This window comes from Adelges cooleyi, unplaced genomic scaffold (assembly GCF_023614345.1).
Source record: "Adelges cooleyi isolate 19-005CV unplaced genomic scaffold, UGA_ACOO_1.1 ACOO_flye_CR_arks_rails_tigmint_CR_PRNA_651, whole genome shotgun sequence".
Taxonomy (NCBI): Eukaryota; Metazoa; Arthropoda; class Insecta; order Hemiptera; family Adelgidae; genus Adelges; species Adelges cooleyi.
The window spans coordinates 8,255,753-8,327,841 of record NW_026096352.1 but is presented as its reverse complement, the minus strand read 5'-3'; the positions used below and the strand labels follow the sequence as shown (position 1 = coordinate 8,327,841).

At 31.2% G+C, this 72,089-nt stretch overlaps 2 protein-coding genes across 4 annotated transcripts; one reads left to right on the top strand and one right to left on the bottom strand.

The window, feature by feature from the left end:
• Positions 1-3,195: 3,195 nt before the first annotated feature.
• LOC126844372 (tau-tubulin kinase homolog Asator) lies at positions 3,196-23,898 on the top strand. Of its 2 annotated transcripts, XM_050582518.1 has the most exons (20): positions 3,196-3,686; positions 7,153-7,283; positions 8,497-8,644; positions 12,717-12,931; positions 13,014-13,184; positions 13,259-13,444; positions 14,984-15,265; positions 15,453-15,606; positions 15,705-15,923; positions 17,139-17,360; positions 17,427-17,548; positions 17,618-17,790; positions 17,856-17,994; positions 18,073-18,244; positions 19,680-19,829; positions 20,922-21,063; positions 21,128-21,235; positions 21,316-21,576; positions 22,048-22,227; positions 22,301-23,898. In XM_050582518.1, the coding sequence occupies exons 2-20, from the start codon at positions 7,227-7,229 to the stop codon at positions 22,347-22,349; spliced, it is 3,150 nt and encodes a 1,049-aa protein (XP_050438475.1). In that variant the 5' UTR covers positions 3,196-3,686; positions 7,153-7,226; the 3' UTR covers positions 22,350-23,898. The 2 variants fall into 2 exon arrangements, with proteins under 2 accessions (XP_050438475.1, XP_050438476.1); XM_050582519.1 differs by lacking the exon at positions 19,680-19,829 and having other exon boundaries at positions 3,197-3,686.
• Positions 23,899-26,570: 2,672 nt separating this feature from the next.
• On the bottom strand, positions 26,571-71,720 carry LOC126844483 (cell growth regulator with RING finger domain protein 1-like). 2 transcript variants are annotated; one of them, XM_050582719.1, is made up of 7 exons: positions 71,005-71,720; positions 70,735-70,906; positions 61,254-61,408; positions 31,921-32,092; positions 31,257-31,404; positions 30,222-30,329; positions 26,571-28,931 (listed from the first exon to the last, which is right to left on the bottom strand). In XM_050582719.1, the coding sequence occupies exons 2-7, from the start codon at positions 70,842-70,844 to the stop codon at positions 28,551-28,553; spliced, it is 1,074 nt and encodes a 357-aa protein (XP_050438676.1). In that variant the 5' UTR covers positions 70,845-70,906; positions 71,005-71,720; the 3' UTR covers positions 26,571-28,550. The 2 variants fall into 2 exon arrangements, with proteins under 2 accessions (XP_050438676.1, XP_050438677.1); XM_050582720.1 differs by lacking the exons at positions 70,735-70,906; positions 71,005-71,720 and adding an exon at positions 61,474-61,606.
• Positions 71,721-72,089: the final 369 nt, after the last annotated feature.

Sequence of the window (72,089 nt, the reverse complement as noted above, 5' to 3'; positions counted from 1 at the left end):
TTATAGAAATTTACATTAAAACTTTCAAAAATAAATTTGTATAAATTATAATTGGCCTCGGAGGTCGGCACCAATGGTCATTAGCAAAAACCGTAATCGTAGAGACCAACAATGTACTGCAAGAACTAAATATAAAAAATTACATCTTGATTTTTTAATTTTAACTAAATTTAGTTTTGTTATAACAAAAAAAAAAAAAAATAGAATACAAAAAATATATTATAATCAAATATTGTGAGTAAAAATCTTTTTTTATAATTATATAAAAAAGTTATATTATAAATATTTTCTAACATAAGTAAGTTTTTAGTGGTCGGCATTGAAGGGGAGGGGGGTTGGTGGTGTCTTAGATTGAGAGTGAAAAAGAGTCTATACAAAAAATACGAATTTAGAAATTACGGACAACGGTAGTACAAAAAAAAATGGACACTCCCAAAATGTTGTTCCAAATATGTTACAGATTGCCATAGTTACCCATGTAACGTAATTAACATTATAATGAAAATATTTTCATTACCTGTTGACTGTTGATTCACTCGCACATAGCAACCTGGAAATTGATTACTGTCAAAGTGTAGTATTTTCCCCTTTTTTGGGAGATTTTCCTTAATAAAAAAAAAGTTTGACTACTAAATTTTGAGAACATTTTAAGTATTATAGTTTTATTCTAGATCTACATTAGGTCTAATTTTCAGATCTAAATCCCTAAAACTTTGTTTGAAAAAGTAAAATTAAAAATTCTACCCGTTTAGGGGAAAAGGTTATGATATTTTTTGGGTTTGTCAATGTTTATCGGTAGTACTATAATCAAAGAATATTTTATACAAATAATTGTAACTAATTAAAACTATTTTTAAAAAAAGTTGTAGAGGATCGTAATTTTAAGTTGGAAATTACAATTTTTGAATATTTTTCTAAGTATATTATAGAGGAACTATTATTGTACATTTGTACAACACAATACTTTTCAATTTCTTAATTCTGCACAGATTTTAAATAAGTTTTTTTTTACATTGGTAAACAAATCTTGTTGGTAAAGAACAGAGCTGTTGTAATGTATAGTTACCTATACTTGATACTTGCACAGAAACAAAAACTATTTTATGACATGGACTTTAGCTGGGTGTTTATTTGAAATTCGTAAATAATTTTTGTGCAACAGTTGATATTGTCATTCATACATATTTATTGGAATTGAATATGAATACCCAATATGTTCTCAACCCGTTTCTATAGCTCAAATGTAGCATGGTGCTATTGAGATAAGATCAGAAAATATAAGCGACGAGTAATACTAACTGCAGAGCCGAATAGAATGATAGGACATGTTTACAACATTTAACATTTAACATTTAAAATTAATGTACTGACTGGATTTTAATAGCCAGTAAAAAGAAAGCAATCTTTCTATTAGATAGAGTAACGGAATGGTTAGAAAAATCAAATGTAATTCATATAAATTGCAGCCAATATTTATAATGGGCTCTATAATCTTATTTAGGCTATAGTCAGTAAATTTAGAAGGTTAATTTAATTTAAACATCTTTTAAAAAAATCTGATCGCATTGAAACAGATCTAATATTATAATAATAAGCAAAATAGGGTACTTATTAAACTGCTAAAAACCTGCTTCCCAAATTGATATGTGTACTTATCACACAATTATAATTATCATGAAGACAACGACAAACTTTCCGTGTTGCAAAAAATATAGTCAGTAAATATTAAAGTAGTAAGAACTTTATGCAAGCCAGTGCATCTTACATAATAATATTAGCAATACATAAAAAAGAGAAATTATCCAACATATACTAGGTATGTAAAGTATAGTCTAATCATTAACAAATTATACAATATTAGTAATTCATGATTATAATATAAAAATGAGTATTAAAACATTTCACAAATGTTAACCGACCCCTCTTTTAAATCGATTGTTCTACTATGTATTTTAATTTGTTAACACAAAAAAGGTCTTTGAAACCCATAAACCCGTGTTGAACTCGTATATAAAGATGTTTTAGATAAATATTGTCAGACAACGTTTCACACTTTTAAATTGCTTAGCCATTGCTCATTATTTTATTTTAAATTATAATACTGTGTGAATACGCTAAACATTTTAATCCTTACTTGGGTTGTCATTATTACATCAGTATCCCTGACTGTTTGGACATGTAATTACACCTTTATGGCCCATTTCTAAAGTTGCAGTCACAACCCAGTACACACACTTTACTCCTAAGATGTAATTGTATAAAATATACTTGAAACGTGATTAAGTTTACAAATTGTTACATTATAGCTGTTATTATAGTTAAAAATAAAACATTAACGTTTTAGTTAAAATTTATAATTTTTATAAAACAATTATTAGAAGACATTTGATTACTTGAAATTAGGCCCCGATTTCATAATGGTAAATCACTTTTAAGAATTCATTTTTTTTTTCGGACATCGCACAGTTCGCCTGTAATTTCGTATTAATAATACAATTTACAAAATATTATCCAATATCTATGTATGCCCGTAGCTTAATAAATAGGACAAAAAACAAAACCTTTACCACAGAATAGATAAAAAAAGTTAGTTTTATCTAACCTGTGGTTTTAATATGATAAAAACGAATAATGGTGTACCATTATTTTAACTGGCGCAGTACATCTATGGCCTGTGCAGTGTGCAAACTCTTGACTGCATAGTGCAATCTCAGAATAGATTAAATATATCTATTCTGTGGTGCAGTCGAGACATAATGGCAAAAAAATAATAATGTCATTAGACATTAGTTATTACTTATTATCTATGTTAAAAAATAAAAATGTGTACGATTGACGTACACGGTTAACGGGGTCGGTGGCTGAAACGCGAATTGTCCATATAGCCGAAAACGTTAATCGCGCATAATGAACCTAACCTAAAAACGTTTTTCGGTGTCGAAGGGCGGGTCAGCAGGCAAACGTGTCACCGCCCCGTTCAGACCGCCGATCGTGCTATCGCCCTTTCTTTTTATGGCGGCCCACGCCCACAACAAAGTCCGTCGACCGACCCCATCAGTCTGTCTCGCTTGCTCCGCCGACCCTTTGCCGCGGCCATAAAATTGGGGCAACAGCTGATTAAGCACAAAACGTATATAATATCATAATGTTTTTGTTGTACGGTATAACTGATAACCCGCACTGGCACTGGCCGTGTTTAACCGAGGATATCCGACATAATCAATGACCGCGGCTGGCGGCACACTCTCCAGCGGCGACTCTCCACTCACCGACCGACGCAATTTTTATCTACCGCACACACACACACACAAGCTCCACTACCTGCAGCTGTCTAGTCAAAATACGGTTACGTGTTGACGGCGGTGACGATAGTGCAATCCGACACCGCGCGCCGATTTCCGTTGGACGTCCGACGAGCGATCAATAATAATAGTCGTTTCGCACGCATAATATTACTTGAAGTATAATATCACACTAATAATATCGAGTGCTAGATTTTTATTTGCCGTTGCCATACAACGCCAAAGTCATGTCGTACGAGCGTAACGGCAATCGCATATCGTTCACGGTTCTAAAGGCTGTCGCGGTGTCTGGTCCGTCAGCCGTCACGCCGTCTGCGCGGCCGTCTCTGTAAACTGTAAAATCAACGTCCGTCGCTGTGCACCCGTCCAGCCGTAACGTTCATCGTGAGTACTCGTACAATATTTTTAAATGTTGGTTCCTCTACGAGGATAGCAGTTTTTGCCCGAGTGTTGTAAAGAACACTGACCTATTGATTTCATGTACGACACCTCTGACCTCACTTAACTGCAGTAGACATCTGGGGGAATTAAAAAATGTACACTATTAAGCCAGGTCCACACTATTGTGCAAAATTTTTGCAAACATTTGTCGATTATATGCGTTTTTGTTTGCGCTAATGTGTACATTCGCACAAACGTTTTGTGTTATGGTGTACCCAAAGATACCCAACGGTTTGCATAACAGTTTGAACTAAGAGAATATTTTAACCAAATTACCTGTGGACTGTTTACTTAGTTATGTTAACCGTATTTAATATATCATAGTATGTTTAACATTTCACAAACTCTCGAACTAGAAAATCATTTTGAATAATATTTTCATTGTTTTACTATAGTAATATTTTACGTTAAAAATTATGATGCCTATTTACAGTAAAATAAATATTAATGTTGTCTATTGATAGACGAGACTTGTAGGTAAAACTTTGTTAAGTATATTGTTTGTGGAATATATTTCTTACTTAGGCGATTTTAAGAAGAAGATACACTAAAGAGATCATCAAATTAGATAATACTTTTTTAGGCAATGCTAGAAAGATCATAAGAAAACCATATATAGCTATTACCAGTATAAATTATATAATGGAAAATCAACTGAAATTATTAGCTACAAATTAAAACATTTTAGATAAATGAAACACTCATACTGACAACCTCATACGTTGCCTTATGGTTATTTCACTGTTTGTAATACCATTGCAATCCCTTTGGTTATTTACAGTTATGCCCTCACCTTTGAAAATAACAATATGTTTTCATAACTACAGTTGATTTATGTAGACTATAAAATAAGGGTCCTTTTATTTATATTCTACTGAGGGAAAAAACTAGCTCCACATAATACAGTTGACTTCTTAATATATAATAGAGTACTTATTGTAATAGTTCATGTAATTAATTTATTGAAACTTTAAACTTTTTTTTTATGATAAAAGTATAATATGTATTTTGTTAGAAATTTCTAGTTTGCTTTTAATAAAACATCAACTAAGCATTATGTTTTTATTAATCATTATTCTATGCGATTTGATATATATGATGGTCAAGACACTACTTATTTTTTGTACCAACCACCATGATGCTACTACATAAAAAATAGTTACTGTACTATTATTACCACTACTTAATTTAAAATACAAAGTTACTTCCTCTTTATATCCTTAATTTAGTGTACTACCTCTTTAATACCAGCTAAAAATTAGTGTTGGCCAACATTTTTTGTGTAATGTATCGGTGTTATTAAATTTACATATTATGAGAATATCACAATTATTACAAACTCTGGTGGGGGGGGGCATTAGAATTACAAATATTTAAAAAATGTCTTCATACCATAGACCTTATTCTAATAGATGAAGCACGCATAAGTTCCAGCAGAGAGATGTGAGAACACTGTTAGTCTTGACCAAGTCACTACTTAAGTGATCTTCGCACATGCGCATTCGAATCTCGATTGGTAATACATATGTATATAATTATGTATTTACAACAACAGACTACAGCACCTGCCCCCAACCCATCGGGCACCTGGGTGCTCTGTCTATTAGTATAAGATCTATGGTTCATACTATTGAATAATATTACCTGGTAAGAGCGGCTATGAAAATGTTTGGTAGCCACACTAGCCATTGGAATTAATGATAGAGAGGGTTTTAAACAGAAAACTCCATTAAAACTTTTTGACTGACTTATGTAGTATCAATTTCAGCAACACTTTCAATTTTTACTATTTAACTTTTAATTAATTTTTAGTAGAAATACTATTGTCAATTGCTGCTAGAAAAGTAGAGTACTAATGCAGCATAGTTATAACTTGTTTTATTTTTTTAACCTTAGATATTTATTATTTTTATTTATTAAATAAAAAGTTGGAGATCCATCTAGTTTGTAGGAAATATTCTACATAAAAAATAATTATTCTTAATCATTTTATATGATGTTAGCACTATTTTCGTAGTCATTTTTACTACCTTAATAGTATTCAATCAATAATTCATTTACATCCATTACCAACTATACGGTTCATATATAAGATGACAAAATTAAAAACAAACTGGTCAAGTGTTGACCAAAACAAAAAAATAGACCATTCTTACAACAATTAATATTGAAAACAGACTAATAAGTATAGTGACCCGTATTTTTATTTTTTTGTAGGTAACCTCAAAAGATTTAAATCATTATTTTTAAACTATGGTGAATAGGTATATATTGTGTATTTTTCTATGTCTTGCAATTGAATGGCATCCAATTATGTTTGTTTCTAAAGATAATACAAAAAACATGTATTTTATATTAGTCTATGAGTCAAAGTAAAGTAATACCAACATAACTTTTATATTGTATTTTTGTTGAAGAAACAAATTGAATAAAGAACATAAGATTCCATGTTCAACAACTACATTATAAATAAACATAGGTATTAAAAATATCTAAAAAAAATTCCTATTTATATACTTATATGTTCTTCCTATTTATTAAGTTTGTACACACAAAATAAAGTTATTCTTATATTGGAGTTTCTCATAAATAATATTTACAAAAAAAATGTACCATGATATGTCTAACAGCCTCAAACATATACCATAGGGTACATCATGTATATGTTTTTAATTATTATGTATGTATTTTTTTTAACTTAAATTAGTTTCCTGGAAAATTTCAGATTAGAGAAAACACATTTATTAAAAAAAACAAGTTATAACCAGCGCTTGTGGGCCAATATCCAAAAAAAAATGTCCATATTTCTTCACTGAATTTATTTATACACTAGCCAAGATTTAAAAAGGAGTTCTAGTTAATAATAATAATAATAATTAATAGTCTACTGTATAAAATGATTCTTAATCAAATTATAATTTTCATTATAAATTAGGCAATGGTAGTAAGGTTCTAATTAGTTCAACACAATGTTATAAAACATTTTACTCTAAGAAAAATATAACTCGAGTTGGAGAATTTGATTGCTCAACTTATGACACTACACTTGTGTTAAGTAAATTTAAATATGTGAGTGGATTACATTTTAAGTGTTAATTATGATTAAATATAAATTATAATTTTGTCATTGTTTTTTATAAATATTTCTGAAATAAAATTACTTCTATAATTGTACATTAAATTTCCCCAATATATATATGTATATATTATTTCTAAGTATGTAGGTAAAACAATTTCTTTTTAAACAATAGAATATATTAAAGTAGTTATCATTTAGGATAGAATATGATGCATTAATATTAATTAACATTAAATTAGTTATTACAATTCATTGAAAATAATGTAGTAATTTGATCCTTTTTTTAAAAAATAAATTTTTAAATATATGATTTTTTTTTTTTGCTTATAGTTGTGGTTCAATATTGCTGAAGAATAATTGTTGAAAGTGGAATAAATTGTAACCGCTATTTAAAAATATATACAATGTCTTCCGAAGATCTGTTGCAACCAGGGCACATAGTGAAGGAAAGGTGGAAGGTGGTAAGTAAACATTTTGTCTCCCACTCGTTTAACTGTCTATTAATAATCTCAATTGTACATCTTGTCAACACTATCCAAGTTTTTTATTTATATTTCTTTCAACAACACTAAAACAAAACATTTCTATTAAGTTATTTTTCTTACATTGTTAGCGAATGCGTTAATTGTAATGAGCAGTTTAATAAAATGCTCATAAGTACGAATTTACCAACTAATATTTCTAACTTTTAATAGTATCATAATTGGCAGCTATATACATTCAAAATCTTTAATGTTTCTAGTATGTGTAGAAAGCACGTCTGATAATATATTCTTGTAACTTCACGTGCATAACCTTAAAATGTATATTAATTTGTGTACAATATAAACGTTAAATATTGACTCTATATATTCCATTTTTTAATTATTATACTGTATTTTTTTTTTTATGTTTGCTTAAACATTTTATTGTTACAAACAGTGAATAAAGCTAATAATATTAATACAGAATAGTTGTTATTAACACACAAGCAGACTGCAGTTATTGGATATAAAATGAGTGATACACCCTTATCACTAGTTACATAATAACTCATTTTTGTTATTACTTTGGTACATAACTACACATATCCCTGAAATAGTTTTATATGAGCATATGACATTTAGGTAATAAAATAAACAATACTCACTTATTAAATTAATTTTTTTAGTGGGTGTAATGAACATAAATTTATTGTTTAGTATAAAATTCTCTTAATAGACCAAATAATAATATAGTGAAATATGAATGTTGGATGTTACCCAAAAGCAACAACAGCTTTATTGACCGAGTAATTAGAGTACTCATAATTTGGAATCAAATAATTAAAGAGAAAAATAAATGTAGTAATAATTTTTCCATGTAGTAACAAGTTTTAAAGTTATTCATTTTTTAGTACGAGTATACTATTTTTTAAATTATATTTAGACTGTAATTAAAATTAGTCCCACGATTACATAATCAAACACTAATTTAATAATTTTCAAAACCAGCCAGACAACAGAAAGATTTTAGATGTATACTTCTGAGATAAAAATTAATATGTAATAATTTTTTTTTAATGTAGTTTACAAATACTTATCAAGTATATTGATAACTTGTGGTTTTTAAATACATTAAAGCAATATTTGTTTTTTCATTTCTTTCATTGAAAGATATACTATATGTAAATTATGTTATTTATTTACTTTATAGGCTAGAAAAATCGGTGGTGGTGGATTTGGAGAAATCTATGAAGGACAAGATCTAGTTACTAAAGAACTTATAGCATTAAAAGTAGAATCAGCTCGTCAACCTAAGCAAGTTTTAAAAATGGAGGTAGCTGTCTTAAAAAAACTGCAAGGTAAATTAAAAGATGAATGTATTATTAATTAAAAGATTTACCACATCATAGGTGAATGGTTTTAGAGTTTTGGTATAGTGAGAAGAGAGTGCATAAAAAATATAAAGAACAAAAAAGAAAGGGGTTGAGGATTGATGATGGGAATTAATAGGAGACAAAGAAAAAGAGTTTATAAAGAAGATTAAAAAATAGCCATTTGGTAAATTTAGTGAGCGGAAGATGTGTGATTGGCTGTGAGATCCACGGAAAAGAAAAAAGCGAGAAGACCAGATAGAGTACCAGTGGAAATGTGGGAAATGTTAAGGGTGTAAGCATAGACTGGTTGGATGTTTTTTGTTAAAAGTGCTAGTAGAAGGGAAATGCCATACAAGTGAAAAAAGAGTTGTAGTCTCTATATTTATAGAAGAATAAAATTGATGAGTCATAGTGTTGTATACTTAATTGTTGAAGAATACAGCTCAACTTTAGGATTGATAAAAGACGTTTATTATGAAACGCTATAACAGCAATGACAAGTAATTATTTTCAATATTAGCGTACGCCGTGAACAGTCCCCACTGCGTACACATTAATTAGTGTTATCTGAATAACCATATTAAAAATATAACAATATAACAATATACAACACCTCTCCCCTTTGTCTATTTGCCGCGTAAACCGGTATACCTTTCTTTTCCCCAAAAATGTGGTAGAGCGGTTTGTGATCGGTAACTAGGGTAAATCTGCGTGCGTACAAGTAGTCGTAAAACTTTTGAACGCCGTATATAATCGCTAATCCCTCTTTTTCGATTTGCGGGTATTTACGTTCCCTTTCTGACAACACACGCGAAGCATAAGCTACTGGTTTTTCAGCGTTGCCGTATACCTGTGCGATTACCGCGCCGACCGCAATCGAACTTGCGTCCACCATTAATTTAATTGGTACCGACGGATCGTAGTGGTTAAGTACGGGCTTAGACGACAATATTGATTTGATATTATCAAACGCGTCGCCCGCTTCTTTGGACCAAGACCATTTTGCCCCCGCTTTTAAAAGGTCGTACAATGGTTTTAGAATCCGTGCCGCGTTTTTAACGAATTTAGTATAATATGTTACCAACCCGAGGAAGCTTTTTAAATCGGACCGGTTCTGAGGCGCCGCTGCCTCCTTAATCGCGGTTGTGTGTTTATCTAAGGTATGCAAACCTTGTCTGTCTATTTTATGACCTAGATATTCCACCGCTGTCTGCAAAAAACTACACTTACGCTCTCTTACTTTTAGCCCTGCTGAGCCGAGTGCTTTTAAAAGTTGGTCCAAACGTGCGTTGTGTTCAGGCACCGTTTTACCCGATACTATGATATCATCAATGAACACTTCCACTCCCTCTATTTTTTTTGTGATACTTTCAATTGCTTTCTGAAATTCACCCGCCGATGATTTTAAACCGAACGGAACGCGTGTGTACCTAAATAAACCTTTAATCGTATTTATGGTCGTTAACGCGCGTGAATTATCGTCGAGTACCAACTGCTGATAAGCGTCCTTCAAGTCTATTTTAGAAAAATATCTCGCGCCCGCTATTCTGGCGTAAAGGTGTTCTATCTTGGGCAGGGGATATTCCGTACTGATTAACACGGGATTTATGGTAATTTTAAAGTCTCCGCACAGCCTGACACTACCGTCCCCTTTCAATATTGGAACTACGGGAGTTGCCCATTCACTGTGGTCGACGGGTATCAAAGCGTTGATAGACAACAGTCGTTCTATCTCGGTTTCAACTTTTCCCCTTAATGCTAATGGAACTAGACGATGTTTAAAAAACTTTGGCGTGATCCCCGGTTTTACTTTTAGTGATATTTTGTATCCATTAAAAATCCCCAGCTTCTCACTGAACACGTTTGGATACTTTTTTAAAACCGTTTCAACGCTATCCTCTGCGCCGGTAAAATTACACTTTAAGTTTAACACGTTATTAATACCGAGCGTTGATAAATCATTTCTACCGAGTAACGGTGGTCCCCCGTTTTAAACAATATACACCCATATGTCGGCTTTTTTATTGTTATACGTGACGGTGAGCGCTACCTTACCTATCGGTGTGATTCTATTGCCGACGTAATCTGATAACTCGACGTCGTTAGTGACAATTACCTTTGGACCTATTAATGATTTAAACGTCGATTCGGAAATAATACTGTGCACAGAACCGGTATCAATTTCAAAGGTTATAGCCTATAGGTTTACCTTCGACAGCTAAATTAATTTGATACGCGGCTACTTTAAGCTTATCTCAGGAAATATCATTAAGTACAAAAAAAGAATCGATTAAATCTACGCAAGAATCGTGATCGCCTGACCGCTCCTTTACCGTTAAAAACTTATATTGCGCCTTATACTTAGTACCTTTATTTTGTGTACCCCTAGCTTTGCACATAGGGGCCAAATGACCTACTACCCCGCTACCCACATTACAAGAATAATGTTTAAACCTGCATGATCCGGTGTCGTGGTTGGAACGGCCGCATACTTGGCACTTCCCTTTCCCGTTGGCTTGGTTACTCGTGGCCCCATTCTGGTGATGTCCACTTGTCAGCTTAACTCCATTTCGCTTCGGTGTCGTGTATACTTGACTCCCTTTCTGTTTGGTGAAGTGGAGCGCACTGGTCGTTTCCCTTGACCACTCTTTACTCGCGTTGATGTTGGCCTCCTTCGTGGTCGCCACCTCCATCAGCTTAACCAGCGTGGTTGATGCTACTGACGCATCCTCTTCCAGTAATCGATCCTGGATCTTGCCGGATCCCATTCCAACAACGAATACGTCTCGCACTACTACCTCCAGCTCTGGCCCAAAACCGCATTTAGACGCAAGTTTGCGTACGCGAGCGCCCCACTGGACCACACTTTCATCGTGGTTTTTACGAGCTAGGTAAAACTGGTGGCGGGCGGCAAAATACAATTTTTTTTGCCTCATAGTGATTTTGCAGTATGACCGATAACGACTCAAAAGTCTTACCGTCGGGGTCCTCGGGCAAACACAGACTGAACAGAATTTTATGCACGTCCTCCGAAATCGAGGATAGCAAAATTGCCCTCTTCTTACTCTCCTTTGTGATGCCGTTGGCGGCGAAAAAGTTCTTTAGCCGAGCGAAATATATCTTTACATTCGTCTCTTAATCAACAATTTCCGGAGTGCCGATGACTTGCAAGTAGATGGTCCTTACTGACGTCGATGGTGCTCCGTCGTTGCGTGATGATTGTGTCATGTTAAACGAGTTCGGTTTTTTTTTTTTTTAATATTTTTTACTAACAATATGTATATAAAATATGTTATATACTAGCAACAAACAAAAAAAAAAATTAAATCTTCGTCGCCAATTTGTTGTATACTTAATTGTTGAAGAATACAACTCAACTTTAGGATTAATAAAAGAAGTTTATTATGAAACGCTATAACAGCAATGACAAGTAATTATTTTCAATATTAGCGTACGCCGTGAACAGTCCCCACTGCGTACACATTAATTAGTGTTATCTGAATAACCATATTATAAATATAACAATATACAACACATAGTATGAAAATTTGGGGAAAAATTATTTGAAATGAGACATCAATATCTAAAAAGCAGTGTGGATTTATGCCAGGAAAATTGACGATTGAACCAGTGTTGTGTGTGAGACAGTATGTAGAAAAGGTTAGAGAGAAGAGGAAAAACCTATTTATGGTTTTTATAGGTTCAAAGAACGATTATATTAGTTTAATTGAAGATATGTATGAAGTATTTGTGTAGAACAAAATAAATAGAGTATATGAGTTTGGAGGAGAGAACGAGGTTGTCGGAATAAGATAAGTAATAACAATAAGGCGTGACGTAGTAGGTGAAGTTGAGAGTTTTAAGTACAAAAGAATAGTGGCTTTGATGAGGATATGAAACATAGGATTAAGTTTTGTTGGATTAAGTGGAGAAAAGTGTCAAGTATTTTATGTGATAATGTTACACAAGAGTTGGTAATAATTATTCAAGCTAGAAAAATGTTTAAATTAAATTTACAATATTAATTTATTGATATATTATTGAAATTATTTATTAGGAAAGGAACATGTGTGCCGCTTCATTGGTTGTGGACGAAACGAGCGTTTCAACTATGTTGTAATGCAGTTACAAGGAAAAAATTTAGCAGAATTGAGAAGAGCCCAACCAAGAGGTGCATTTTCACTATCTACTACACTGAGATTAGGACATCAAATTCTGAAAGCTATTGAAAGTATACACGAAGTTGGATTTTTACATAGAGACATCAAACCAGTAAGTTCATACTTTAATAAATATTTCATATTGTAAATTTTTGTTCTAATTCAAATTTTAATATTGTTTCAAATATCATTAGTCTAACTTCGCAGTTGGAAGACTTCATCAAAATTGTCGTTGTGTCTTTATGTTGGACTATGGCTTAGCTAGGCAATTTACTACATCTAGTGGTGAAATCAGAACTCCTAGAACAGCAGCTGGTTTTCGGGGCACTGTTAGATATGCTTCATTAAATGCTCATAAAAATAAAGTATATTATTTATTATTATTATAAATGAATTGGTATTTCTTATATTTACATTTTAATTTGTGATAATTTTTAAGGAAATGGGAAGACATGATGATCTGTGGTCGCTATTTTATATGCTAGCTGAATTTGTTAACGGACAATTACCATGGCGAAAAATCAAAGACAAAGAACAAGTTGGTGTAATGAAAGAAAACTATGATCATCGTTCACTTCTTAAACATCTCCCATCTGATTTGAAACAATTTTTAGACCACATTCAGGTTGTTACCTATTTTTATAACGTTTTTATGAACTCACAATTTTTATTATATATATTCTTTAATATAATATTATATTAGAAGATGAGTGACAGAGTGTGTAAAGTGTCAGTGTGAATATAAGCCGCCATTTCTCTCTCCGGTGATGGCCTAACAACCCATCCCGGATAGCGAATTCGTCCAGAAACTTTTCCCTAGAAAGGGGCAGAGATGACCTTACATAGATAAATTAGAAGCTGTTTTCAAAATTCTAAATGTTCAAAATTATTATTTATTTATTATTATTTATTTTGAGTATTAACGCCAATTAACTGTTATAAAGTTCAATAGTTAATATACTAATACATTTAAACATAAGATAAGACAAATATAAATAATAAATATAGAAATAATAATATAATATTGTGATAATAATAAATACAAATTTACAGTAAGTGATGTATCGATAAAGCCATAAAGGTCACACTAGATTCGCTGATCTGAACATTCTGTGAATTGGATGATTATGATTTATGACTATAGGAAGTAAAATGAATAGGAATATGAAAAGGAGTTAGATTTCTAGTGATGTGTGAAGGATCTTGGAATAAAACACTGGAGAGAAGGTCGTCAAGAGCATCTAAAGAATTATTGAGGAGAGCATTAATAAATTGAGTCGGCATTATTACGATGGGACGATAAAAAAGTTTAATTAAGAATATGGCTAATATAGGAGTTTTCATGTTGCAGTGGAGGTAATTAAAGTATGTAAGCAGCTTAAGTTAAAAATGTATGTTAGACACACTCAAGACGTATTTGATCCTTAGCCAGATAAGGATGCCAAACAACAACCCCATACTTAGAATGGATTGAAAAAGAGGGAAATACAAAGACCAAAGACAATTTCCTTAACTAAAGAGCTTCGTATTACGCTATGAGAAGAACTAAGACTTTTAGAGCTCTACCTATGATAACATCCATATGGCGGCTAAAAGGGTAGTACAGGAGTAATAAATGCCAAGATCTTTGATTATAGAAACCCTAGAGTTATAGGAAGAGAATGACACACAACTCGTAGTAGTACTGTTCTCTGACCGGAACACATGCGGCTGCGGGATAAGAATATGATTTTATTTAGGCTCACATAATTATAGACAAAAGATTCAAATATTTTAGCGACGTAAGGTGAAATAGATAAAGGATAATATTTAAGAATTAAAGAACTCGAGTGATGGAGCAGATTTTCCAAACTAATGGAAAAATACTTTCCATATACTTTCTGAATAGAAGAAATAAAGGAAAGAATAAAGAGAAACTACATTGATAGAGTAGGTAAGCTGAGATTCCATCAGGCCCATTATAAAAAACAAGTTTCAATTTATAAATAGTGGTAAGAACATCATCAGGAGAAAAGTGACAGATGGAAGAGAGTAAGGTAGCTTAAAAAAGTAGTCAGAAAGATGGGATGAATTGACAGGTTTGAAGACAGACGCAAAGTATATAGAAAAAAGAGAGGCGAATCTAAGTTGTTAGAAGCCATCATTAATTAATTTTTACTTTTAGTCTCTAGAATATGGGGACAAACCTGATTATTCTATGCTAACGAGTCTTTTTGAACGATGTATGAAACGTCGGGGAGTTAAAGAATCTGATCCATTTGATTGGGAAAAACCTTCAGAAATTGTTCAACCAGCAGTTACAGTTAGTGTTCATACAAACAACACTACCCCTGCTGTGATATCTCGGCCAATGACTTGTACTTCTTATGGTGGTGAACTTAACAATCAGCTCGCTATTTCAACAGCTTTAGATAATGATCATGAGGATGTTCCAGAAAATAAAAAAGTAATCAATATTAATTATGTCAAATCTATGGTAAAAACATTAATTATTATAGATTGACCTACGTGGTGGTGCAGTGTTATAGGGGGTCAAACTTGACAATAGAGGTATCTAGTTTGATTCATGCACACTGCGAAACAGACGTATTATTACAGTAATAATGATTTACAACTTGCATTTGTCTTAATAGGAAAAAGTGCAATGTGAAAATAATATAGTATATCGGCGAGTTCATAAACATGATGGTGATATAAATAATTCAGGATCTAACAGAGTTTCGACTACTAATAAAAACTACAGTGCAACCTCTGGTCCTCCACTAAACCATTTGCCTGTTCCTAAAAGTAAAGTTTTGATTATAAAAAATTATATCTATAAAGCAATCGTGATATTCCAACTTAAATAATGTTTGAGTAAATTCATCATGAAACATTTATTTTAGGTTCACCAAAGAAAGCAGTGCAACGCAGAGCAGTTTCAATGCCTGGATTAGAAAGAGAGACTGAGATCTTAGAATCATCAAAGCGTAATTCATCACAAACAACAAATTGTATGGTAGATCCTGGTAATCTACCTTTGAGTGTTGAACCTGTTGTAAATTCTGAAATAGGCAATTTGGTCACATCAACATCAGTACTGACAACTCAAGAAGCTACTAAAGGTATTAATATAAAGTACAATATTGAATGGAGTCTCCTAAGTATTAGTAGTATAAAATGTTGCGAATTTATAGGTTCAAATAAAGTAGGCAAATCCGTAAGAGGGGCCTCGTACAAAATGTATCATTAATATACTTACCCCCATTTTATAATAACAAATTTTTCTTATTAAAAAAAAAAAAAATACATCATTTTTACAAATAAAACAAAATTAACAGTAGGTATATAAAATAAAATTTAAAAATTATAGTTAAAACCTATGCAAACTTTAGCCTTGGAGAACTTGTTGATAAGATCGTTCATATCAATGAGTTTTAGTATGGATTGTGACAACTCATTTGTAATTTTCAAATAACAAGCTTTGTCTGATGACATTACGGTGATTGGGTGATCTAAAATATCAAACTTACACATTTTGTTCAATTATTTCATTATTTGAATTTATTTCATCAATGGTCTCATTGATCTCAGAATTCATTGCGGATATATTATTTATTGTATTAGTGTTGTATGTAAATGTCAGTTTTGTTTGTTTTAGACATTCACTAGATGCTACAAGAAGTTAACTTTTTTTTTGTTCTTTTTTGTGCCTCCGAATCAAATCTTTGTTTTACTGAAAATTTTCGTGTTGGAATAAATTAATTAAAATAACAGATTTTACTAGTCATAAACTCACGAATGTCTAGTGAACAGAAATTTGTGTATTTTAATTTTAAATGTATGGGAAAACCCAAAATGGTAGGTACTATGTATGATATTATATAATTTTACAAGAGATTGTCATGCAGCCAAATTGATTTAAATTCATAGTTCATACATTGAGTAGCATTGCTTATAATTATAAGTAATATTTGTTGTAATCAACAGTAGGTGGTATTCCAATTTGCAATATATATATATATTTTTTTTTTGTCAAAATTAAAATTAAAAAAAATTTAATTTAGGGGCCCCAGTACACAATTTAGGAGAGGGCCCTCTCGGCATTTGCCGACTTAACGACCGTTTGATCCGCCACTGGCGTTCAGTTCCTACAACACTGTAAAACAGTCATAGTCCACGCCCTCCCCACACACACTCAGAGCTCTACTTATTTGGTAGGGAGTGCTATAAATTAATCTAAAATATAAATGTTTGTATACAATGATTGAAAATGACTTTAAAAATTATGTTTTCAGCTGTAAATGTTTTTTTTAAAAATTTTATTTTACTAATTTTAGTTCCCACATCAAGTTCTCCTGTGGTCGAGGCAGATAATGTTTCGAATCAAGTAAAGAAAGAGCAGCGCAGCTTACATTTTGCCAGACGTCAGCCTACGTCTAATAGACAAGCCTTAAAATCGTCTACTACTACAACCAGGGATGTAACATATACACAATTTGCTGTCATTGACGATGATAACATATCTGCTATGCAACAAGTCACAAGAGGAGGTGGAGGAGGTAAATGCTAGTTAGCGTGTGATTCCTTTTTTTTTCTTAAGTATTAATTAAAAGAATATTTCAAAGGTCTAACTCTAATGTCGCAGTGGAAGTCACAGTTTGACGATTCTGAAGAAACTGACAACGAATGGAAAGGGGAAAATCTACAAAGCCCCGAACATCGATTAAGCTTACATGGTACTTCAATGGTATGTAAGAATATATATATTTTTTAATAGCAACACAGTTTCTCACTAGAGTTTTATTTTCAACTATAGAGTGGAAAGGACAACAATTCCTATTATCATCCTAATAGTTCGTGTAAAACACCCGATAAGATTATTGGAAGAGATCAGTTAATGCAATGTCTTGCAAAATATCAAGATAGTTTATTGCATAATTCTGTTTTATCACGAGCATGGAGCGAAATACAAATAGCCTCTAAAATAAGGTACATACATAATATGAAAAAAATTCATATAAAATAATTTCTAACTGAATTACATTTTTATTAAGAACTAATCTCGAACCACCTTGGCTGCAAGAAGCGGTATTTGATGATGTAGTTTATGAACTTGATACAAGTAGAAATATAGCCATGAGAAACTCGTACAAAAATAATACAAAACATTTACAAAGATCCATTAGTATAGCTGTAAGTACCAAGCTACTAACTTGTGTGTAGTTTGAGAAAATGAAAATAATTGTGTGATATGTTGTAAATGGTTTATAGAACATAAGTTTGAGCGTTATTCCTAAAAAAGATTTGCACACACAATTGATACGACAAACTAAAATGAAATTAAAAGTTCCTTCTCTGCAAGTTACCACTAACACTACCAGATCTTCCAATGACGCTGATGAAATATCGGGAAAATTATATGCCGATGAATCTCTTAAAAATGGTCAGTGCTTTATTCAATATTTTTGAGATTTTAATTTGTTACTGTGTTCAAAATTAAAGTTAAAATTAAAACAAACAATTTATCAGTCAATGTTAATCATTATTGACTATTGAAAAATATTCAACAAATTTGCGAATAATCACATTAATTTAGTTAAAAATATATGTATAAATTAGTATTTTTTTTCTTTGATATCCATTATCAAAAACTTTATATGAATTATTAAGTAACATATTTTATAATACCTCCGAATTATTTTTTGTCAAGTCTAGTTTATTAAATGTACAGTTTTCTACTTGATAAAAATTATTTTTTTTAACCTAAAATTAGTAAATTAAATTAAACTTTTATTATTACAGTTTGTTCAAACTTAAGATTAATAAGACAAATTATTTTCTTTGATTTTTTCCGTAATTAGTCATACTTGATGAACATTTATACAAATATTTATAAATATTGTATCTGTAACAACTGTGAATAAGTGTGGAAGTCGAATTTTGGTCAAAATTGACTAAGTACGAAAGGAAGTAGTCTGAAGCGCCTAGCACACCTTCAATAAATGTCTAACTCGTTGGACCAACAAGAAAACCTTGAGAGAGATGCGAGTTCATGATTATTACATGCTGATTTATGGCAGCTGGTCAGTTTAAAATCACTCCCCTGTAAAATCACTGTAATCGACTTACACACTTATTCACAGTTGTTACAGATAAATTTTAAAAGCTAAGCATACTTAAGTTTGAAGCTATTTTAAATTACTTGAGTTTATTCACTATTGTTTAAATTATCATTCAGTTGGCATATAGGGTGTAATTGTTAATACATACAGGTCAATTAATAGCACAACAAAAGGTAGTGGTTAACTGATGTGTGGCAATTGTTATTGTATGATTGTGAACACAATTTCTTAATAATGATATTTTCAAATTTGTTTTATAGAAATTATATTTTAGTGTGATTTAGGTAGTGATTAAAAAAAAATTATTAAAAGTGAATATTTTAAATATTTTTATATTTTTATAAGAATGAAATTTTACACTGTAATTAATGACGGTTACATGAATGTACTACTGAGAATTGGAAAGATCAGGAAAAAGTATTTGGTAGTGTATCCAATATAAAAAAAAAAGTGATGTTTACAAAAATAGGAGTATGGAAGGGGAAGGGTATTTACCACACATAGTTTTCAGTTTTAAAGTTATTGGTTTTTTTCATGCTAACATTTTTATTATTAACATAGTAATTTATAACTTAGTTATTAAGTTTAATTATAAAGACATTATGCAGTTATAATTATTGACTATATCTATCTCAATTTACGATCTATCGATTGTCATTCACAAAAAAAGTCACATAATCAGTTGACCACTATTTATATAAAAAGAGTAGGTTTAAATAAGTTCGAATGAATTTCAAAAAATTATGGCATAACTAGGAAACGATGACTCTGAAAATTGTCCAATGGAGACTGTGTCAGGAAAGTTGGAAATCAGAGTTATTGATCGTCATGTGAATGGTAATGATAATAATTATGATGCAATGAATATTAAATCAACACCAGAAAACAATGAAGAAAATGATGAAGGTCTGTTTTAGCAGTAAACTTATTTTTGAAATTTCATTAATGCCTTTTAACCGATTAATGTTATAACATTATATTTACATTCCATTTTTCTAACCTACTCTTGTGCATTAATCAAGCATGACTAACATGGATATGTAGCTTCATAGCCGATAGGATTAACATGGCAGTGCTTTTACACACTTGTTGTTGTTCGAATCTCGGTGGCTGGTCAATTCTCTCACTGGGCAACTGTTTGGAGAGAGAAATTGCCACCCACTGGTGCAGGAAGAAACGGGAAACCATCGCAGCACATATGATCATAATAATATAATTAAAATGTTGAGGAAATTCACTAGATCTTTAAACAGTTTGGTGATATTAAAAATAAGCATCATATATATTTACCATTATAAATACTTCACAAAAATAGTTGTTAGTTAGTTTACTGGTAATAACTTAAAACTAATTATTCATTAAGTAAAAATTAAAAAAAATATTGTTTTTTTTTAAACATGATAAGGCACTAAATTCCTGTAATACCTATAGTCCCCCCTTTTTTACAATTAAAATGTTTAAGGCTTTTACATAATGATTATTATAATTAAAAAAGTACTATTTGTGCAATTGAAAAATATTTCTACTAATTAATATACTTTTTCTTTGCCTAACCCCAAAAAATTAATAATAATGAATAATTTTAACTGTAGTAGGTACTAACTATAATTTAATTGTATTTTTACGCCAATTTTCTTTAAAATACAACTACAATTTAACATACATTTCTATGAAAATGTATTAGATATTGTGATACACATATTCGAATAGTAAATTAGTAGGGTGAAGGAAGGTATTTTCGTGGCATAAGCAATTTCGTGATATAGTTTGTTTGATCGTATCGCGTAATTCCCTATTAGAAAATTGTCTTGAAAATCACACTGATTGTTAAAATAACAGTTATTTTCAAGACAATTTTCTAATAGGGAATTACGCGATACGATCAAACAAACTATATCACAAAATTGCTTATGCCACGAAAATATCTTCCTTCACCCTATTTATAATTATAACAATAAATAGAAAACACATAATTTAATATTATAAATGTACTTACAGCTCACCGAAAATGGTCAAGAAATAGAAACAGTGACCTAATGAATTTGAATGGCAAACATTTTGAAGAAAATGAGTTGTCTAACATTAGCCTAAAATCATATTCATCCTCTGACCCAAACAATAGAATGCCTGACCATAGCAGGTAAATATGTAAAGTATATAATTTATTATAATACTTAACAAATAATTTTAATTACTTTTTTAAGGAACAAAAAACCACCACAGGCAATACTACTCAACAAAAATAGTAAAATTCCTCTTCCAGTCAATTTTAAATCATCGGATGGCACTGAAACAAATCTACCTGTTTATAGGTACTTAATTTTATTATGGCAACCGAGAAGGAGATTTTTTTTAATAAGTATAAAATTCATTACAACAATTTTTTTTACAGCGATGAATCTAAATCTAGTATAGTCAGTAATAATGGAAATAAGTTACCGGACCCAATATTGAAAAACCGAGGTCAAAATGTACTCACCGATGTTCGTAGTAAACCACCTAGAGCACATGATGAAATTGATGACCAATATACACCCGGCCTGAGGCGACGTAGACAAAATCAAGATAAATATGTCACAGATCCGTCTCAATTAAATTTAAGATTCCAAAGGCCTCAAATACGAAGATCTAGAGATTCGTTTTATAGATCAAGGTACAAAATCCAAATCATATATTAAATAATAGTTATTACTACAGTTGTTTCTAATTAATTATTCAAATAATAATTTTATCAAATAATCGAGTTATATTGTCAAAAACAATTAACGTGATTTTAAAAATCTATTCAATTGTTCGTTTTAGATAACCTGTTTTTATAACACATTCTAATACTCCCAAGTCCTGAACATTAAAATGTGAGCTTGCTTTGCCCTTAGCTTAGCTCTATAGATTTTATATTATTCATTTTGATTATTAAGAGGGTGTCAAACTACTATTTTTCGAAGCACAATAAATGTTCTAATAGATGCAAAATTCTCGAAAACTGAACTGTTTTAGCTTATATTTACTTATGAATAAAATAAAGTAAATACAGTTATTAATGATCATTAGACCGGGTTTAGCATAAATTAATTTTTTTTTTAATTAGTATTAATTTTTATTAAACATTTTTTTTAAAATTCAGATTCTCTGGTAGCCAGGATGATAGTAGTGGAGTGTTTTCAAGTTTCAGACCATTGTCCGGATCATCCAGTAGAAGTCTTGAACGAAATTATGAGACTGATATTTTATCATCTCCTACCCTTATACCACCTCCGAGTATGTATTCATCAGATGTTCAACCACTTGTCGAAAGTAACGCTAGGTAAGATAAATAGAAATTAAATTTTTTAGTTAGTGTGAAATATATTAATTATTTACCTATATTAACTTGACAGATGTCGTCGGTATCAAATTTATAAACCTACTGAGTTTGCTAGGGATTAAAAACTATTATAATATACGTCATGTGTTAGATACTTATATTCTTTTTTTCCTTGAAAATGACAACTTATTTATTTTCTATGAACTTAAAAATGTTATCAATCTTCTTAATATTATACGAAAATCTTATTTATGAATCAAATTCAATATATAACCAATTATATGTACACAATTTAATTTACAACATAATATATAATATGTGTGTATAAATACTTTTTTTTTTTTTTGGCATAAGTGAATAATTCAGTTTAATCCACATAATATAAAGGCCAAGTTTGTTTCCTCTAAGCCTTATTTTCTTATTGCGTTTTTCACTTCATATTTATCTATGTTCTATTTATAGTTACGCAATTTGAGTGTAATTTACATTTTACCACTTATATTAGATATTTTAGTGCGCTATTCACTCAGTTAATATAAATGGATTACTATTTTTGTTTCTTTTTTAGCCAAGATAAAATTGTATTTCAATACTTAAATAACTCGTGTGATTTTAAAAGTATTATGTCGTAATTTTATTAAGTACAATAGTTCTTAAATTAATATTAACTATATAACATGGAAAATATCATTTTGCATCTGTTTTTATTATTGCTATATTTAAAGTAACCTTGTTAGCTCCATGCCCTTTTTTTTTCCAAGCGTTGTCAAATCTGTACATGTCTTATAAATTACGCAATCCAATTGGTTTTTTTATTTATTCATCGTACCTATCTAATTTATTTGAATATATTGTCAACAACCCACTAAGGCTGTGATAAAGGTAGATATATTCTAAGGTCTTGCCTATCTTTATTGATAACATGGAAATAATTAATAGATTACCCTCTGAATGTTTTACTATGAATCGCTATGAAATTTTTGCTCTATAACAGAAGATCTCTTTACATCTATAACTTAGTTTATTATTTTTTTTTACATTAAAGAGAGATAATGTTAAAAAGCAGCTAGTATGAAATTTTTAAGTTCCTATATAATTCTCATTCAATTTCCTATTATGTTAACTTATATATCTATGCTATTAGCTTTTTAAAAAGTTATAAATCTTAAATTTAATTACACACACATATAACAACGTCCCAGTTCAAAACAGCAAAAAAAAAAAATTTACAAAATATATATATATTTCAATGTGTGAAAGCAATTGTTGAACTATGTCTAGTAAATAATCTACTACTTTATGAGCGATTCATTGTATATTTTAATATTACAAAACTAAACTAAGTAAAGTAACTACATTTTCGAAATAAGTTAGTATTAAAAGACTGAAGCAGCTAAATTCAAAACTAACCAAAATATTTCAAAACAGTTCTTAAAAATTACTAAAACATTAAATACTTCGGAGCTAAATAATTCGAAAAAAACGTGTGTAATCGTCTAAGACAAAACTTAATTTTGTTTGCGTGTATTTTATCAAAACTTATTACGAAAATGATTTGTGGTTTTTGTTTATTTATATATCCATTTATATATTACTATTGTACATAGGATGTAAAATATTTGTATGTTTAGAATTAAATATTGTATGATAATAATAATTACCAATAAAATCTAGTCATTTTTTCAATTTAGTCATTAATATGTGTAGTTGTGGTGCTTACTTATTATACTCATTATGTCTGAATTTTAATTAATTTTTTTTATTAACTTTTTGATTAGTTTTTTTTTTTTTTTTTTTACCATAACGAAACATTTATATTGTATTTAATTGAAATTTAACTAGTTATATTTTCCATCAAAAAGGATTTTCCCGATAATAAGTTTGAATTATAATACCTTTTATTTGTCTTTCTTAATCTTTAATAAAAACAACATACTACAGTATATTTAAATATATTTTTTTTTTAGAAAAATATTCAAAATTGTTTGTACACTGTTAATTTTATTTAAGTTCAATAGCTGTACGACTGAATCAAGCAATTACAATATGTTTGTGTTTATGTATCCCTTGCCTTTCACATTCGATTAACATTTTTTTATAAATACCTTAATTTTTTATTGTGTTTTGTTTGTATAGTCATTTTTAAACAAATTAGTTATACACTTGATTTATTTGAACTTAACTTCAGAATGCGGTTTTAAATGTTCTCACGAACATCATTTAAAGTTTTAGATAACATTTAGAAACACTACACTTGCCTAATATATATTATATACAAATATTCATATTTATTAATGAAAATAAAGTTAATAGCCTCATGTTGAGATTATAAGAAATAAAACACTTCTGTTTTTTGATTTATAATGTTTTTATTATTTTACACAAATTGAAAGATTGCCTATATTATTTTAATTAAATATGTTTGTTTAACTCAAATGAATAAAACTCATTGAGTCGACTCGAGGCACAATGCCGCAGCTGGCCTTGAACTAAGACTACTTATCATTTTGATATTTCAGAAAGTATCTAGTAAGTAGTTCTAAGCATACCTCCGACTGAAACCCAAATGAATCGAGGAAAACCTTGTATAATATTTTTCTAATACCTACACCGTGGTGTTTTATGTGTAGTATAAACCTGGTAAAAATATATAATTTACTTTATTGACACTAGAATGTATGCTTCGTACTGGTGTCCTTAAAGGTACCATAAAACACCTTGCAATAAAAAACTTTTTGTTGAAAGCTCATTTAATACTTGGTGCAACCCCACTTGATTACTCCCCCTTTATTATAATATAATATATGTATATATATTTAGTATAACCTATTCATATTATTTAAAAAGGGAGCTAAAGGCGAGGGACTAAAGAATTGACCTCTACAGAATTTCAAAAAACTCAAATTATTTCAACTTTTTAGTACCTTTACTAGATGATAGATGCCACAATATTTTTTTTTAAATCTTCGGTCAGTCCCTTCTTAACAAATCAAATCGCAGTCATCCATTTTAACGGGATTTTTTTGAATACTTTAAAAGCTTATTATAATAGGCGAAGGGGGGTAACTGCAATTTAATGGGACGAAACAAGTGCGCCAAATGAACTTTTTAAGTTCATTTAATAATGAATTAATATAGTATATATAATAATATAATATCTTAGTAATACTAATATTTAATGGTTTAAACTCTTGGTGCTAAAGTATGTTTAAGTAAAAACAAAACAAAATGTTTATTTCGCTTAAAATTATATAATTGCATTTGTCACATACAATTTCCGTTATCTCACTTCATCCTAGTGTAAAATAAAAGTTGTTATACCATTTAGGAAAAAGCCTCTCCAAACCTTTCCAATTACTTTTAAAACAATTGGACCACTCGAGCGTATTGTTAGCGAGGCTACATTTATATTAAAACACTGCTGATGCCCGTTCATTTACTCTATTAGGGTGGTTAGCTAAAAATTTACTACAGGCAATGTATAATTTTCCAAATTGTTTATAGTATCTCCTTAATAAAAAAAAAAGTTTGACTACACATTTTGAGAAAACTGTACGTACATATTATAGCCTCACTCTAAATCTAATTTCAATCTAATTTTCAGACCTCGTACCAAAACAATGCTCAAAAAATTTAAATAGACAAAGTTACCACTCCAAAGATCAAGGGTGTATATTTTTTTCAGAAGTAAGTACTGTATCTAAATAATATTCCATACAAATTTAAATTTAAGTCTACTATTTTTTAAAACTGTATAGCGCGCTGTGGTTAAAGTTAAATTATGGGCACATTTTTTGGGAGTGTCTTTATTTTGAAGGGGTAACTGTTTGACTAATACAGATATGATTTCTATTTCTAATAAGTTATTACTAATTTCAGATATGATTTCTGATCTACAACGTTGCTATATGAAAAAATTAGTTTAGTGGTTTAAGAAGTATCGTCGGTCCAGACATAAAAAAATGTTATGCATTTTATGCACTTATGCACTTATGTCTTTATCATGACAAGTGATAATATTCTCATCTATAAAACACTCATTTTTTGTTATTTCTTATCCACTGCCTGACATTGGCATACTTTCAATGTTTTAAAACCTTAAGGCTTTGGCCTTTTAAGTATAGGCTCTATACTCGTTGTGTCAACAGTTTATTGTGAATCTAGAATACCTGGATAATAGCTATCCCATATTTTGTGTATTAAAGATAACATTCTGGACACAACAATGGATTACATAAAACATAGACTAACTTGTTTTACAAAACAGCTTTACGTAAAATAAAACCAGACGCGTGAAATCAACTTAAAAATGGTTTTTTTAACATACAAATAATGTACACATATTAATACAAAAAAAATGTTTATTCACAATCACACATTCAAGTAGGCATAACACAAATATATATGTATATAATAATATTATATAAATCTTAATCGGTAAAATTATGTTAGTGATGTTTACAACATAACACTTTAGTAAATTGCCATCTTAGCCCAACCAAGTGTATGTCAACCCAAAACGGTTTATCGTAGAATATTGACTGTCTCCAGCAAAGTAAACACTACACATTACTCAATAATAATTAGCTATAATAACTAACATAACATAATATGATATAATAGAATTATTTACCTTACGAGTAAATACAAATTATAATAATAATAATAATGAAATATCACAAAACGATATCCCGTTTTGTACAAGTTAACTAAATACAGCCAATTATATAATATGTATAGGGTTTAGATCGAGTATGATCATTTTGTGTGCATTGCTTATAATATTATAGTGTCGACAATTTGGTCAACACTGTCAAACGACATATCGCAGTTAAATGGTTGGTAATGGTTAATTTTTAAAAACAATTATGATTTTAATACACTTTAATATTATAGTATGTATATATAAATTTCCTAAATAATAATAATAAACACAACACAAGAGAAAATCGACAAGTCGCTTGCGAGTTGCAATGGTATCTAACTAATGGGTTTTGGAAACGTATCATATTTAATGAGACAATATAATATTGAAATTCGAAAATGATCACGAAAAACAAACGTTTACATTAATCGTAATAATAATAATTAATTTAAAACTAAGAAATTTCTAAACCACAAACCTACAGTAAAATAGTGTTTAAATCATTTAATACACAGTTACACATTAAATCAGAGATTTCTTATACAAAAAATAAATATCATAAATTGTATTTAAAATGTACACACATCTAAAAATTAAACAACGTTTACACACGTAATACTTCAATAATGTTAATATATAATGTATATAATATTTATTATACCTTACACACAATTGTATTCTAGATAGTATAGTTAAAATTTAGCAATATCACGAGAGGAAATAAAATCAAATAATAATAATAGCAATTTTAAAACTCTAACGAGGAAAAACATGAATAATTAGAATTAATAACAAACTGTAGGAAGAGTTCTACGTTTTCTTTTTTTGAGATTATTTTATAAATGCATATTATGCGTAAAATATATGAAATTGTCTATGTATAGTTAAATACAAAAAATATGTTTATAATAGTATATAACATTGTGTGTATATAATATACATATCATTTTATGTATAATAGTACATGCAAATAAGGAACTTGACTGCGTTAAAAAACATCTATATTATTCTACTAAAAAAAAAAAAAGAGAAATATTGTAATACATATGCCAAAGAGACGGTTAATGTAACTTCTTGTAATCAATAAACTATTAAAATTATGAATAATATTGTACGTAGGTTTTGTGTCGCTCGAGTATGCATAGAAATTAATAACTATAAAACCTGTGGCTTAGTCGTTGGAGGATTATATAAATTTTACTTGGGTTTTGAAATTCGACTAGTGGCTATGACGGTCTTGGACTTAGTATGTAATCATTGTTAAAAGTATGAAATTAATATTATTATTTTCACATCGCCAACCACCTCGTCGTACTAATAGCGTCAATATTGTAGGCACATTATCGACCGGGTACGCATACAGTGTGCACGTACTACTTTTCTTATCGTTAACGGTTCAGCGTAATATATAATATTATTATAAAAACACTACGTTCGAATTTGATGAATTTTATTTTTATAATATCACTTATTACATATTGTGGACTAATTTTCTATGGACTAATTCGCTACAAACGAGGCCGTGTGATTTTTATTAACACAGTTAATACAATCGTACACGCCCAATGAAATTCACAGTTTGATTTTTATGTCCAAAGACGAGCGGTATAGAGCTGTATGGGTTGTAGCGATGTTGGCGGTCGGCGGAGGGAACGAGTAGAGGATACACGAGAGGTACCTAATGTAGACCTAAGAAATCCATAATACTGTCTTGGATCCACTGGGAGAACGCCTGTCGCTTGGCCGACGCTCCCGGTTTGTCCAAGCCCAGTGCACAGTCGGCCAGGTAGTCCTCGTTGCGCACGCAGAAGTAGCTCTTGATCGGGCTGCGGCACATCGGGCACGTCTCCAGCTTTCCAAAGCAAGAAGCGCAAATACAAGTGTGCCTGCAAGGCAACAAGGCCCTGGACAACGGATAGAACTGGCAGACCACGCACAGCTGTTCCTGACCGGCACTCAAGCTGCTGTTGTCTAACACGAGAGCCCTTTGCGACTCGTCCTCGCACGCCGCCGCGTCGTCTTGGTAGCTCAAAGCGTTACCTGTGGCCAAATACAATTGCTGCCAACAAAAAAAAAAAACATTGACGGTTATTATGTTATATACACACAGTCTCACATTAGTTGGTTGAGAGTTGAGCGAAATAAAGATTTTTGAACATTTTAAAAATTCTTTGAGACCCAGGCCGTGGGCAGGAAATTTGTCGCTACGGCCGCGGTTTAGGTATAATCATGGACAAACAGTTATTGGCCGCCCTTTTAAAAGTTAACAATATTAGTTTATAGTTTTATGAGGGGAAAAATTAAAAATCACCATAATATGGTTATGTTTATTATGGACATTAAATTCATATACATTATTTATATATTGATATATTGCGAACAAAATATGTGTTTTCTTAATTTTAAATTAAACTGTTATCGAACTTATTTTTCAAATTTCAAATTTTTTGGTAACTATATAAAATTGCCGCCCCCTTAAAAATGCTATACTTACGGCCTAGTTTACCTATACTTAAATTCGTGCCCGGCTATAATATTTATAAATTAAACAAAATTGAAAATGTTCAATGTTGTAAAATATAGATTTTCTGAAGTGGGTGTGACACAACTTTTTTTTTAGCGTGTAAAACATGTCACAAGAGATGCATATTTCTAGAAACTTGAGCAGTTTCACATATTACTTTAATATAAAAAAGATAAATTATGGTTGTCAAAAAGACATCATGTAACTTTCTAAAATTCAAAATTTTGAGTTTTAACGATTTCTGTACACTGTTTTCTTCATATTATGTAAGTATGGGTTGAAACTGCTTAGCTTACCAGAAACATGTATCTCCCGTGACATGTACCTACTGGTACAATAATAGCTCCTGACTACGATGTAAACATGGAAAATTAATACAGATGATTTGGTCCTGTTAAGAGAGAGCCTATTCGCAAGGATTATAAAACGTACTAGACTGAGAGTTAGAACGATAATATAAAAATGATTGAACATATCACTTGTCAACCGAGCACTAGACCTCACCCTATCAATTTTGAAATTTAGCTGTACACGCTAGGAACAGAGATTGTTTGTCTTAATCCATGGCACAGGCGCTAACTCCTATAACTTCTTAAGTCAGAGGCACGGAGCAATTGTAGTAGTCACTAGTTATTCTTAATTAACCTATTTATTATAGGTTAATTAAGAATAACGTAATACGTGACCAATTTATCACTTTTGAATCCCTCCCGCTAACTACAAAACGATTAATATACTAAATCAATAGTGTTTTATAATCATAACAATATAAAAGTAGGCACTTGAATCGTATAACTGAGTAAATGTTTAAGAATCGAAACCCACCTTAAGTGATGACAGCTGTCCGTTTGCTTGTTTTAGGTACTGCGCCAGTATGTTGGTAGGTAACGTACACACATTGTCTCTTATATGCACGACGTTCACCAATGCCACCTGTAATGAGACGACAACATTAGCTATATTATTAAAAAATGTATTAATGTATTAATATAATACCACCTAAAGAGGCGGTAGACAAAAGAAATATATATTTATAGTACTAATAACTATTGTGATTTTATTAAGGGTGTTTAATAACAATTTAAGGAGAACAATAGTGGTATAATTAAACAAAGTCCATTTTAAAAATCGAAAACACATTCTAGTGTTAACAACAAAATATCTGAAAAGTCTATCGACTCATTCGAAGAAACTATCGATTTTAATCACAATCTATTTACAATTGCATTTTTCTTTTTATTTATACCTGATGTACGTATGTACTATGTTCATTAAGTTTTCTTATGATCTAACCCGAGAAAAACAAGGTTAATACATAAAATATTACACTTTAATTTGTCAATAAAAATTAAAGCCATCTGGTGCGTAGGTAACAAATAAATAATAATTAATATTAATGAGAATGGATTTGGACTAGTGCCTACTCGCGATGTGCGGTTATAAATAAAACGTTTACCTAATAACATATATGTATATCGTTCGGCGTCACCGATGTCTTAACAAAAAATATCCTTTCTCCCCAAACGGCGATACAAAATAATAATAATAATAATAATAATAATAACAATTATTTCATCATAGCTACAGACGCCATCGAGCGATTTTCAAGGCGCTGATCGATACGATCGTTCTGAAAGTCACACAGTTCAATGTCGCCTTTCGAAAGTCAAATAAGATATTATGATGTGCCCCTAAAGAGCAATCAATGACAATTAATTCGGTTGCGCGCTCAACGGCCCTCTGTTAGTAAAAGGGAAACTGATTGACCCGGATACAATATTATAATAATATACACTACAACACTAAATGTTTAACGTTAATACACTGACGGTCATACTTCATTTCAACCGATGGGCTTACCGTCTCGTCTGGATGAAGAGTAGAGTTTTCCGGGGTGTCTCGTATCAGGAATATGACCAGGGGGTAACAGTGCCGAGGTGGCGTGCCCAAATCCAATTTTCCCTCAGGCATGAACATCTGGACCGTCTTTTCTGTATGGCTTGTTTCGCTAAAGGTAAAACTCGGTTAAGGACGTATTTGTATTCGACAAAAAAAACAAATTGCCCATTAGGTCGAGAAACGCCTTGATCGCGATAGCAGATCAAATAATAAAAACAAATCCCCTCGCCCATAATACACATCTGATAATATAGTACACCTATTAATCCGTATACGGATTTTTAAATGCGTAAAAAAAAGTCTAGTCTTGAACTTCTTGATTATATTTATATAACATGCATACATTTTTTACTAGTCTATTAATATAAACGCATATATATCTATGTAACATATTATATGTATTAAACAAATGAAAAAATGTATTTCTAATTAGAATTTTTATTTAGAGGGTAATATTCTACCAAACGTTGGCATTCATAATCGCGTTTTGGTGCCATTTTACAGGTTCGCTTATTTATTTACTACAAATACCGCAAAAATGGGCTTAAGTTAGTTAATCTGTGTAATAAAACTTGACCAACTTTAATCCGTTTTACGGTATTATTGTTTTGTAATCAAAGGATACTGTAAAGTTAATCCGCAGTGTTGATAGTGTCCGCGCAGTAAAGTGTCTTCCTTAACGGCGGTCTGAAACGAACTCCATGTTTTCCACAAGAAGTGGTGAAGTTCTTTGATGGAAACACCCCAAAACGCCTGCAACGTGTAAGGGACTTGACTGGACACCGTGCACCTAAGATCTATAACAAAATACAAACAAATAAAAGAATATTAATACAAAAACAAAATACTAAGAACAATTAGCTGGTGGTAACTGGTATTATAGAATAGTTGACGTGGTCTTGTGGCTTGTAATAACTCGAATTATTCTGTTTTAAAGTAACCCTTCCGTGGGAACGAGGGGACAGCGAAAATTAAGTTTTTGAAAATATTTCTATAAATAATATCATACTTTATCGCTACACACATAACATTTTCTATCAGTATTTTTGAACTTCTGACTCTTTGCGGCCTTTTTGGTAAAAGTATCATAATTTTCCACTCTTCTGATAAACACATCTAAAGAATGATCAAAAATCATTTAGAAATATTTTTAGTTAATAGCCTGTTGATGAATATTTAACAAAAGCTGATAATTTTGGGATATTCCATGTTTGTTTTGTTGGCGGAGGAGAAGACATGCACTTTTTCTACTTATGATCACACCCAGTCATGTAGATGTAACGATTATCGCAGGTAGCCACAAAAAACACGAATAAAAAACCATCAATGTTAAATCGATATCTTCACAGCTTCGCATCGAACCTAAAATTGCTCGAATAGCTAAATAAATTACATAGCGCACGTAATCTCGACACGATTCGATTAGTGTAGCTGATGATTTCCATATTCGTGTCAACTCGTTTATGTCCAAGTAAAATGTTGATAAACAACGATTACTGTAACTAACTAATTCACATTATTTTTTATAACGTTTTTTTATAGTATTGTTAAAATGGAGCAACTGTCCAAAAACGAGCCATTATCGACGTGTTTCCACGAAAAAGGGACTGAATACAAACCAATCACGGAAATATATTATTTATAAACTATAAATGTAAAAATGATTTATTCAAAAGCGTTAAATAAGATGAATATTAATGAAAAACTCTACCCCCCCCCCTATTCTAACCGAACACAGCGGTTGGCCCGGCTTTGCATATTTAACGAGTCCTGCAATCAGCTAGTTCATTGAAATGGAAATATTTATTTTGCGACCATTTTATCACAAAAACTGTCATTGACGGTTTAAAATTTAAAAAAATCTGTAAAATCGTATAGTTGGAGAAAATATCAATAGACCTACATCTATGTACAACCTAATCAATCATTGTGTAATAATAATACCAATCCTATCATAAAAAAGCGTTACACAACTAAATAAAGTCCATAAGGCTTTACATTTAGATGACAGTTTTCATGAGTTTGACAGATTGTCAAAAGCTATTAGCCAAACCACAACGGGTTAGGTTACCTACACATCATAGTAATACAATTAAAACTCGCGTCGGTTAGTAATACAGTGATCGATTGTAATATTATAGTGTAGTTGATTAGAAAACTCTTCGGTTCTATCGAATAATCACATCAAATTCAATTTAGGAGATTGTCTCAAAAACGAATTCCAATTTAAGTGCTTGGTCGGGCAGAAGTTTGTTGGAAAAAGGTCGTGTAATCGATTTCGAAAACCATCAAGAACTCTATTTTTACATTCTTCGAGATTATATCTACATCCGGAACCGTCAAAAATGTCATTGCCAGATTTTTCCAAAAACGTTTTTTTGGCAATATTTTCTGCATTTTTTTTTAATAAAGTGAAGACTTATAGTTTTTTTTTTGGCGTAGGTTCAACTCCGATGAATACAAAGGAATGACACGTAATTTATTATTTCGAAATTTTACAGGGTTCCTAACCATGTTTATTATTAGCAGCATTATAACGCCCTTAGTAGTCGCAGCTGATAAACGTCAATAATAAACAGATTACAACGTACTAGCGACCGTAGGAGCTGTTATTATTGGTTTTCAACACCCTAGGTGTTGTAATGACAAGTTCCATTCAATAAACTTAATCCGTCGTGCTGCATTAATGAACCGCAAAGCACGTCGACCAGATGTCATTTACTGTGCTAGTCTTTAAAAAAAGATTAAATAATCGTATTTTTTTTGGGGACCGTTTCCACAGCTTATACATGATATTATAATGTATTTCACGAATTCTCTGAACATCCATTGTTTTAGCCGGATTCAAAATGCTAAAAAATAATTTAGACATTTTTTTGTCCTTATATGTCCGAGTAATAGTAGACAGTAGACTAGAAATAGTTAAAACTTTAAATACTCTGAGGTATGCGTTATAACAGTGAAGGTTAGATAATCTAAACTATATTATTATGCCTTAAAAAATCAAATAAAACCATTCACGCTTAAAGAACTTTATTCTGGTTTTATACGTAACTACGTAGTCATATTTTAAATGTATAAGAAAGACATCGTAAGTAATTACTTTATTTTTCAGAATTCAAATGTATTATGTGAAATACTTGCAACCTTTTGTGTATCAAACCCATCTTTTTCGTGACTTTGTTGGTTTTTGTGTCGTGTATTTCGTAACTACCTCGGAAAATGCTTTTTGCAAAGAGTTCAATCAAAATAAAAGCTTAATATATTCGTACTATGTTATACTTCAAAAGAGGAAGTTCCATTAATTTCGAATGGATCACGTTGCAAAGGGCTTTTTAGTTTGTATTATATTGTAAATGGACTTGCCGCACAAAGCTTTCCTACCAACGGGTTTTCGATGAAATCCACATTAAAATTAGATAGTTACATTTAAATTAAAGGCAAGCATGAATACACCATAGGTTCAGCATTTTATCGCCAACACTAAATTCTACGCCACATTAATTAATTAGACTACAAACGTGTTTTTATCACCTTGAAAAATGCAGAATATTCCCAAGCTATCCGAATGTCTAAACCTCCTTGTTAGACAGCCAGTCGACGCAATTAGTAATGTGCATTGTAATAATTTCAATTTATTTTTATTTATTTTTTTTTTTTAATATTAACACAGTTTGAAAAGTGACTCGAAATATAGAGAAATTAAAAAAAATCATGCTATATCTATAAACGTTCAAACAGGGTTTCCTTATTTTTATGCAATTTAAGAAAATGTTGCCAACTAGTTTTGGCATCCGAAATACCTGTGCTACTTAAATGGAGGAATTCTTTCCCTAATTTGACAGAAGTTTAATTTTATGCTTCAAATAGTAATTATTGTTAAGCCGAGTATAAATATCACAATTATTTTAAATGATACGTTGTCAAGTTAAGGTTAAACCATTAGTTAGACAATGTTGACGGCACAGTGTAAAACTTAGGCAATTTTCATGCGTCCCACGCAATGTGTTACTTAGTTCCTAATGAAACTTACATACCTATATTATATTTTGTAATTAGTTGACCTAATAGATAATGGGGTTTTTAGAGAAAAAATATTTTGGTTATGCGTACTTCATGTTTTATAATCATCAACAAATTTTAAATACGTCGGACTTAATACGTAGTCAATCCTATTTGAACTAAGTAGAAAGGAACCACCTTACTTTGATTATAACTTACTACTTAGTAGCACTATAGCGCTAGTAATACCGTTTACGGTAAAAATTATAACAAGCGTCTGTCCCGTGTTGGCGACTATAACTTACTTACATTAGCCGATTATTGTTCAATAGGTATTCATATACATATTATAATATAGGTTCTATAAATATAATATAATACATATTTTATTAGAAGTAAAGTTTTAAGATGATACACAAATTGCAAAAATAAACAGATATGATTCGGAAGTTATCGGTATTACATACTGAACAATTATTCAATGAACTTATTGTTTTCGGCAATTATTTTAGACAAACTCATCATGAAAATAAAGCTTTTTTTAACCCTAGAGTTTGTTTATTAGTCATTCAATTACCAGTGCTCCCAACGGTCTCATTCTTCTTTCTTCATTCAAAGAATATTAACAATACATGTTTGTCACGCGATTCACATTATAAACGATTCGTTCGAGTACATCAATCATTTAACTTCTTACGCACGTTATATCTATATTGGTCTTGTCGCGACGGCCTGTGTGGAATGCACTGACCCTTTTTTTTTAAACAATATAAGCTCACGCATTAACGTCATACTGAGTAAAAGGTATGTAGGAGAGTACAAGGATAAAGGCGAGATATTAGTTTTTTTTTATTTTCCAGAACATTTTAAATAAAATAAAGACAACAATATAGTATATAAGACGTGAAAAAGTAAAGAAAAAATCTTCACAATTGCTAATACGTATAACGCCAAGGTCGCGCGCAGAAGCATATAATCCGGGGTATGTCGAATATCCATGAATATTTTTTTTACAAATGTACTAAGCGATTAGCGATAGGAGAAATCAAATATTGTAATTATAGCATAATTTTTTTTTTTTATATAAGAGTTTTGTTATTATCAAGGATGCTAATCAGTATTTTATAAGATACAAAATAACGTGTTTCGTCGTTACTACACAAAATAAATGCCATCGTAAACTAATATGTATTAACGCATCAACTTAAAGAAACCAGACTTTATCATCTTTTCTAAGAAATATAGATAAATATATTTTGAAAACAACGATGAATAAAATTTGTTTTAAAAACTTAAGGAGATAGAGCTGACTAGTTAAAAGTTTGAAAGAGCAGAAAAAAATTTTCAAAAAAAAACATACGCTATATTATATATTTTGTTTTGATATTTATTTTTTTCTTGCAAACTTAAAAATGATTTTTGATATTGAAGCTTATACATAGATAATTTTACGCAAAATCGAATAGTAAAGATTTCATTGCTCTATCTTCGAAACTAATGATGGGCGTTAAAAGTCCAAATAATTACGCGTTTAAAATTTTAAAACATAAAAAATGTAGGAACATTTTGTTAAAAACAATATGATTTATTATGTGCAACTTATTTCTTGTCCATACTTACCAATAACATTAACAATAAAATAACTGAAATAACTGTTTATGTATCGCAGTAACTTTTTGAGCGCAGATAATAATTAATTTGTTGACTGTTTAGACAAAACGGAAATAATTTTTGATCGTTTATGGCCTATGGGTCACTTTGAGAAAAACTAATTTGAAGTAAAATACCTTACAGAAAACTATATTATGCGTTTGAGTTCCTCAACTTTTTCTAAACCTACATTTATATAATAAACATTATGAATAATTGAATTAGGTAAACGTTAAATAATAATTGTTTTAAATTATTGTTTTTTTAAAGCCTTAAGACGTATTTCGTGACAATCGTGACCATAGAACTTACAGATATAGATAAGGATTTTTTTCAAACTATTTTAATATGATAGTAAACCAGAATTACGCGAAAACATATAATTAAAATATGTTATACGACAGAGTACACGATAGCCGACATGCTAATACGGTCAAGTATAAACGAGTGGGTACCCACAAAACGAATTAACTCATAAAACGCAACGGTATTTATGTGTGTTGAGCCAACACAACAGCACAAATCAAAAGGACCCGTTTTCGTTATAACAAAGTCGACATTTCTTATCTATGATCTATTTATATATAAGCACCCGTGTAGCAGGACCTTAATGGTCAATTAATTTAAACGTATTCCATATGCATTCTTTTTCTCGGGTAAAAATATATTTGGCTATTTGTTAGTGATAAATTATGGTTCATACATTTAAAAGACCGTTTGGACCTAATTATTTTAATAAAAAAAAATTTGTATTATAAAATAATCAACTTGGATATTTAAAAATAAAAGACAATAATATAGTTTGACCCACACGTTATACAAGTCTGTATCTTCCTGCTTCCATAAATTTTACTCCGGTTACCCTAAAAGTCGTGTACACACCAGGGAGACACGGGTCTCTGAACGATATCCAGAAAAATTCAGAATTCAACATACAATAATGATTGATGGAATCACAACATGGGGAAAATATTTGCTCGGTTCTATCCAAATAATGCGAGTGAAATAGAAAACTATAGTTGAATGAACATCAAACTGCTTTCCGACTATCTCGATATTTATAATCACCGAGTAATCTCACAGTTGATGACTTCTTAAATCCCTAATAGTGTCAGCCCGTTTGTCACGACCAAAGATCGCTCTACCACGATATAATATTATATTTTTATCGTCATAATATAATTATCGTCGACCGGACTTCAAAAAAACACAAAACACACACACACCGATACGAGCTGTAGAGGTGGGGCCGGCACGATGACTCTGAAGGTTGTTACGTCATGACGACACGTCCCAGATTATAATTACGCTTTATACTGTACAGTATGGTTCCCTCTCAAGGTTTCCCCTGCAGAACGAATTAAATACTATATAATATTTAGCGTGCGTGTACACACAACGCTCAGCGACACAATAAACACTGATGATAATACAAATTTAAAACACGTTATACAGTAGTAGAATATTCGATACGACGGTCGATGATCAATAACAATTATGCGGGTGACAGCTGTTGTCACCCACATACATAGTAGGTATACATAGTACGTTCCACCAATCATTAGAGATAATTCTAGTTTGTTATCGGTATCTGTAGAAATAATGGAAAATAATAATCAAGACCTATACGTCCATAGCCAAAAAAAACTACTAAATTTTTCCCTTTATTTTCCTATAAAATACACTAGATAACCATATGAAAAAAGGAGTTTTTTGGGCCAACTATTTTAGATCCTTACAAGTACCTATACATTTTTGTTATAAAATATATTTGATTTAAGCATTAACGAACTTATGTATACTATATTGTTATGTAATTGTATTTGCATTCAAACTAAATTCTGAAATGTCAATTAATAATTCCATTTTCTACTTTTCCATTTTTATACTTGGCTTTTTTCTATTGCGAGGTACCGGTCACATCAAGATGGTAAATTTATTACATTTGTATTTGTAGTTATTAACGGCGTAAGTACCACACCTAAGTAAGAAAAACGGTTATTACCTATTGCTACTTGCAAACGTTATCTCTCGAGTTCGAAAAAACAAAACCATAAACTCATAACTCAGGACAAGCTTTGTACGTTTACGCAAATTTCAATACAGTTATTATTATTTACAAAAAAAATAAATAATATTGTAACCTAATATGCGGCACACCGTCGTTGTTCGTAAGGGTAAGTTTCATTATGATTTATGTATCGAATACATGATGTACAATCATTATGCACTCCAACAATGCCACTTCGTCTTATTATTCACAAAGTACATTTAATTAGTGCTACACTATTGCCTTTTGTACAAGAATAGATGTAAGAAAACGAGTTGAGCGCAACATGCCGATTGCCGACGCAACTAACGTCCAAAGGCGGACTTTAAATGAAAAATATAGATATTTCTTCAAATGCATCATAACGTTCTGGAATTCGCCAACCCTTAAGCACCAGAACACTTGCTGATTTTTATTAATATTTTTTGCCAACTCTATTAAATATTCTTAAATTTACGCAGATAGGTGTAACTCTACGAATTCAACCACGAGCACACAAAATAAAATAGATTTAATTTATGTACTCAGTTTACGCCCTTCGATTATTCAGCCTAGGATGTTGACTCTTCTTTGTGTCGTATAATATTGTTCCGAGTGATCATTATAGTCGCCAACATCCAAACACATACATGCACAAGAACCACCGTCGTGCGTGTATCATTATGTTCAGGATCCCAAGGATATCGAAGGTCAGGCAAACATTGCCGTGAAGTGTGTCCAATAATCGTCAGCTACGATCTATCGTTATTAATCAATCCGTATTCCGTTCACAACCATCAGTACGCAACCATGATCGATATCGCACACTTATATAAAAAAACTACAACAAAAACAAAATTTTCTTTTTATATCCTTTTTCTTTCAATATAATATTTAATCGGTTACGTACGCCTAATTATCTATTGGATGATTAATCACTCTAAAAAGTACGACAATGGGCACTGACGAAATCTGTGAAATGCACAGTAATCATTATTGTATTATTGTTTTAATAATGTGTTTGTGAGAACCGACGAAAACTAATACAATGCGCATCTGGAAAATTCGCAGGAGAATCGTCAACGTTTAGATTTATAAATACAAACGTTACGCTTGGAATTTGAATCGAAATCCGAGACGTTTAAATGGCAGACGCCGCACAATGAATATTTCATCAGTTCATTAATGTTGTTGTAATTATTAAGAACGATGGTTTTCTTTGACGGAAAAAAAACGAATGCTAACTGTGTTTTCGAGTGGGAGGCCAAGAAGCGTGATTAAATAATATATTATTTATAAACATATATATAATAATATGTCCGAGGTGTAGGAAAATCCACAGGTCGGTCCACGACTTAACTTGGCACACTCATATATGCGATGACACGTAATCGAATTTCTGCGAAGGATACGGAAACGGTTACTACATAAAAAACATATTTGGTACCTATCTATATTATAGTATATATACTTTTTAGACTTATACTTGTTTGAAATCGGGGGCAAGAAAAACATTTAAATGAAAAATAATGGTAATAAATACCATTGCGCAACTCATCAATTACACACACAATCAAAGGAATAAGTTGCACAATTAAGAGAATAAAATAACCAGTTTATTTATTTTTATTGAACAAACCAATTTTACTAACGAACAGTTATCTCCACAAAAAAACTATCTTTGTTCTTTGGGTCGTGTGGTTGCACAGCAGCTTAGACTGCAAGTAAAGCATCGGGCGCCCGCGGAAAAGTACGATAAAAATATCATAAAAACTAATTTGGATAATTAAAAAAAGAACACTTATTTGAGGTCTTGCAATCGACTGTTACGAATGAGATTGAATCAAAGAGCTAGAATTTCGTTGGACCAACAAGATTTCAACAAGAAATACAGACAAAACGTGAACTACTGCACTAAAAAAAAAATATATGGGTTGTTTCTAAGGTAGTTGACCGAACGTACTTGTTAGTTGTTTTATATATAACCTTTTAACTGTAGTACTAGTTGTATAATAAGTTTATACTGAAGAACCGGTTCGACTAACTTTCTACTGGTAGTCCTTTATGTAAGTAACGTTGAATACTGGTACAGAAAGCATGTCTATAGTGGCAAGATAATAAAAAAAATTGGGAAAAAATTATACATGTGTACCTACATTTATTTTGCGTGTACTTAATGTTATTGTAAAGGTGGGTTTGCACGTTCAGTTAGACTTGTACGTCGTACATGGTTCGCACAAAATATCTGCGAGTATAATTCAAAATTGTATATTTGCACAGTTGAAAATTTGAACTGCGCAAGTTCATACGGTGTTCAAAAAAAAATGTAGAATCGCATAATATTCGGAGTGTGTAAACAGATATCGTGGGTTTAGAATCAGAACTAAGAAAAAAAAGTAAGAAACTTAACGAATAAATCCTAAATAATTTGCAGTTCATATTTGCGCAATAAATATAATTTAAGATATTATCGAAAATACGGTAGTAGTTACCTATTGTTGAGTATACAGGGCCTTGAACGGTTGACACGATAATAATTTGCGTTTTCCGTGTATATTTTCTTTGAATAGCCGAAGAATACACAAAGAATATTTGCGTCGATGCAATAAAATGTTATACACACACACACACGGTTGACTACCGCGTTAGAACGAACAAAATATATTTTAACCACTTATAATGGACCTGAGTCTTACCGCGCGCGTACGACTCAGTAACCAAATATATTTTTATGAAAAAATAAAAAGTAAAAACAATATTAAGTTTGTGGCATGACGAGAACCTGTAGAACTATATTCACATTCTCGTACCGAGTACATACTCTTTACATACAAAAAAAATAATTTATGCATATTACATATACTTAATAGATATATATATTCAATGTAGATGTAAGTGGTATTTGTCAAACACAATAGAGTACATTAAGTTAATTTTAAGCGATTTCCGGGTCTCATAAAAACGTGACAAATTTTCGTCTAGTAATTTTAATAAAACGTTTCCGCCGCTTTAGGAGCGCTTTGTTATTATTATCGTTACGGGATGTGGGAAGAACCTTTTCACACAGTGTCGATTTTTATTAAAGTCCACACAAACGATCATACCCGCATATAACACTATGGAATTAATTAAACGCCGCGCCAGTTGTAGGGCAGTAAGCATGTCAGAGTTTTGTTAATATATAACGGCAATAGCCAGGAACAACAATAATAATAATACAATAAAGAGCCAATGAACTGAACCCCACATAACGTGCAATTGACAATAACATTACATTAATAAATTAATTTCAATATTGTCAATCGAATGTTTTATTAAGATGAGCTTGACAAAAGAAGATTAGCTAAAAAATAAATACGGGGAAAAATTAATCGCTTCTCAGCTTCGCATCCAATCTAAACATAGTTTGAGAAAAAATCTTGTTTAAATGAAATAAAGATAAGTAACTTTAGATGTTTAACATCATGTATCAAAAAAAACTTATGGGAGAAGTTAATACCGAGAATGCTTAGCCTTCCAAGTCCTGTCTTAATTAACTCATTGTTCTGATTTACAATTTCGACTGTGTCAACAGTTTAGTTTCTCAGAAAGCCGAAAAGAAAACGAGATAGATTAATATAGATATGTTTTTATTAGTTATTAGAATTAAAAATGATTGAATATTTGAAATAACTAATTATAGGTATTATTAATATTATATATTCAAGTATTTAAACTATTATTAAGCTATTCGATTATTCATATTTATTTTAAATTACAACTTTAGAAACTATTAGACTTTTAATAACTTCCTCTCAGAACTCATCCGTATACGATTTACTCAATACGAAGGACTCTCGGTGGTAACTCTAATATACATACATACGTCACACCCCTCAGCAAACAAGTCAGCCGCGAAGGTTTTTAGTGATTAGTGTAATAACTAATGAAATATGAGTAAAGAAACAAGGTATGTTAGATTTAAACTTTATATAAAATAAAACATTTTAGGCGTGAAAATAGTGTGTTAAAGGCAAAACGATAACATTTACTGGATTATTGTGTTTGTGCAAATTACATAATAAGTTCAGACAGCCGCCTATTGATAAATATGATACTTGATGATTTTTGTAACTCGAATACAAAGAATATTATATCAAATTTGAATTAAGTTACCATTATAATATTCATCTCACTGAACACGTCATGATTATCTCAAACGCAATAATATACCTACGCTGCATATTATTATATCATATTTTTCAACCAAAAGGTTTCCACTGTATTTTTATAATGAACCAGTATTATAATAGTAACTCGTCTTTTACTATTGTAAAGTGCAAAAAGTTCAATATAATAAAATGTTTAAACGGTTATGAATATGGAAGATGTGTTTGTCAATCATTGAAAAAACCTTTGTCATGACACGAAACTGAGCACGAATAACGAAAAACGAAACCTATAACAAAAAACAATTACGATGCGTTTTATCGAACCGAGATGATTAATTATTACCATCTCCAATCCATCTGTATGGATCCTAAATACACGCTGTAGGAAATGCAAACGTCATTCGTTCAGTTGTGAAATAATATGGGTAGCCTATAGCTTCCGTAATGCAATTTATTTGGTTTCATAATGCTTCCACGACAAGAATACTATTGATGTACTACCAATAATACTTATGATGATAATAACAGACGACGGGTTTAGATGATTTTTGAAATATTGTTTGAAATATTGTACTTAGTAAACACAAATTGGACATTCGATGCATACAAAATCGTTGTATCTTAATCTTAAAGATAATAATTGTATGGGCGCCATGACAATTGAATAGGTACTCATTTATATGACGTACCACGGTGATCTGAACAAAACTGCATACAGATTGTATGCAAATCTGTGAGATCAGCATGATACATGTTGCATATTATTTTTATACCGTTAGGCTTGATTTGATAATGAGGAATAATTATCAGAAAAAGTCGCTGGATAACACGATCGATGAATTTAATATAGACTCGTGTTCGCTGTAATAGTAGATTTTCAGAATAACATCATCGACCTTGAAAGTATGGTACGATAACTTGATTTTCAAATAAATATCGGATATACCTAACTAATGTGAAAAACTAATATTACGCACATCGTGTAAAGAACACTGGCAATGCTGCACTCCCCGAAATGGTAATAATATTATAATATAATCCCGGTTGCGTAAAATTAATACCTATACACGCTTGCATGTGTATTATTATTGTCTTTCGTCAGACCAACGTATTTAATTACTGTAGATGGATATTCAATTCACAAGTGTGCGGTTCTAGCCGGACAGTGGGAAACAACGATGTGGCGAATGCAAGAGCAACCGGTTTATTGCGTGCGAAATCATAGTATAGTACAATTATTAAAATCGCGTCGTACAATGAATGCAAACCCAAAGACGCGTGTGTTATGGAAGAACCTACTTAAATTATTGGTAAAATATACAATTGGCTGGCTCGGTACAAAGTTCTAAACAAAACTGGTTTATACGTTTATTCCATGCTAATTAGCCGACGCGGTTCTTAATTAACAGTCGGAATCTTTATTCAATACTTTGAATCGATCACAACTCACCCTGAAATAGAACTACGAAGCGTTATATAATAACATTTGTCAAACATACTCAAATGAGGCTATGACTGGGTGATTCTCTGTAACAAAGAAATTTTCAGTCCGCAAACTTTTACTAGACTTGTGTTTTAATTGTTAGGAAATTTGTTTACACTTTGTGTAAAATAGTTCCTGAACAATTTTTTAACTGGAATTGTCTTTTCTTGTATTGTTTTCTTTATAGTAAATACTTGTATAGTCGGTAAGGGGAATGAACTTTTATACTAGTTTTTAAGTTTGCAGTTCAGTGGCAGTTCAGGCTTTATTTATATATTCGTTTAATGAATTACCGCTCTACCGCGTGTCTTGTAGTAGGCGATGTGACAACAGCAATAACAACTGAATTTATTTTTTTTGTTTAATTGGATTTTAAACGCTGCCCGCCGGACGGCTGTATCTATTTTTAGTTTCAGGTACGACGAAAAGCGTCGCCTCTGTATGACCATTTTGCATGCACGGACAGTTCATATAATTTTATGTTCGTTTGTGTTTGTTTTGTGTACACACATACACAATGATAGACGAATATAATATATTATATTAGTTTACTTAGTTTATAATTATTATAATATTATTATTATACAGTTTCTTAGCAGGTGGCTGATTAAATTTAATTTGTTTATTACTTAAAATATATATATTTAAGAAACCAGAAAACTGATATTCCTTTTAATGTCCAAGTGCAATGCCGAAGTAGCTTTCAATGTGATTTACCATATGTCAATATAATATAAGTATTATATTGTGATGTATTATGTTACTAATTAAAACATATTGTTCGTTTATGGTTTATCTGAATATTTGTTTAGTCCTTCACAATGCCGTTCTGTCCCTCATGATGGCAATTTCTTTAAATCAAATCTTCTACTTAACTAAGAATTTCTATGAAGGATCTTTAAGGGTATTTATGTAAGCCCTATGCTTAATCAGAAACAAAACAAAAATCGTAAAAAATTGACTTTTTTAAAGTTTAAAAATGGATGCCAAAATTTATTGGTTTCAGAGAATCACTCGTCTCTTTTTATGCAAACTCTTCTTTTAGTTTGAAGTAAATAAAGCACAGAAACAACGTGTTTTCAACACATTAATTTAATCATATCGAACACAAATGTTTCTCTTTACCGTTTAATTATCTGCACGTGTCACTTTATTAAGGTAAACCAGACATACACATTAATTGAGGACTTTTTATCAAAAGAAAAGAGGAAACCTTGATAGGCTATGCTGATTTTGTTGCTAGATTTGAGGGAGGGGGGGTTAAGTTTAAGGGTCTAATCAACTTTAAGCTCTATCTACTTGCGTCAATATTAAACGATTATTTTTGAAACGAGAACTAGAAAACTAGAACAGCAAATAAATTGCCCACACCAAAAAAATGTTCTTTAAAATATTGCTAAGATCGCTGGCGGACATCATGGATTTCATTGTGTGAAACTAGATTGGGAATATACTAGTTTCTTACAGTAATATTACTCCCCCTAAACCCTCGAGGCCAACCAAAATGACTATAGTTTATACTGTATTTTTCAAAATCTTCCTTTGGGGAAACGTTACAAAGTAATGGTCTTCGGCGTCACGATTCGCTTAGTCGTGAAGGGGACAAACACAACCCACTTATTTTTGCTGTGCAAATTTAACAGACGCAAACAATAACGTTGAAAATGTGTGTAGGTACAGAGGGGCGATGCAACGAGAGAAAAGAAGTGCCCCGATTGGCAGTGTACACATCCAACATAGCCTATAGGGTTAGATGAGAAATGTTTGTACTGTATACATGTGACATACGTTGGGGGGCGAATAACCTAAAATAATTGGACGGTCTGAAATGTCACACGTTATGGCCAAGATGAGTTTATTTGAAAGCTTCGCCTCTTCGTTATTTTCAGTTCGTCGAAATAGCTATTGGTATAAGATGAATAGAGTTCTGCGAATGTTCATTCTTTTATTGAAAACTCATTTGTCGATCACGTTAGCCGGACCAAATTGAGCTTCCTTCATAACGACCACAACCTATAAAGTTCTGAGGGGTTTTAACAATGTTTTCACCACTATACAAAGAACATAATATTATTACTTATTGGTAGCGTCATTACCGAGCTAACGCGCTAGATCATGCGCGATATTTATACTCAATTGACTTTTAATAGAAACAAATTGTCAGAAACCCAACAACAGTGGTCTATTACAAGTGACCGTTGCCTATGGTATTTAATACTCAGATGTACCATACAAATACTGCCAGAATGAAACATGAAATCCGGTGTATTCATGTCAGAATGTACAGACAATCTTTCATTTGATAAAACTGAATTATAAATGACATCAACAAAACTGACAGAAACGACTTTAAAAAATCTATGCACAAACTGTGTCTTGTATACAAAATTTAAACCAAGTTCCGTTTGTACGTTTAGCATAATAATACTAACAAATGTTTTTAAAATAGACTAGAGATGTGTAAAAGTCAGAGTAACCTAGTTTGTAAATTAACAATAAAAAAAATTGCAGGTATTATAATATTTTGAAGTGCATAGGTAGTTTGAGATCAAAAAGTATAAGTGCAATAAATTTGTGTTATGAGAGGGTGTCAAGAAAAAGGTAATTAATTTGACCTTAAAAAGAAAAAGATCTAGTTTTTGCTATATTGTTTCAAAATTCAAACACTCTTTTTTAATCTAAGGTCTTTTAATGAGACAACGATTTTTGTTATGTAATTGTGCACAATACATTTTAATGATGGTCTCAGGTCTAGAAATTTTAATTGTTAAATAGTATGTTTTTTACTACAAAACGGCGAGAAATCCTTATTATCTATTAATGTAAAAATATACAACACGTTTTTACATAATCTTAAGTATGTAAATTCGGGAATACAGTAGAATTTAAAATTATTAACGACTCGCCGCGTTATTAAAATTAATTAAAGTAAACCACTGAAAATTACAACAAAAAGTTGCATTTGATACAAAGGAATCATTAAAACAAAAGCTATAGCCTATGAAATGGAGTGTATTAATTGCTGTCTAAGTATTATTTATGATAGTTAAATAATGAAAACATTGCAAAACATATGCAATAATAATAATGATGATGAACCGCCCGAGTCAGTTTGAGTAAATTTCATTTGTTTATGTCACTTAATTATTGCGTTCTCTAACATTAAACTAATTTAAAATTTGAGCATAAAAATACAAATTAGAATACCGAGTGCATCATGTCATGCCAGACCATAATAATACAAGATTAATAAATAAAATGTACATAAAACGCATGTGAATGTTAGGTAACAATTTATCATATGAGTCAGCAATTCGTACTTAAAAGTCCGAGCCAATGATTACAATGATTACACACAAGAGAGATGCCGTGTATCTTTTTTCCCGGTCATATAAATTATTATTGAGCATGTTTTGCAGAATGTATACATCATAAAAGTGTTATATTATTGTCTTAGCTCTAACGCTAAATTATCTTTCAAGTACGAAATATATTGTCAATTAAAAAAAAAAAAATAGTAGTCGGTACATTAACATTTAACCGGACTATCGTGTGACTACAGCAAGCGGTAAAATTTAAAAAAAAAACGCACTGTGGAAGTTTTAGTATCGCTGTACAACACTAAAAGTGGCTGTACGATAAAATATCAAAGTAAAAACTTCCCAGATAAAATATTATCAACAAAAATATTCCTGGTTTAACTATAAATAACTGAATTCAAAACACATTTTTGATTTTAAATGCGATAGATTTCGTGTTAATCACACCTACATAACTATTATAATATTAAAAAATTATATAAGAAATAAATTTCGTTGTTCAATACGACGCTCGTCTTTTTTTAATTACTGACACACTAACAAAAACATATATGGGCCTATAACGACCAAATTCAGAGTTAATTTTTTTTGTAATTAAACTTAAAACATTTTAAAATATAAAATAGTCTTAGAATTTGTAGAAATAACAAATTATTTCTTTTCGAATATGAATAGAAAATGTAAGTAATTTTATGGTAGGTAAAGCTGTAGGAATACAACAAGAAAGGCGAACATATTAAGATCTTAATCAGCGGTTAGATGTAATAGTTTCAAGTTATGACAAAACAAAAATTAGCTAATAATTTCCATCGTTTGCTCATACTCATTCAGCGAAGTTTTTAAATAAAAAATTCAAAAAATAATAAGTTTTTAGTATACAAAAATCATGTTTCGACAAAAGATGAAATGTTAAAAAAATAATGCTTAACATAATGTTGTGTAAATTATGTTATAACAATATTTAAAATACAAGTACAACGTTAGAAATATGTCAATTATACTTAAGTGTGTACTTGTTAATACAGTAATGAGAATTCTTTATTGGTTGTTATATTTTTTTTTTTGGCAGACCATTACAGTCATTTGGCAGTCATATCTATAGGAAAAATTACAATTTTTTTTCCCATCAAACCATTTTTCGTAGTTTAAATACTATGAAGTTTTCAGTGAACAAAATTCTTTTAGAATAAGATGAAGAGTTCAATGATGTTTTTTGGAATACTATTTTGAAAAACGAGCATTACAGCTTACCAAAAGGATCATAATTCATAATACATTAATATTCATTAGCATATAAACAGTGGCGTAACTAGAGACTAAAGCACTCAGGAGAAAGACAATATTTTGCGCCCTTTATTATGTGTTATGGTGTATAGTAAACCGTACAAAAACGCTCTAAAATGGAATGCATCCAAGGGCCCTCCCTGCATCCACGGTAGTTACGCCACTGCATATAGCGTAGAAAATTATTACAATTATTACAATTTTTTCGTTTTTACGTCTGTTACTCTCACCGATCGGGGCTTGGACGGTTTAGATTTGGAACTTTTGGGCTTAAAACTGGGTGCCGACCTAACGCTACCAAACAAGTTGGCCCCAGAGAAAGGTTCAGGTGGTCATTTCTTTCCTCAGACAGTTCCTGCCCGGAGGAACATACTGCCAGTGGCCGAGATTTGAACCGGTGACCGTGCGTTGGTACTCTGCCGCCTTATCTCATTCCGCCACACCACACGCCTGCCCCACAATTATGAAAAACCTAATTTCAAAAAAAATTATGAAAACCTAATTCCAAAAAAAAACGGTAGGTAGAACTTATCACCTTTCCAACCGTAGATGAGCATTGAATAAATGGCTGTCTATAAAAATGTCAACTAGAGGGAGGCCGCTATATTGTAAACAGTTATTGTTTTTTCTATGATATTTATTAACATACACCTAACCTAACATTTTAATATTTATCATAAAAAAATAGAGCAGTATTTTTACTTTCCATGAAACTGTACACAACACGACAGCATTCTAGGTCGGGACATATTTTAACCTGTATGCGCGTTCCACATACTGTGTTCAATGCGTATGTGTTATGTATCTATGTTCATTGAAGACTTCGTTGCATTTGAAATACGAACGCATTATTTTCGCTACAACAACACGTGTTTAGCATCCTCTTAATTGAAAACCTCTAATTTTAGTAATTTTAAAAAGTTATTAGAGCGTTGGAAATTGTTATACTAAAAATGGTCGAACACCGGTGTGTAATATATTATCTAACTTATAATTTCCAAAATAATTATCTACAAGGCAGGCTCTCTACTTTCGTGGAACATGTTTGAGATTAAAAAAAACACTAGCAAATTGTATTATATATTTATAAATTAGCAATACATAAAAAACTACTTAGTATGTATAATATCGTCGTCCCAGTTTAAAACTGCAACAACTCCATCGTTTTCAAAAACGAGTTATGTAGGTTTAATTTTTTTTGCCATTTTACAGTAATTTTTGTTCAAGAACAAAGTATAATCTAGATATATTACTGTTCACTAGAAAACATTTATTTTACTTTAGTACCACATGTTTGTAAATTTGAAAACTTATAATGTTCAGGATGCACGCCTGACCTGAGAAATAAGCTTATACAGGGAGTGAAAAATATCAAGTAGGTACTGCATGACCACGATGTAAGTTGTACAAATATCCACTTATAAGTAAATTATATACCTATCTAGGTATAGTGTTAATTAACAAACACTATTTAAAATTTAAAGGGAAGTAAAATCATAATTTAACGAAGCTGCCATTATAGCCATTCAACCGAACAAGGCCACCAGTACCTACTACTGTTTTTTCTTTTCACACTCGTCCTCGAGCATATTCTGCTTGCGTTTTACAATAGGGTCTTCATAGGAAGTAACCTGTTAGAAGTAAGGTGGTTTGTGGAGTCAACCGATTGTCTAGACGAGTAGAGAAAAGCCAGCGCAAACAATAAGAATACTGCAAAAATACTTAATAGATCATCACACTCTATATACGATCCCAAAAGTAACCGAAACTAAGTAAAAACCATATTTTTGTGAACTTATACTTAATACGATATACCAATAAAACTTTTTTTAGTTTCAGCTCTGAGCTGAGAGGGTATTGATATTACATTTATTATTTATGTATTTTATTTGTATTTCACCGAGAAAAATGAGGAAATTGGGAGAGGGGAATAAATTAGTTACAGCCGAACGACCCGTGCTAACTGTTATTATTATTGGACAATTAGTTAAAATAAATATTATAATTTAGAGCAATACTTATCCAACGCCAGTTTCAGTTTTATCAATGGAGCGATGTTGGACATCGTTGATTGCGTGCAACGTAGAATAAAGAAATTGCTGAATTTAATTAAAACTTCATCAGGCTCTCATGTCAATACTGCTTTATTATTTTATTATTATTATAAGACCAATAAACTACTTAATACCATACAACTACATAGTAATTACCCTGCATAATTGTATTATTTTCGAAGATATCTGTTTTTCTTAATTTTATATTCAAGGAGACCACGTGTACAGCGTATCCTAGACCAATCATTTCAAGGAAAACTAAAATCATTGCAATATAAATATAGTACCTATAGTACAGTTTTACATTCATTCGTGTTATACTTTGAAACTTAACGCAACTTACCATTATTAACGTCAGAAAAATATTGTTTGAATAAACAGATCATATACTATTACCCAGCTAGGAATAGGTTCGGCTAAATTATAAAAAAACCCTCCCTACGAAGTACGAGCATCATGTTAACTCAAAATTAAATTATAAAAAAACTATTGAAGTGTTTATTGTGTTCACAATGCAACAATTAACGTGATTACGTAAACATATAACATGGTCAATATATTTTTATTGTGTTCGTTATCAAAAATCAGATAAAATAATCGGTTTTGTCAACATGTCTTCGAACATTTTTTTAATGATACGGCATTTCTTAATTATTCAGTAACCACCAATAAGTTAATACATTTTGAGAATATAATATATAATTATAATACACATATTAAAAACTATCTCTTTGTACATGCGGTTGTTTATGACTTTGAGATTACAGTGATTTTGTTGATGATCACTGTTTAATTTTATTTATCAATATCGTTTTATAAATTGTGCTGTAATACAAATTAGTGAGATATTGTATCTATTATTATTACATTTTTTTTATCACGCGTGCTTCGTGTTAGAAACTTCTCATTTATCAATCTGAAACCTACGTGGAAAATTGCACCTCTTTTTATTCGGTGTGCCATCTTACTTAATACATATCGTATTACCACCTTCGGCTATTGTATTCTGTTGCTCTCAGATTGCCGCGGCCCAGAGCTACAGTTGGTAATTTACTAAAAATCGTTTTGCAAAGAAATAATTACTATTACTATTAAACAGACTATTATTATTGTTGTTATTATTTCGTACATCGACCTTGGCATATCTGGCCAAAAGCAAATACACATGTGATACAATATTGACTTCTAGCCTGTTTTTGAAAACATTCCTAAACAAATAAAAATACAAAAAAAAAAGTGTTCAACAATTCCAAAAAACACAATGTCGCTTGCTTTCAATTATATGACATCGACGGATTTTCGTGTTATTTTGTTTAACCATAATGGAAAAATATAGATTGAATCACCGCATCGAAAACGATTTTGAACACGTTCAAATTCGAAACAACAAAAAAAAGTGACAACAAATAACAAGATATACTGTTAATCAACAAGATAATTCGGCTTTAAATATCTAATGAGTGATAAGTTTAAAAAAACAATATTTCTCTTAGTCAGGAGCGGCCACAATATTTATAATGCGTAACGATGTCCGTAGATTATTTAATTTTTAGATTAGGTACGTCGACTCGAATAGTTTTGCAATCGGACTTTCTCGACTTCTGTCACTTATGTTACTATGTATTGAAATAGAAGAAATGGTTCTGCAAAAAATGTGTTCAAAATGATTATTATTAAAAAATATCAAAATTAAAACTACGTCATTACGTGTAGTATACTGTATACTGTATACTGTATAGGTAGGTACGATAAACAACGTGTGTACCGAGACTGCTAGAGTAGTCTGAAGTTACATAAATAACATAGAGAGAGAAGAAAATTGAGCGCATGATTGTTACACGTACTATTGCAATATTACAGTCGTATCGGACTTTCTTTTGGTTAAATGTAAAAGATTATAGGCCAGAGCGCTTTCAAGAGATTCCCGTCGGTACGGGATCAGGCCAGTGTACATATGTAGTAATGCAACAAACAACAACACGTATTATATTATAATAATCACGGCGATGTTGACCATCATCATTGTATATATATATGTACAAAAATAGCATTGACAAACCACTTTCTTTTCACTTTCTTTTCTACGGCTAAGGTGGGCGCCCGTTCCATATCAAGTTTTCTATCCCAGTAAATGTCTCTTTTCAAACCTGTTTATACATCTTTCGTGTGTACCCGTGCTTATGTAAAAAAATGTTTAAATAATCAAATAACACCAAATGGCAGACAAAATGGCCTTCGGTTTAAAATATTGCTTCAATTTTTTTTGTATTATGTATAATATTATATACCACGTCCGAATACTTTTCTATAGACTATATTCTAGTATCGGAATGATAAAATATAATAAAAAATGAAAAATAACGACCAGCGAAGAGTAAGGTTACATTGCGTGGTATTAAGGTGTAGCCCTGTCGTTTTCGTGTACAAAAGAAAACGCTGATTAGTGTCATTACAAATGTGTCTTGATAAAACTCAATACGACTTAAAGTGCATATCAACAAGTCAGGATATGTCTCAAAGGAGGGTAAAAAATGCATCAACCTTGAGACCAAACAACAGGAAATTTCAATGAAACAAACAAAAAAATGTGTGTAGGAGGATAAGTTAAATGTTTATTTAAATATATAGACCCTGAATATCCCTGCTGTAGCTCAATATTTACCAGGGCCAGTGAAAAGTCGAAAAATTGTATTTAAAAATATAACATGAGATTTTTACATATTTAATATATTTTTTTATTTAAATTACGTTTTTTATTTTATGTGTTAATATATACAAAAAAAATTCTAAAAATCTGAAACCTGCTGGGTGTATACTTTTTTTTTTTGAGCGGAAGCACCACTTTTCGACAATAAATTCCCAAAATATCCGTCTTAATACATGTTATATTAAATCGGACATATCCGACATAACGCCTCCTATTCTTTAACATATAGTAAATACAATGTTGATATACAATATACATATTACACATTACAAAATGAATTTCATAGTTCCATTGTCGTTTTTAATTCAATGTCACCTGATGCGGACGTTCGTACGGATTATATTATTATATGATTGATAATAATAATAACGTACACCCGCGCCAACCAATAAGACAATATCCTTCATTCGAAAACACATAATGTGTATTATGTTCAGGTAACAGCACGAGGTTGTTGACGGACGTCTATGAATACAGTCAATTTTAAACACCAAAACACCTGCAGAGTTTTCGTACGCGACAGCTGGGGACAGCATTGTGTAAAAAAAACATAAAACACATTTCGAGTACTATTAATACAGACATATGAATTATCATTAAACTATTAAGAGCCAACGGGAAACCGCCTGAAAATATAGTAGGTTTCCTTATAGCACAATAAGTTTAACGTTTGGAGTGTATACAATGGGTATATGACACTATATTGTACCAACACACATAATAGACAAATAAATATATCTTAGCCGTACATCATTATTTAACTAATGTACCTAATAACTTATTAGCCGGAAATTAGCGCACAAACTGTGAAAGTAACCCTAAAAAAGTACATTTATGTACTCGTAATTAAAGAATTTCAGTAGGTCACGTACGCCAGGATAACCATTAACGGTTTTATGAATGTGTATATTAAACATATAAAGCTATATCATAATAGGTTGACTCTTACTGTCAAGTAGTTAGTAGAGTTATTTCATAACACCGCAGCGTCTAAATGGTCTGTAAAAACTTACCAACAAACAATGTTAAGTAATAAATAATAATTAGAGGAAAATTTATCGTTTATCTTGGTGTTATATACATTTTTTGTCGTCGTTACAGAAAGCCAGTCGACAAAATAAAATACTGATACTCATTTAACACAGTTAAGTTCATAATATGAAAATTCACGATCCACATCTCAATTGCACAATTTTATCTTGTTCGTTGAAATAGGATAAAAATGTCCAACTCCAATGCCGGATTTTCAAAGGAGACCAGCGAGACAATTTTTTCTTAAAAAAATTGTAATTAAGAGGCTACCACACAAGAGTTAAAATTTATCAGTTTATTCTCTTTAATTAATTCTGACCAAATATGTAATCCTAAATTTCAATACGATGAAGTGATTTTTAATTTTGACAAGTTTTAAAATATGAATAACTTTTTTCATTATTTACAAGTATATTAAAACTTTTTAAATTTCATGCCGAAGGTTTTTTCCGTCTTACGTTATATCCCCCTATATATACAGTATATAAAGTAAAATATAAAACGGCATGATAAGTCGTGAGTTTTTATTAAAAGCTTCCTGTTACAAAAGTTCCTGTAGTTTTGAAAATAGGTAATAAATGTTTGATTACCGAACCGAGGTTCTTGAAAACCATCAACTGTACGAAGACTTCAAATTTATCAACTATTTTAAAACTAGAAGCTACCTACAGGGTTTGTCAAGTAGTTCACCAAAATATAAAACATATATCGAAAACATTATAATATATTGAAATGAATTTATACCTTGGCCCAAAGTATACAAAGCAGGTCGATGACATTATTTAGATACACCCATTTGAGTGATTTAATAGTAGATAACACTTTACACACATCTCACACTCACAATACCATACAAACAAAAGTCAAAGCAATGAACTATCAAACTTGTTTACATTACGAGCGACTGCACAAAATGAAAAACATTATTATGGACAATAATTATACAGTGTGTACTGCGTTTAACTATTGGGTAGAAGAATTTTTTTATGTAGTAAAATATTTATCAATCAAAATCGATGTTGGTGTAAACGAAAAATAATGTTATTGAAAAAAAAATATTATAACTGTGTAGGATCAAAGCGGGTAGAATAATGGCGGTTAAACACATATTCAATTATAATAATTATTTTAATAATTATTAAAATAATAATAATTATTATTATTAATTATAATAACGCGACGGCAAATTTCAAAAAATAAAACATGTTAAAAAAACATTTATATTATTAATTATTTTGTTTATCGAAAACTCGATTTCCGCCTCTTCGTCATATAACGTTGTTTCTGCATCAAATAACGATAAGCCGTCAACTATAGAGTACCTATGCAAATTAAAAAATAAGACACACATTTTAATATTATTCGCAAAATCGAATAAAACATAAAAAAAAACATACACGTGTGGCTTTTATACACACCATGGATTCATATTACATCTGCATGTTACACAGCATGAACTATATTATACAGGTGTTTTTAAAATAATTTACATTTAAGTTAAATTGAATTAATACTTTATAAATATATTAAAATATATATTCTACAGACAATAAATACTGATGATAAATACTTTCCATACTGAAAGTTTTTTTTTTGTACGTAAATATAAATATAATGTATTATGTAAATATGTCTGATGGGCGTAGTCCCTATTTTGTATTTATACATAGGAATTGTAGCTCACATAATGTAAATTAATACACCCAACTGTTAAAAGTGCTCACTCTACTTACTTATCAGTGACTTACTTTTTTTAACGACTTAATGACTGAATTTTGATAAATTTACGTATGATTATCATTAAATACAAACACTACCTTAATGTTAATTATCCTTGGAACAAAGAACAGAGTAGAAGAAACAAAAAATATTATTATTTATGTTGACTATTATTGTTATATACTTCATATAAAAGAATATATATGATTAATTAAAATTTTAACGACGTGCAGTTCATTTGAAAATATTTAATTGCCATACCACATTACTGTAAATAGGAAAATCACATTAACTTCTTTATTATACCACCACCAAGCGCCAATAGTAATGTTGAAACAGTTGTAACATTTTCACATAAAATATAGGATCCAATATTATAATAGTTTTAAAGTTTAAACGCAGTTTTAAAACTTTGAACTCTATAATAATTATTATTGAGATAAAATAGTAAACTCAATGTATAATAAATTATAAATAATAATAATAACTAATTTATAACTGATTGAGATTCTTATTTAATTCTAATTACCGTAATTCAATACTAACAAATTATGATGCACGTATTTAATACGTTTTTGTACTTTATATAAAAGCCAAAGTTCAAAGAATAAACTGGTTTTTATTGTTCCCTGTGACACTAAATGTTTAGATATTATCTTAAGATTTAGATATAGCTGCTTACGACATATTGTGATCGTTGAAATAACGAGTAACGGATTATATTTATGTACCGCAAGAAACAATCCTACATCCGTCTGTTTAACTTGTTAAACATGTTTTCTTTCTGTCAGTAGGAATAACTAGTTGTTTTTTTGGACGCTAATCAATGACAATTGGCACATATGGTAACGTGGCCTCAGATGAGATGCCAACAATAAATGACCATTCGTTCTCACCACATGGTTTTCCATACAATAAGTAAGACAAACCAGACCTCACTAGAATAGTTTTCACTCTAAACGCTATTAATTTCTCTTTTGTCGTTTTTGTGTAATTTTCATTTGTTAAAATAAAGAAAATTTACATCTTAAATTAATTGTAGGGCATCCGCCTAGTTAACGACTGACGCCTGCTAACGGAACACATATTAGATGGATTTCAAACTGGTTTCTTCGACAAAATATGGTATTAAAATAATAAAAAACAAAATTATCTGTACCTCATAATTAGTTTTTCTTATTTATGTAGCAGTATCGGAAAAAAGGATATTAAAAGCCTAATCCGATTCCGAGCTTGATAGATCAATAAGATCAATAAGATAGATTCAATAAGTTATGCGTGTTAAAACTTTAAAAAGCATAAATACTTGTTTGATAAAAAAATCCATATTTGATATTTCAATTCTGATATGCGAAACTACTCACACCTCGAACTAAAATCGACAAAAATGGGCCCTTCTTTATGCTGGTAACATATTTAAATAAGTTTCAAAATAACAGCAGTGGTCAAAACGGTGGGAAAATGTTATCTATCTCATTATGTTGTTTTGTCTAATATAATGCAGCCTTCCTCCTACTAAATATTTGTACAAAAAAAATATTATGTTGTTTTAGAACTAGACATTATAATTTATATTTTTTAGAAGCTGTAGGACGAATATTGATTATCTTTTTTTATTGTATAAGATGCCGTTTTTTGAATTCGTGCTTTAATTAAACCTTCATATTTTATTGTAAAATGTAAACAAAAACCCAAATTAATGAAACACAGCTAGATAAATAAGTATAACACATAATATATGATAATTTAATATATAAAATATCAAAATACACTAAATTGATAATCCACTTGGGAAGTACCCAATTCGTCTACACGCAGTAGCCTATTAACTTCTTATTAATTAACACCGGTAAGATAACAGAAACTTCTAATTCCTAACTATCCGGTGCTATAGAGGCACATATACTATTAGGCTACAAGTATAATATAGATTAGTAGAATTAAAGCACATTAAGGAAGAAAGAATATCGTAAATGGTTCTTCAAAGGAAATTTTTTGAGCATATGGCACAAATAATTTGACTATACAATATATTAGTGGCAAAAATCGCAAATAAATATTCAAACAGCGTTGATTTACATAGAATAATAACCAGTCCTAATCCAAAAACAAAATAATTAAACCTTGTCGGGTAATTGAGAATCTAGTCGTTATATTTCGCAAGCATTGTTGTTATTATGTTATGCAACTATATAACCCGGTATCTATTGACACCAACACCCAATATGTTATTATTAAATCATTGATGAATTGGTATTGTTAAGTTATGATTTTGAATCGCTTTCGGCAGGCCTAAAAGTACAAATACATCCGCCTTACAGCCGATTCAAAATATAAGATAATTTTTAATGTTCATACAATAGAAAATATTTATTAAAAAACACTATAAATAGTTACAATGTTTGTGTCACACGCGTTGCTATATTTCACGCCTTGACCAAGTTAATTGTTTTTTTTTTAATTGTGCGATTATATAGGGTCAGAAAATAATTTTTTGTCATTTCGTCTCCCACGCAAAACACTCATTGTACATACTAAACGATAATAACATATTACTGTATGTAACAGACCGGCTATAACAACAATATTGTTTTTAAATAATGAAGAAAATCCTAGTGCAGAATGAATACAAACACACAAATGTTGCACAATATAATTAAAAGTCAAGACTCAAGGGCGAGATTGTATGTGTGTTGATGGAGAGGATACGATGGTATAATTATTTGGTCCGTATAAATAACGGACGAGGGTCGACGGAAATATTTAATAATGACCTTATGGTGTTGAATAATGGTCGATTGTGAATAATTCTGAGAAAACAACATTTTAAAAACTGTCTTATAACAATATAACAGATATGGACAGACATTTTTAGAGACAGTGATTAAACACATAGATAGTGATGAATACAAAACATGTTTAGTTATTTGATACCATTTACCTCTTTTATATTAATAAAGAGTTAAGTGTTACCAATGTTTTCTGCAGAAAGGAGATATGTCTTTTATTTAGTTTTTCGTAGTTCTGCAAAATTATTAAAAAGTGAATAAATTCAACTTTCTGCAGCTGGCAATTTTTTTTTTTTTGCTACTATCCCAGTATTCTTGTCACCAATATCAAACATTTTGTTATTAACTTTTTAAAATAAGGGGTAAAACGTCCTTGAATGAAACACACTGGTGAATCATAAAAGGGACATATTATGTCTCCAATGTGAGTTGCTAGGCGACGACGGTGATGTAAAAAAATATAGTATAAATCCCAAGCGATAAAAACACATAGGTAGGTATATAAATAAATAAATAAAACTGCGCCAGACTGCGAAAGGCAAAACGCATATTCGGTTTCCGAGAATCGTGACAAACGCCACGTAAGGCTACTCTCGTCGTTACGTTTTATGTGGAACATTTTTCTGGCGGAAAACAAAACATCATGCATTTATAATATATAGCTAACATAAATGTGTAATATGTACACATACACAAGATAAAAATATAATGCATAACATTATGGTACACTTGACGCCAGTTGACGTCACGTTGACGGCCAGTAAAAAATACTCGTCAGAAAAGGACATTTTGTAAAATCATTATAAGTAATAATAATAAGAATTATTTGAAATTAAAACAACAAATTACATAATTATTCAAAGAGTACGACTCATTATCGCACGCAACGTAACCAGGGACGGATATAAGCGGTAAGGCAATAACCATGGCTTCAATATACTAGGTTATTGTATAATCCCCACTTTATTGTATTATCAATTCGCAAAATTGTAGCGTAAGGTTATATCATTGTTTTTTTGATAAGTATATACATAATACCTTTATAAAATAAATAAATTTGATCGATTGACCCTTACACTGTCATTTTATTTTTATAATCTGAAATGTCGATGGAGAGGGAGTAAAGGTGACCGTCACGCATCAAGCGGATTTTTTGCAATAGTGGTTATCAAATCATTTGCCGCGCTTTTTAAAATATTTTTAAACAAAAATCTTCAATGAATGTATGGACAAAAAAAATAAGGCGTACAAAAATTTGAAACTGTACAATAGCTCGCTGTAGGTATTATCGCGATACAGTTGCACACGTTGCGGAAAATGGTCGCAGTAAAATGAGAACCACTGTTTACAAACAGGGTGAGGCTCGAGCACGACGGCGGCCAACCGCCACTTCTTGAGTCGCGGACTATTGTATATTTAAGCCACGACAATAGTACTTCAAAAAAATAAAATCAGAGTTTTATAACGGCTCAACTTAGCTCATCACTCTTGAATTAAGAGTTTATATGGAAACGAAAGTCGTTTAGAAATAGATAATAAGTCAAGTATGATTTTCGCAATACTTTGGTTGTGCACATTTTTTCATGTACTGATACTAAAATACCAAGACAGCCACGTCAATAAGAATTACCCATGTCCACGACAATGCGTGTTTAGGATAAACCGCTGCGCCGTTACTTGAATAGGAATGCCATTAACTAACTGATTTCGGATAAGTGCACTAAGTAAAACAACTTACCAGAGTACGATGAATTAGATGTCTCGTGCAACTTGAATGTGAAAGGTATGTGCACTTTCATCATTTTCATTTGTGGAATCCTAGGCTGGACTTGATGCACTCCGTTTCCGCCAAACATCAGCTCTTCGCCGTGTAGCCAAAATACTGTCATGTTCCTGCGAACAAAAAACAACACGGTGTTATTAAATACACAATATTATTATGAATACAACGGATATACTTAAGACACAATACGATAGTATTCAATACTACACCAATGGAATTAAATTGAAAACCGCCGTACAGCTTAACTTTTTGTTTGTAACAAATCGCTACGCGAAAGAGAAGCAAAAACACTGAGTGTCGAATGGTCGGTCAACCCTAGAGTCCAGACCAGTTTTTCGAGACATGACCAAGTTCACTGCACTACCTATAGATGATTATTAATCTACACGTAAGTGGTTGTGCGCATGGCGGTGGGGGCAAGTCACAGAAACTCGTCATCGGGGTCATCGCGCTTAAATGCTGACAAATTTCCTAAATCCGTTAAAAGAACAAGTCACCGCGGCGGTTTAACTTCCAAATTTGTTTCTTGTAATGTATTTGCCATGCTCGAAAGGGGAGGTTGAAATTAATTCGAAAAACCACTCTTCCTCCAAAATACACGAAGTCACATGCTAACAAAGCGTAAGTGTTCAGTTGAACAACACGTTTGAGAATCATTTGTCCGTTATAAATAAACTGGTTATGGTTGAGGCTTGCATAAATTAAACGCCACGCACTATTTTTGTGGAATAATTGTAATTCCACAAAATATATTACATGTTTATACATACACAACCTAATAAAATTGTTAAGATATTTATTTTCGCTTCCCACCCTCCTACCTAAATAAGGCATAATCGCTAAAAAAAATAGTTTTAAAAGAAAATTATTCAACGTCATCTTTCATTTTTCATTAAAATAATACGTTAAAAGACTTTAGTTTTTGTTTAGGCGGATACAAACTCTAGAGTTTTAGAGCTTGAGCTTCCCCACCTTAGTCATTTTAAAACAACTTTTCAACCTGTTTGGGGTTTACACAGTTTTGAAAATGAATAAAAGTTAGTAGCTGCATCAAACAAATAGGAAAAGAAAAAACAAGGATTTTTACAAAATGTTTAATATGTTAAACAATTTCGAATTATTCTAAAATATTTTGAGAACCTTTTACATTTAATTTATATAAATATAATATATGATAATACGATGTTTGTTCGAAAGTTTTTATTCAGCCAATATAATATTTTTAATTTTCTAAAAAAATTGTATTAACCATCTGCCATTTCTTATGTATAACTAACCATTCATTGTATTATAAATGTTGTTGAGTATTATCCTTTGTTAATGAAAAAAATGACTATCCATGTATTGAGTTATTGATAAGATGTCGAGTAAATCGGCCCCAACATTTGTATGTTTTCTGCTATAGTGTATGTAAATCTGTGATATAGCCGACCTACCTTATTTAAGAGGTAAATGTTTACAAATAACAACTGATATAACGTAATGTACATAAACCTTTATCAATATAATACAGTATAAACATTTACTATCTTAATGAGCTATTTTTTCATTACAGAGATAAAAAATCAGCTATCAAGATAAACATTATCTTTAGAAAAAAAAATACCCGTAAAGTCTAAGCGTTTGCGTCATGCACTCATTAAATTATAACTTTCCGTTAGAAACCATAGAAAATAACGACTTTTAGAATTTTGGTAATAATATTATTATAATTATATCTTGGGTACATCCACGTAGTATATGAATCACCAACCTGTCGGTGCGGTGTTCATTTGTTTTCGATTGCCAACATAAAAAGCTTTCAAACCTTTCCTAGAATTAAATTAATTAAAATGTGTCATTATAAGCACACTCGGGTGTACTGACGGGAAAAAGGAAAACGTAATAAACATAAAACCTTGCTATATGCAAAAAAAGTTCAACGTATGTACCTTTGAAAATAATACAATTATTTTTTCAGTAAATGGAATTTTACATGAATATTTTTAGAAACCAATACTTCAACTCCTAATAAAGCTGAATATCACCCACACGCAGTATAAGGCAATAGACACAGTGATAATTAAATAATGTTGATTAATGTCATGAACCATACACGCTATTGATTTATCGATATTAGCGCTAAAATTATATACCAATATACTATTTATATCAACATGAATTCATGTGTTTTTTTGGATTTACCTATAAATGTTATTGTTTGCCCTTACAGTTTGAAAATATTCAAACAGGCTCTGTTATTACCAAAGTGCGTTGATTTTCTGAGATACAATTAAAGAGTAAAAGAACGCATTGCCTAAAAAGACAAAGAATGTATGCAGAGAATCAGGTAGACGAATTTACATAAAAAATAAAAATAATTGTATGACTCACTCGGTAAATTTCAGTTACATAAAAAACCAATGCGATTTCATATACATCAGTGACTAGTTTTCACAGTCTGCGTATTGGCCTACCGGCGATATACAGTGGGATCATAACATCTCCTGGTCGGGAAAAACGAGTTTGTAGTGTGTTTTTTCCGTTACTTTTATTTTCTCTTCTCTCATACGGCTAAACAAGTTTTGCGACCGTCACAAGTCGATACAATCACGCCATAATAATAGCATATGCATGTGTTGACCTATTAAACCAACTCGTTCGACCACCGTCGTCTGATGTCCCGTTATTCCCGTGCTTCTCTTAGCCAGAGCTCCGGGAACTACGACCGACTCTAAGTCAACCGTGTTTAGGTTATCATTTATTGCCGTCAATTATGCTGTTCTAAATATGCATAACGGTTACGATCGATCGCCCAAGGTCGACGGCGCGAACGTGCCTTGTGCACTGCGGTCTTAAGCGGGCCATACACAAGAATTACAATGATGATAGTCCTCTGAATTGACTATCCTATTAGCGGGCATTATCCGACTAATGATGTCGGTACACGGCAATCAAGACAGTTAATCTCCGGTAACCTATATTGATACTCAGTACTGCAGACATATACTATTCCTAGCACAAATTTCAACCGACACAATGCATCTATTTTCGATAGCATACTAATGGGGCACCTGTTGTAACCTGGTCAATAGTGAGTGTCAACCATCTTGATCATTGGATAAAAAAAATCAAACATATTTTTGAAATTCATCAGTCACAAAATTAGACTGTCAATCATCTTTGATAACTCTATACCCGCGGTCAATTCCGATTTTCATTCCAAAAGTGCATTACCCAATAGGAATTGACAGTGTTCACTACAAAGTATAAACAACGTTGGTTATTAATGTTGTTGCTTCGAAAAACTTTACCTTCTCGGTTCGATGAAAACTGAGAAGGCAAAGTTAAGTATCACATAGTAGTGCGAATTGACAAGTAAAGTTACCGAACAAGTTTTAACGACTCGACCAGGCGAGATTAGCCTTTGCCATAGTTTTAATACTTACTCCGGCTATAAACCGAGACTAAACTATCCAACAGATTGTGTATAAACTACCTAACGACGAATACGAGAAACGGAGGGTAACTATAAGAAGAGTGAGAGAAACACAAACGCCAGTCGAAAAAAAGGACTGATGACACGTCGTGTGTATGTATATTACGCAAACCATTCAGGGGTCATCGCAGTCGGTGAAACCAGCGCAGAACAAGGCTATGTCCGCCATATAATTTTGTTATAGGTATATTTACTGTATGTATGGCGTTGATTTTATAATATTCATGCCCTCAGCAACTATATTATGTAGTCAACAACACTTTATTTGTGTACCTAGTTTATGTCTGTATAATACTCAGTATGTTTTGAAAGCAAAATATTATTTTTAAATTGTAGTCATACTTATCACTACACTGATTTGCAATATTAGCTCACAAAGCCCTATTTGAAAAGGGACGGATGTTAAAATCCAAAAATGTTTTTCCGTCAGTGAATAACCACACATTTTTTGGTATTATTCCTATATTGGTAGCATAAACCTGCACAGGTATCATCAAGGAATTTTTTTATAATCCTAATAGAAACAAGTTTTTTAAAATGTTGTAACTTTCCCCGAAAATTTAGTTGAGCTACGGCCTTGTTAACATTTAAAATCTAAACTACTAAAGTGTAGACCCATTCAGTATACGTATCTAAAGATGTATCTAACTAAAATCCCTGTAATATCAACAGGCAACGGCCAACAATAAACATGTTTATGTGATTGTGTAACCCAAACGCAAGAACTATAAAATAAACATATATTATCTATGTTAAAAACTTGTGTAACTTTTTATACAGAAATAAAAAGAACATTTTTTTTAATTATCTTTATAAATATGTAATCCTATTAGTTATTTTCATATAATATTCAATATAATTATACCCGTGCAATGCAACCGATTATAAATCAGGTTTTAAAAGAGCTGGCTATACAAAATATTATATTTTATGCTTACAAGTATCTGTAATTTTACATGCTTTTCAAGCAAACACATTTTTTAATTTAAATTAGACTACTAACAAGTATATTTTTGAAAATACTCATGGTTCCAAGTTATATATCTATAGTATAAAAGTAATCTATAGTAGTAGGTACCATCAAGGTGTACTGAATAAATTGTTATAAAACAAAAGGCTGAAGAACATTTTAAAACAATATTCATCCAACTCATCGCTTAACAAGATATTTTAAGGCCAGTTTTTTTTAAACGTAGGTAAAAAGAAAAATTGAACAGTTATATAACCTTAATAGGTTCGTTCGGTGATAATAAAAATATCATATTTATAACCTAACACACACGTTTACGCCGCCGCTGGTAGTCAATTAAAAATAATATTACTGTAATAAATTCCTATGTCAGCAGTAAATAATTTTCAGTTGCAAGAAACGTCCTTAAAAAAATTAACCTATAACAGCATTAATAGCTAAAGAAACACATAAGTAAATTTAGACTCCTTTTAAATGATTAGATTCCGCTTGTTCGCATGCGAAAATATATGTTATTATCGGATAATTATCTTTGAATGCTAAAAACAACATAATATAAAGCAGGTGTTTTTTTTTAATTATACACAACGTGCTGTGGTCAAAATAAAACAAAAATTGATCGTTTGGCTAACTGTAGAAATCGTTAATGTTGCGGAGAACGCATGTGAAATCGCCTTACAAGTTTCAACCACTTACACCAAAAAGAAACCGAAAATCATTTGTTGTTAAACATTAACGCGGACAACCGAAATTTAGACCGCACCACGCAGATACCGAAATTTACAATACATACAACATGAATACATAATTTGTGGTTGCATGACTTGCGGTCAAAGTAAATGATTTATAAATCTTACTATAAAAAATAAATATGTATATATTATTAAAAACACAAAGCAAATTATTAGCTTAATAATAGGTACCTAGGTAAAAGTAATATATTTTTTTTCCAGGAGATATGACGGACTGGACACCCTTTAAACCCTTTTAGACCTTTACTGTAAATTATAACACTATTGCGATACGTTTACTGGAGTAAAATGATCTACACTTATATTATGCGATAATAGTTTACACAACACGGTACATAGCGGAATAGATTAATTAATAATTTCATACATTTGATGCTTATGTATTTTTTACTGCTGATAATAAGTGCTAAAAATTATCAGTTCATAAGTTAATTGTAATGTTTATTTTACAAAAAATGTAAATGCTATTAAACGTGAAATCGTTTAGATAGTAATTAATGTACGATGAAAGTACAGTTTCAAATGCAACAGCTATAATAATAGTTTATATTTATTATACTATAATTCATCCAACATTATCAGTTCTAGACACTATAAGGTCTATTATGTATGGCATAACATGAGTTTCAGAAATATTTACGGCGAATACCACCGTCCACCGCGAGACAGTAGGAGGGTCAATGTTCTACACGCATCAAGACTCTAGATACACAGACATCAAGACAAGATTCCCATTCAAGTTGTAAGGCAATTGGCACTGCATAACGGTGTTATGAAAAGACTAAATTAACTGACTTGGTATCTATCTACTTTCAATACTTTGGACGGTACGTTAAAAAAAATAACAATACAATCCCACTATTCACCTATCAACTATTTCAGTGAATCTATTAAATATATAAACAAGAATAATGTCCACGATGTTCACCGAGCTAGTACATATTAAACTGGATTTTTCTTTTAACAGTTTAAATAGTTGTTTAAATAGTACACAATATGTAAGTGAGCCAATCGTTTTCCGATTTCGATTAGTTTCTGGGTTAACTTGGCATCTATCATACATCTGATTGTCCACTAAAAATCGTAACTATTGAACATTACAAGCCATTTATTATACTGATATACCAAGTAGTTAGTACACATATTCGTTATGTATCCCAACGAATTGTTAATAGCTTAAAGTAGTGATTTGTTAAAGCTAATTAGTAATTACCGATATCTTGTAAAATGTTCTGCCTTGATAATTAAAAACATTTAATTCAATAAAATCGTTTAAACGAGATTTCGATTTATCGACTTTCCATTCTCTCCGTTTTAATGATAAACTAAAAATACAACTTTCAATTTTAATTCAAGCGTATTGCGATAATGTGATTAATTAATTGCTTTTTTTTTACAATTATTTTTAAGTACCTAATAGTTTTAGCATTTGTAACTATTTGTATTTTAAGAGAAAGTCGTAAGTCTCAGTAACATAGTATTATTATGCCCTCGCGGACTGTTACGTTCTCAAATGCGATTTGAGAATTTCAGGTCTAATTATTACTCTAAAAACAAATAAATATGTAAAAAAAAGCATCAGTAGACAGTATACTTACTGCTATGGTAAAATACTTCTGTGGATAGAAGCTACGTGTAACATACAAAACAATTCTTATTGACAATGCAAAATTTAAAAACTAAACGGAAAATTACAAACAACTTGACACGGTCCTTTAAGAGTAGCAATTAATTAAAAATAAACAAGCGTGTTGTGCGCAAGATAAGTGTTATTAGTTTTCCTGATAAATGCAAAACACAGAATAAACCGTTAGAACGATGACGAAAAAATTGCATAGTATCGACAAGAGCTGTATTAATAATACGGTTAAGGGAAAACCGTTTTTTAATTAAAACGATGAATATTTAACATACAGTTCGTAATTGTATTGCAGATTTGTACTAAAAAAATAAGCCAGTAAAAAAATACGGGCGTTTGGCCTACACGCTAAATAAATCATATATCATAATTATAATATCTAGTTATTAAATATATAAAATCTGAATGCAACGTCCCATTTGAAATAAGCCTTGTCTAGACAAAATTGCATATAAAAAAGTGCAATCGGGGTATGAAGGAACACTTGACTATTAATAGGTATTCGCCTTGTTTTATTGCATAGCCCGTTAAGGAGTACGATAATAATAATTGAAAACACCAAATAAATATAAACCATAAAATAATTATTATTTTTTTAATATAATACTGTTGAATAATATCGACATTGTCGGTCGATGGAAGTGACGACTACACTGACTTCAGTACGCGAGTTCCATTGGAATTACACGATCAATGATACTATATTTTTATTATATAATTATATAAAGACAAACGACGAATGGTGTCGACCGTTTGCATAAATAAAAGAATTATCACTTGGAAGGACAAATGTACTAGCCGACGTGACCATGGACGAAAAACTTTTAGGCGTCATTATGTTAATGATAAGAAAAAAAACACAACCTCAACACGGACTTCGGATAAAAATCAAGACTGATGAATTCGGCGGACAAGATTAACGAGGGGTCCTAGCTCCTAGTTTTTTCAGTCAATTATTATTTTTTATGATTTCTTTCTAAAGTTGTTCACATGTTCGGGCTCGAAAATCTTTGTTATCCAGATTCTAGTTCACGTTATTTTTTTTTTTTTTTTGGCAATCGCACTATTTTTCACTTACAACACAGAAGTGCTAGTCGACGTACCGTTCCTAAGGATCCAGCGGATTTCCGTGGCACAACAAAATGGGAATAGAGCCAAGAAGTCTTTTTGTTTTTCTCATAAATAGACACGCGTACTAGGAATTTATGTATTTAATAAAAATTAATAGACGAAATTATTTATCTTTGTTTAAGAGTACTCACATATGAGATTCACATTTTTTATTTATCGGTGCTAATATCTAGCATAATCATTTATTTAATAATGTTGTACAAGCGTATTTCTACAACCGTCTCAATCTAGACCCGGGTAAAATAAAGTAGAAACGGTTTGCGAAGATACCATTAATAATATAATTGGTACCAAATTATAATTGGTCTTGTTCGAAAACCAATTACTAGATATTTACTTGTGCAAACAAAAATTAAATAACCATAAACGCAACTTTTGATCCCCTTAGGGATGCCTACCACTTGAAATTTTTAAATTATTACTCCCGAAATATTTGTATTGAATCATTTATATTAAAACAAGTATGTTAACATGATATTACATAAACATTTACGGTTTTCAATTTTAATTCCCTGTACCTACTTCCGGTCCCGTAATCGGTAATACATATTTAAACAAGTGCAATTGGTATTCTAGAATTTGAAAAAATCGAATTATTCGAGTTTTGAAGATACAAAGTTCTAATTTTAATCTCAACTCTAATACACACACACGGTACACCTTCAGTCTAGTTTTCAGATCTTACAACTTTTGGCCTGAGATTAGTGTACAATTTTTAATCTATAGACAACGTTTATATAAAATTATCTAACGGTAAAAAAACTTTTAACTCGTGAGTCCATACAAAAAAAACGTATTGTAAAGCCAATACTTTCTCAATTACTTATAAAAGATAAAAAAAAAACACTATACCTATTTATATGCAAAAATAGAGAAGGGCATAGACCCCAAATAATTCTGTATTCCCTCTAGAAAGCAAAACTCAAACTCATTTCTTTAGTATTTCTGAATGAGAATATCCTTTTAAGATTAAATAGAGGGTGTGTGGGTATACTGCTCAGTCTGTCATAAATCATAATCATAGCCCCCATCCCTTAAATTAGTCACCAAATTTTGACTATGCAATATGTACCTATTAAAAAATATACCAACACTGAACACAATGTACCTATTCTACACTACAAATTCGTAAAGCATTTGAGCAGAAGGAAAAATTCCCGCAGTGCCCCCCTCCTTTGAGGAAATTTCCAAAATTGTTCAAACCTATGCCGAACTCATGTAGTCCCCGAAATCGCCACCGATTCGTACATAGTTATAAGTAATTTAAAAAATTTACAATAAAAATAATAATAATAACGTTGAGCTCATTGTGATAAGGAGACTATGTCGTTATCAGTATGTATTTCTCGTTATCGCAATGTTCGCTACAACAACAACCGTGTTTTTAAAGATGTAATCTATAATACAAATAAATAATAAAAAAAAATATAAAATAATAATATGTGTACACGGCTTGCGTGACTCACCTCATAATCAACAGAAACATTGCGCAGAAACATATGATGACGGCCAGCACCGACAGTATGTTGGAGAACTCGGCAATGGACACGAGCATGGCGAACGTTGAGAATAACATGGTCGCTGCGAGTTCAACCGGACCGCGATTTAGTGTTCAAGCTAATAAATGCACGCAGATTTCTAAAAAATGTAAATTAACAATCTTAAAAATTTACAACACGTTAAAGCCGAATTTGAGGGGCGCGAAAACCCCTTGACGAGCAGTCCAACTCATATACCTAACAGAACCCAAACGGACGACGTGTATAACGGCGAAGTTCTTTCGTTATTTTTATATTTTACTTAAGATATCTAATACAATATTTATTAACATTGATATTATACTATGTGTTGTAAAAAAAATAAACTATCGTCCCGGTTCGATGTCGGTCTCAGAAAATTTGTTTTTTGTTTTGTCGGTTTTATTTAATAACGCACTGATTAACTCAAACGGCTCACGCGCAGGCGCACTAATAATGTTATTGTCGCGATGATAATGTCAATATTAATTTACGTTATTATAGTATATTATTATAATTTATAAAATAATGTGTTGTTGTGATAACAGTGGCGGCCGCGTTGTGATAACAGAACGGTACAAACGCGCTCGGCACACTAAGCCGTACGCGGCGATAGTAGTATTATTATTATTATTGCGTTTTTACTGCGATAGGGTCGTTGTCGACGTCGTGGGCAGCTGCTCGTTCTTATAGGGTGCGGGGGCGACAGCGGCGGCGGGTTCTCGTTCCACGGTCGCAGAGATGGTATTATTTTTATACCTATATATATATGTATATATATCGTTATTGTGATTATGTATATATGATAATAAAAATAGAGAGAGAGTGTATACAGCGATAACGGGCGTCGCGGGAAAACACACACACGCAGAGACACTGAACGCCAACGGACCGCGCGCGTATCACACCATTGTGAACAACCGCAGGTCTCCAACGGCAGGCAACCAGTGAATGTGAAAGTAGCGCGCCGGTCTCGCGTGCCACCGCCGCCTTCCCCTCCCGTACTTTACCGATTACCACTACTGCGACCGCCGCCCCTCCCACTCACGCTGCCTCCCCGTGTTATTAATTAATTAGTATTCAACAATGACGTATATAAATAATGTCATTATTATTAGAAATAATATCATTTTTGTTTACTCCGGCAAGGAGAGAGAAACAACGAAAAATTTTGTTTTAACCGAAGGCGTCTACTGTACCTACCTACTTGCTGATGCCGAAATTCGAAAAACAAACAATTTATAAAATAAGTAATGACCAAACTTCTACACATTGATTCGTGGTCTAGAAGTCGAAGATACAAA

Excerpts from the sequence above, each read along its gene's own strand:
- LOC126844372 (XM_050582518.1), top strand. The coding sequence starts at position 7,227 with ATGTCTTCCGAAGATCTGTTGCAACCAGGGCACATAGTGAAGGAAAGG. Across the intron at positions 13,445-14,983 it reads AATTTTTAGACCACATTCAG|TCTCTAGAATATGGGGACAA; the intron begins GTTGTTACCTAT and ends TTTTACTTTTAG. Across the intron at positions 22,228-22,300 it reads CTTGTCGAAAGTAACGCTAG|ATGTCGTCGGTATCAAATTT; the intron begins GTAAGATAAATA and ends TTAACTTGACAG.
- LOC126844483 (XM_050582719.1), bottom strand. The coding sequence starts at position 70,844 with ATGTTATTCTCAACGTTCGCCATGCTCGTGTCCATTGCCGAGTTCTCC. Across the intron at positions 31,405-31,920 it reads CACTGCGGATTAACTTTACA|CGAAACAAGCCATACAGAAA; the intron begins GTATCCTTTGAT and ends TTTTACCTTTAG. Across the intron at positions 28,932-30,221 it reads GACAGCTGTCATCACTTAAG|CAATTGTATTTGGCCACAGG; the intron begins GTGGGTTTCGAT and ends TTTTGTTGGCAG.